The sequence below is a fragment of the Gorilla gorilla genome, chromosome 3 (genome assembly GCF_029281585.2).
Source record: "Gorilla gorilla gorilla isolate KB3781 chromosome 3, NHGRI_mGorGor1-v2.1_pri, whole genome shotgun sequence".
In the NCBI taxonomy this organism is placed as follows: domain Eukaryota; kingdom Metazoa; phylum Chordata; class Mammalia; order Primates; family Hominidae; genus Gorilla; species Gorilla gorilla.
In genome coordinates this window covers 208,192,845-208,264,933 of record NC_073227.2, presented here as the reverse complement: position 1 = coordinate 208,264,933, position 72,089 = coordinate 208,192,845, and the positions used below count along the sequence as shown (strand labels likewise).

The window sequence follows — 72,089 nt, the reverse complement described above, 5'->3', positions numbered from 1 at the left end:
GCAGTCACACTCCAATCTCCCCCACTGCTGGGCCTCCAAGGTTTCTCTTTTCCTGTGCTTTCATGTGACTGGACTTTTCTCATCCTTTATATCTCAGCTTGAACCTCCATGGAGGGCTTCCCACTTGCAGCCATCTAAAGTAGCTTCTTCCATACTCTATTTTAAAGGCCCCATTGTTATTACATAAAGACCCAGCATCCCCATTTGTGTTCTTTATAGCACTTTTCATAAACTGGATTTTATTTTGTTTATTCAACTACTTGTTTCTCTTCCCCAAAATAATGTGAGTTGGGATCCAGGATCTCTTCAAGTTATATTCCAGTACCTGTGGCATAGAAGATGATATGGTTTGGCTGTGTGCCCACTCAAATCTCAACTTGAGTGGTATCCCCCAGAATCCCCACGTGTCATAGGAGGGACCCAGGGGGAGATAATTGAATCATGGGGGCGGGTCTTTCCCATGCTATTCTCATGAGGGTGAATATGTCTCAAGATCTGATGGGTTTCTCAGGGGTTTCCACTTTTGCTTCTTCCTCATTTTCTCTTGCTGCCACCATGTAAGAAGTGCCTTTCACCTCCTGCCATGATTCTGAGGCCTCCCCAGCCATGTGGAACTGTAAGTCCAATTAAATGTCTTTTTTTCCCCCAGTCTCAAGTATGTGTTTATCAGCAGTGTGAAAACGAACTAATACACTAAATTGGTACCAGTAGAATGGGGCACTGCTGAAAAGATACCTGAAAATGTGAAAACAACTTTGGAATTGGGTAGTAGACAAAGGTTGCAACAGCTTGGAGGGCTCAGAAGAAGACAGGAAAACGTGGGAAAGTTTGGAGCTTCCTAGAGACATGTTGAATGGCTTTGCCCAAAATGCTGATAGTGATATGGACAATAAACTCCAGGCTGAGGTGGTCTCAGATGGAGATGAAGAGCTTGCTGGGAACTGGAGGAAAGGTGACTCTTGCTATGTTTTAGCAAAGAGACTGGCATCATTTTGCCCCTGCCCTGGAGATTTGTAGGACTTTGAACTTGAGAGAAATAATTTAGGATATCTGGTGGATGAAATTTCTAAGCAGCAAAACATTCAAGAGGTGACTTGGGTGCTGTTAAAGGCATTCAGTTTTAGAAGGGAAGTAGAGTATAAAAGTTTGGAAAATTTGAAGCCTGACTATATGATAGAAAAGTAAAACCCATTTTCTGGGCAGAAATTCAAGCCAGTTCCAGAAATTTGCATAAGTAACAAGGAGCCTAGTGTTAATCCCCAAGACCATGGGGAAAATGTCTCCAGGCCAAGTCAGAGACCTTCATGGCAGCCCCTCCCATTACAGGCCTGGAGGCCCAGGAGGAAAAAGTGGTTTCATGGGCCAGGCCCAAGGTCCCCATACTGTATGCAGCCTAGGGACTTGGTGCCCTGTGTCCCAGCCAATCCAGCCGTGGCTGAAAGGGGCCAACATACAGCTTAGACTGTGGCTTCAGAGGGTGAAAGCCCCAAGACTTGGCAGCTTCCACCTGGCGTTGAGCCTGAGGGTGCAGAGAAGTCAGGAATTGAGTTTTGGGAACCTCCGCCTAGATTTCAGAAGATGTATGGAAACTCCTGGATGCCCAGGCAGAAGTTTGCTGTGGGGGTGGGGCCCTCATGGAGAACCTCTGCTAGGACAGTGGATAAGGGAAATGTGGGGCTGGAGCCCCCACACAGAGTTCCTACTGGGGCATTGCCTACTGGAGCTGTGAGAAGAGGGCCACCGTCCTCCAGACCCCAGAATGGTAGATCCACTGACAGCTTGCACTGTGCACCTGGAAAAACCACAGGTACTCAACACCAGCCCATGAAAGCAGCCAGAGGGCGGCTGTACCCTGTGAAACCACAGGGGCGGAGCAGCTCAAGGCCATGGGAACCTACCCATTGCATCAGCATGACCTGGATGGGAGACCTGTAGTCAAAGGAGAACCTTTTAGGGCTTTGAAATTTGACTGCCCTGCTGGATTTTGGACTTGCGTGTGCCTTGTAACTCCTTTGTTTTGACCAATTTCTCCCATTTGGAATGGCTGTATTTACCCAATACCTGTACCCCCATTGTATATAGGAAATAACTAGCTTGCTTTTGATTTTACAGGCTCATAGGCGGAAGGGACTTGCCTTGTCTCAGATGAGACTTTGGACTGTGGACTTTTGGGTTAATGCTGAAATGAGTTAAGACTTTGGGGGACTGTTGGGAAGGCATGATTGGTTTTGAAATGTGAGGACATGAGATTTGGAGGGGCCAGGGGTGGAATGACATAGTTTGGCTGTGACCCCACCCAAATCTCAACTTGAATTGTACCTCCCAGAATTCCCATGTGTTGTGGAAGGGACTCAGTGGGAGGTAATTAAATCATGGAGGCCTGTCTTTCACATGCTATTCTTATGAAAGTGAATAAGTCTCATGAGATCTGATGGGTTTACCAGGGGATTCTGCTTTTGCTTTTTCCTCATTTTCTCTTGCTGCCACCATGTAAGAAATACCTTTCACCTCCCGCCATGATTCTGAGGCCTCCCCAGCCTTGTGGAACTGTAAGTCCAATTAAACCTCTTTTTCCTCCCAGTCTTGGTTATGTCTTTATCAGGAGTGTGAAATGGACTAATGCAGAAGATAAGACAAAAATACTCTGGAGTGAAAGAATAGATGCCTAGATGAATGAAATTTGTGATTTGAGTTAAAAATGTCAGTGGTAATAAAGTTATACATTCCCTTCTAGAACTCCTTTCTGAGAGCTTAGTCATTAGAATGGTCAAACAGCCACCATCTTGAAACAAAGCTCTTCCCAGAGTCATAGTACTGGGAAAAAGGGCATAAAATGTTTCTGTGGGAAAAAAAAAAGATGCCATTTGTAATAAGGTTGCCACAAGTCTCTGGCTGTTTCAGAAGGAATTGGCAGTCTGCAGTTGAATCCAGGCCAAGGATTGTAAACAGGGTGTGGTAATGTATCTTACGAATCATATACATTGGCCAAGCTCCAGGAAGACAATTTTTCAACTGCTGCTTCTAGTATATTTGGATATCAGATAGTATCATTAGTCTTTTTCTTCCTTTCAAGAATGTCACTGTCTATAATTTTAAGAAAATTAGTTTTTTATTCTTAAAAATGAGCTCGAATTTCATAATCCTCCAATTTAATTAAGTGTGAATTAAATAGTGCTTTAGAATGATGTCATAATTGGGAAATTTATGAAACACTACAGTTTTATTAAAATGTGCTACAAAAATTACCATTGTAATTAAAACACTCAGCTTACCCTGGCATTGCAAAGGAGATCAAACTAGTAACATACATTTATAATGCTAAAATAAATGCATAATCTTTGGTAGTTCATTTTGTAATTTGGGTGCTAAAACTAAGTTTCTTCTCAAAGGGGGGAATTTTTTTTTATCTCTAACGTAATTTCTATTCACTAAGGTTTCAACTACACTGCCAAAACTCCAATCGCCACTCATTTGGAGGATGATGTATTTTGCTTACTGGGGCAGACACAAAGCTCTATGTTTACACAAGGTATCTGAGCTTTGCTTTCAGCTAGGGCAGGCCATACAACTGAATTCCGTCCAATGTGATATGAGTGGGAGTGATATATGCTACTTTCAGGCCTGACCCCTACAATATCTCACAAGATGTCCTGTGATTCCATATCTGCTGGGAAAAGATAGAATCTTTCAGTGGAGGGTTTCAAGGATTTCAGGTCCTCTCTGTGGAAGGAACCTAAGTCCCTGAGTAACTGCTTGGCAAGCCTCCCCCCTTCATTCTGACCTTGTTGATAGCCATTGGACTCTAACAGCTGCAAGAATCAAACCTTTATTTTGCTAAATAATTGAGACTGTGGATGTGTTGTTATAGCAATTGACCTTTTCTGGTCAATACAACTGTAAAACCCAGTTTTTGTAACTGTTCAAATAGAAGTTATGACCACTTTTTGTTTTAATTATATGATTATGTTAGACACTGTACCAAGCACTTTATGTAAATTATTTTATTTAAATAGATGGAGATAATTATTTAAGGATCTTTTACCAGTTATTTGTATTATTTTATTATTAACTGCTTTATTTGGAAGAATGCAGTTGCTGAAGTCAGACCAATGTAGAATAAATGCTGGCTCCATTACTACTCCTGGTTTTGTGGCCATGCAGGTAACTGAAATGCACCTGTGAGACTTTGTTTCTTTATTTGTAATATTGACCTGTTAATACACAATATACTTGGTTCTCGTAAGAATTAAATAGAACTTAATGCAAAATGCTTAATATAGGAGCTAACACACTCAATGAAGAGTGACATAGAAATATGTGGTAGCATGCATATAGTAAAGCAATTTTTATTTCTCAGAATATTTAAAAATCATAATGGGAAAAACCATAAGGGAAATAATATGCCAGATGACTGATGTCTTTTAAAAGATACTTTTGATCAGTTCATTTCTATAACAGCAGAATTGATTGTATCAAAAGAGCTTTTCAGACGTATTAACATGGGGAACCCCGATGTGTAAACAAGCATCAAGTATAAGGAATCTGTCAGAACCAGCAACAGACAAATGAACATCTTCCAGCAGGCTTCTTTTGATTTCAGGGAGAATTTCCTCTTATTTATGATTGTATGCCCTAAAGGAAGATCCCAATATTTAATGACAAATTGGAAGAGAACAAAGAAGGAGATTAACAGTCAACTTACAAGAATGAAACTAAGTAAATGTAAATGCCCAGTAGGAAAAAAACAGGTTCTGCTATTATTTAGGAATCATAATTTATGAGTCAGTTGATTTTTTTAATAACTAATGAAATTATAACAGAATACTGTCAACATTCATAGAAGTATAAAATGTCATTGTAATTTCTAAAATCTTATAATGTAAAAAAATCAAACATTCTTCCACAGTAAAGAAGCTATTCCCTCTGTAAATACATGCAGATCACTGAATATTTTGCTTTCAAGTAACAGAATACCTTTTAGGACCCTTGAGAAGTGTGTGCTGTTGCATATATATTTATTTTATTTAATTAGTCCAGAGCATTCATCTTCTATATTTTCATTGAATTCTTCTTTAAGAAACTTAATCAAAGTTTCCCTTTCATCTTATAAAAAAGCACACGCAGATTTAAAATTAAATTTTAATAATATCATTAGTTCTGTAATATTCAGGGATCAAAAGGAATTTCTCTCCTGTCTCCTCCTCTCTCTCTCTCCACTCCCTTTCTCTCCCTCCTCCTCTACCCCTCCCCTCTTCTCTCTCCCTCCTTCCCTTCCATCTTTGTTTCTCTCCACTATTAGACGATCTTAACTGTATGCACAGTCAAGAATGATTGTGTTTCTTACTAGGTTCTCACTAGGTACTTTAGAAATTCTGAATCTATCAATAAGTACTCATTTCTATCATTAATTGCATTTATGAACTAGATCTAAAATTTCTCATCATGGTGGAGAATGATGGGTAGCAAAAAGCCTTTCAACAACACAAAACAAGAGAACCTGGTCTGTAAGGTCAGTATTAGTTTCTCCGCCTCAAGCAGAGGGTGCCCCTCACTCAGCTATAATTATTATGAACCGCTGTTCCAAGACTTCAGGGAAGTTATCCCAGTGTAGGACTTAGGGTTTATGTTGCGGATGGTACACATTATTCTGTCTTACGATAGAAACACAAAGGAACTCTCATGATTTTCTGTCTCTGCAGTGAGTTATGGAACATCCTCTCTATGGCATGAAAAATTTTCCCAAAATAGAACTATTCCTTTAAAAAGCAGATACCTTATGTAGTCAGTTTCTTCTCCAAATCTCCCACATTGTGAGGTTTCCATTGAAAACTTTCCCCGGGGCATCAGTGATTCATGTGGATCACATAATTCCTCCTAATTTTTTGTAAAATTTGAATTTGTGATGCACTTGGAACAAGGTTAGCAACCACATGGCTAATCAACATCAGAATTATTTATAAAGAAATTCTGGAAGCCAGACACTATACAGATAGTTAGTTATTAAAACATCAAAACAATTTCTATATGTCAAAATTATTTTCACTACCATGGTTCTCATTAGAAATTGAGAGAGCAAAATTTTATTATAATCAAGAGATTTTATGGTCTCTTTCCTAGAAGAATTAGAGATATTTGATTTGTGTTTAGAAATGGAAAGTCTCTCAAAAACTTTTATTACCAACAATACAAAACTAGCCCCAAAAATAATATTTGAAAGATCTTTAGAGGATTTCCAGCAGGCTCCCTCAAAATCACTGAGCTTAATCTTATAACTTGATTAGTTGAGAGATTGATTACATATTGCAGAAGGTTGTATTAGGTTGGTGCAAAAGTAATCTTGGTTTTTGCCATTACTTGTAATGACAAAATCTTTTGCACCAACCTAATAGATTGGGTCAGATATGGAATCTGGAATTTAACCTGAAAGAGATACAGAGGAATATGAATGTGTTAAAATGGGAAATGACGTAAAATATAAAAGAGGCAGACTTGGGGGAAATATGTCTCTGATGATAGGCACTTCCTTGAAGCCCCAGAGGTATCGCTGCTTCCAAGCTTATAGGAATCACCTGAGGTCACTTTCCAGCTAGCGCAAACTGAGCTTCTGTGAACCATCACCAGGGCCACTGCTGCAGGTTGGTTTTGCATGAGGCACAGGGAGATGACTGCAGGCCTTCGAGGAGAGAGCAATGCCCACACACAGGGCAAGGGGGTAAGGGAGAAAGGAATTACTCAGCTGAGAGCTAATAAATAAGCAGGCACTAACTGGGGAAAAAAAGAGTTTTTCCTTCCCAGTGGATCGAACATGACCTGCCAAGACCCTGTAGCCTGTCTTTGCTAAAGAGAACCTGGGTAGCTGGAGTGAGGGGTAAGAACAAGTGTGATTTCGGTGCAGCCACAGTGGTAAACCACGTTAAAGAGGCCACATTGAAGAGGTTTTTTTTTTTTTAAATCCTGTTCTCAGTACAAATCAATAACAGCATTTTAACAGGGGCGTGGCATAATCAACTTTTTATTTATGAAGTATCACATGGGTACCACCTTTGGGCTACTACCACAAAATACCATAGACTGGATGGCTTATAAATAGTGGGAATTTATTTCTCACAGTTCTGAAGGCAGGGAAGATCAAGATTAAGATCCCAGCATGAAATAGACAGCCATCTCACTCTAACTTCACATGGCAGAAGGAAGAGGCAAGAGAGCTTTTCCAGGACTTCATTTATAAGGACGCTAATCCCACTCATGACAGGTCTGTGCTCATGACCTAATTACCCCCTAGACAGCCCTCCCAACGAAGACCACCACCTAGGAGTTAGGATTACAGTATTTGAATTTGAGGGGGTGATATGGTTCCACTCTGTGTCTACACCCAAATCTCATCTGGAATTAATCCCCATGTCTTGGGGGAGAGGCGTGATGGGAGGTGATTGAATCATGGGGGCAGTCTCCCCCTTGCTGTTCTCATGACAGTGAGTGAGTTCTCACGAGATCTGATTGCATAAAAGTGTGTGGCACTTACCACTTTGCTTTCTCTCTCTCTCCTGCTGCCATGTAAGATGTGTCTTGCTTCCTCTTTGCCTTCTGCCATGATTGTAAGTTTCCTGAGGTCTCCCCAGCCATGCGGACTGTGAGTCAATTAACCTCTTTTCTTTATAAATTACCCAGTTTCAGGTAGTTCGTTATAGCTGTGTGAAAATGGCCAAGTACCGGGCGACACAAACATTTGTACCACAGCGGATACTAAATGGAGATTGTATGGAAGCTTCAATATACATGATTAGTAAAGGTTGATAGAGACATAATTTGAAATGAAACACATAAAGACTACATGATCCATTTTCTGAAACTATGGCCTCAATTCAACAGCTTTGACCTAAAAGAATCAGAATTTACTCTTTAATGCTAACATCCACATGCTGGAAATGTTGATGGTTTATTCATAGTTTGTTTAGTAACTAAATATGACACTTGGTAAGATTTCATTCATAGTATCTGAAAATAAAAGATGTCAGAAAGTACAACCATAGCATTATCAGAAACAGCATTGTTTTAACTTTCAGAATTTAGGTTTTAAAGAAACAAAGCATAAAATCTATATGAGCAAAATAAATATTTTATGGCTACATTCAAGGAAGACTGATCTTAGGCTGATTGCCTTCTCTCTCATAAATATTTGCAACTCCCTAAGGACCTGGAGTTAGTCTGATATTGATGATTTCCTTAAGTGATCAGTGCTGTACTTTTCAGGCTATAGGGGCTCAGTGAGTACTTTCTGAGTTAATGAGTTTCCTAAATACTAGCACATTCTACCTCCAAGAGCATTATGCTTTAGTGGTTGGGGTAATGGCCATGCACTAGATGTTTTCTGCTTTAGAGAATGGAAATGTCTAAACTATTATGTGCCAGCTTTAGTAAGATGAAAAGAATTTCCTGCCTAGTGAAAAATATTTTTCCTGTAAAATAATTGATTCTCACTGAAATTCATATTCAAAGAAGTAGGAAGCAGAGAGTCAGTCATAAGACTGGAATGGCTAAAAAGAGGCTGTTGAAAGCACGACTGATTTACAGAACTTGGACTCAAGGTGGAAGTTTAAGGACAAGATGTTTTTTCTTATGTAATTTCCTAGTGAGAGGGTATTTACAGGGTACCCAAGTGTTACTGAGCTGATTGCATTTATTAGGATGACCTGACATGCCAGGGAGCTGTGATATGGGGCACAGTGTGACCCAGTCTATGAGACCTTCGGAAGTTCTCCCCTGCTGTCCTGGAAGCAGAAGTAAATTTCAAGAGAATTGGTGCTTTTACTTTGGCCTTGCAATATCTGCATTGGGAGGTAGGATCCCAGCCTTCTCTGGCCTGGAAGACTTCCATAGGGACAGCCTGGCCCCAGGAAAGCTCAAGGAAAGGATCATAGGTCCAATCTGGGCCATCCCACTTTTAAATCACACCCAGAGAATCTCCAGAGTTAAGTATCCTCTAGGATCTAAGCACTCTAAACTCTAAAAATATATGTTGGAACAGTCGCATACTCTTCATTTCACAGGTATTTATTATAGTGTTTGCAATAATGGAGTTTCCCTTAGAACCACTAATTATCCCAAGTTAAATTTTTATCTCTTTGACCTTCATTCCCAGAAGTAGATTATTTGCATCTCTAGGGCAAAAGCCTTGAGACCATGGGGCTAGTGTATCTTTTATTGTTACCCAAGTAACTTCTGGGGCATTATGAACATATGCATTCTTTAAAAAAATTTTATTATAGTAATTTTAAAACAAACAGAAAAACAAAAAATATACTACAAAAAAACCTATATACTCACTATCCAGAGTAAACAATTACTGATATTTAGCTTATGTAGATCTGTACACTATATGAGTAGAGTATATATTGTAGATCTATACTCTATATGAATATCCATATTTATATTGCTATTCCTGTCTATCTGTTTGCTAAATCATTTGAAGTTACTTACAGATGTCATGACACTTTCTCCTGAATTCTTCGGTATGAACAGAAGTGCTCTCCCATGAGATCGCCATGGCTTTATTGTACCCACCCCACAAAATCAGCAGGAATTCCCTAATATCAGATACGTGGCCCAAATTCAAGTTTCCTCAATGTCTGTTTTAACTCTTGTTTTCTAAGCAGGATTCAATCAAAAAGCATTTAATACATTTTTTTGTTATGTCACTTGTCTTTTTATGTCAAGTATAGTTTTTACATCCTTTTTCTCCCTGAGCTATTAATTTTTAAAGACATCAGCCAGATATTGTGTGATGTTCTATTTCCTGTATTTGTCTGGTTGTATTTTCATAATGTAATAGTTCATGGAGAAAATTGGTGTTTCCGGTTGCATTTCATTAACAGAATGTCTAAGGAGTCCTATTAGTTAGTGGTAATACTGGATTAATTTTGTTACAGTCAGACCTTTCCACTGTAAATACATGTTTCCTCCTCTGAAAATATGAAGTAGTCTGTGGAGAGATAATAAGCATTATGTGAATATTCTGTTTCCCAACATTTTATGAAAGATGTTAGCATCACTAAGTTTCTTCCTTAAGTTGTTTCATTATGATTAGCAAAATGATTATCCAATTCTGTTCCTGTTACATTTTTAACTGGCATTCTTCTGCAAATAAAAGCTTTCTTTATCAATTAGGATCACCTTTTTTTAACCTTGAAACTAAAATTCTTACTTAAGAAGCAGAATGAATATTTTGTTCTCATCTTTTAATTACCAACTTTCAAAGTACAGAAAGAATATATCAAGAAAGCATATAAAGAATTGGTATATCATTTATCTGTTTGATTATATTATCTTTTTTTAGCATTACCATTGACCAATGATGTGTATGTATGTAATGAATTTCAATGAGTTATAGCTATTTTGTTATTGTTGTTATTGATGCTGGAATTAGTTTGAACTACAGGAAGACCTGTCAGGCTGCCACTGTGTCCTTTTTACATAATCTCGGGAGTCCTAGACTTTCCTTTCTCGTGGTATTTAAGACACTCATGATGTATAAGACTCAGCTGGCCTCACCCCCATCTCTGTCTCCCTATTTCTCCATCAAGAATCACCTACTCCCTAATGGGCCCTGCTTCCTTCAGTGTGGAATGATAATTTAAAAACAAAATACGAGGCTGGGCACAGTGGTTCCCGCCTTTAATTCCAGTGCTTTGGGAGGATCACTTAAGGCCAGGAGTTTGAGACCAGTCTGGGCAACACAGTGAAACCCAGTCTTCACAAAAATTTATTAAAAATTAGCCAGATGTGGGGGCATGCAGCTGTAGTCCCAGCCACTTTGGAGGCTGAGGTGGGCAGGTCACTTGAGCCCAGGAGTTCCAGGCTGCAGTGAGCCATGATGATACCACTGCACTTCACCCTGGGAGACAGAGTGAGGCCCTGTCTGTAAAAGAAAACAATAACAACATAAAACCAAACAAACGAAATATGTGTGTGAGAAGTGCTGATTCCTACACGAAGCATTATTGTTGTTTTTGGGCTTTTTCAATATGGAGGGCTAGAAAATTTAACTTTCAAAATTATAATTTGGTATTGCAATTTGAGAGATCAAAATAGACATCTATCAACTAAGACGGGCCCTAAGTTTAAGAAAACAAAAGTTACCTATGGGTCGAGGGTTCAGGGCTTGGCTGGCCTGGCAACTTCCTAAATTCCTACAGCTATAAACCACCCTCTTACTCCTTAACAACAGGAGACATCAGGCAAATTCCTAACTCCGATTTATAACCCAGACCACTACAACACTGATTAGACAGAGGTCCGGCCTTACACACATTCTTTTCTGATAAACAACTGCAGATCTTAAGGCAGTTTCAGCCAGCTTGTAGAGACTGTGTGCAAATTGTCTTCCTGTCCTGTCATGCATCTTTTTAACATAAAGAGCCAAATTCCATCTCATTTTCATGCTAAAACCCAGCCCCAAAGTGAACATGGGATGTATGTTACATATCTACTTACCCGTCGTGCATGTTTTTGCCTTTCCAGCTGCCCTCATCGACATGTATAACTTATCCCCAAACCTGCCGAATATCTCTGACTCTATTGTGTGGTACAGGCCCTGTGAGGCATAAAACCAAACCTGCCCTTTCCCTCTTCAAAGAGAGCAGCCTGGGTCCATGCTGCAGATTCTCTCTCTTGAGACAGTTTGAAGCTGACATCACCGATAAAACTCTCTTTTCTATTATTTCACCATCCTGATGGTCTTTTGGATGACAGTACTTTCAACTTAATTTAACATTACAGGGTTTTAAGTTTTTGATTTTATATTCATATCTCTTTTTAGAAATTTCATTGCAACTTTTAGTTCTTGAAACAATGATTACTATTAAAGCAAAACAACTGAGATAATTTTAAAATTCTTCTGCCTTATTAAACCTTAGGATATATATTTTTAAGAATAAACAGAGTACTGTGTTCTAGAGGCACTTGGATGCGAATATTTCCATTTTCATAGGCTTGTAAGTCCCACACATACTGAGCTCCTTCACGGCACGAACAATGTCACATTCATTGTTTTTAATTACTCCTACTGCCCTCACCTAGACCCTGGCACACAGATACTTTCCAATTATTTGTTGCATAAATACAAACTTGGATCATCAAAAAATGCTTAACCATCCTTGGCTGTCAGTGATACCATTTCCCAGGCATCTCAGTTCCTAGGTAAAGAGAAGAAAAAAAAACTTCATCTCCAGCTTCTATAGGTATTTCCTTTTTAAATGTCTCTGAGATTCATCTCTTCCTCTGCTTTTACACAGCTATTGCCACAGCCTGAGCACCAAGCACTCCATGCCTGGATCATGGCAGTACTTTCAGTCTATTTCTACCCTTGGTATCATCCTTTCTAATTTGTCTTGTAAAAACCATCTCCTTAAATTCTCTTTCCATTGTTTTAGTATAGACCTTCCAGTAGCTTCCCATTACCTTTAGTATGAAATCTAATTGAATTTTATTGTCTCAACCTTTTATTTGACTTGATTACTTCTGTAATCACTAGCTAATTTTAAACCAAGGCCTCTTGATCCAAAGAAAGAAAAGTTTCATTTGCTGATGCTCCCTTTGCAGCGCCTATTCTCGTGATACCTTCCTGACTTTTCAGAACTCATCCAAAGACTTCCGGCAGTATTAACATGATCCTGCAATATGAACACGATTGTCTCTAGCAATACCAGCAATTTTCTATTTTGAAAGATGCTTGATCATATTGTTCCCCGGTTTGATGTGAATAGAAAAATAAGAAGTCATTTTAAACCAATCACAACATGACACTGAGATACTCAGAAAAAGTTTAGGTAGGTAGGTATTGGAAATAATCCACGGCTAATCTGCAGTTGGGAAAGGCTTGAGTTGAAAAAAATATTCTGACAATTCAGAGGGAGAAAAGAACTTAGTTAAAGAATAGTACTATTGTGGGAAAAAAGAAAAGTTTGGCTGAAGGTATGTACATTGACGTCTATTTTGATCAAATCCTCAAATTAATTGCTGGGCTTTCTATTTCTTTCTATGTGACTCCGTGGGCTTTTTTTTTTTCAGTCTTTAGAGAGTTGTGAAAAATGCATGTAAAATACATTCCTGCCCATTATAAGATCTGTCATATTTTTCACCATGACTTTCACTGTTTGCAAAATAATTTTGACTTTTTCTCCAATATTTGACATTTACTTAATAGCTGATGTATTTCTCAGGCAAGTAATTTGGGGGAAATTGTTTGAAGCAGAAACCTTGGGGTGCTTCAAATGAAATTCTGCCATTTCTTCCAAAGACTTTACAAATAGTCTTTCTTCATCCCTGTGACAAATCTGAATTCAATTTTACCTAATTTTAAGACTTGTAACAAGGGAAAAATAATGTTAAAATGATTTTTATTTATTTCAGAATGTCATCAAAGTATACTAGAAAACCAAAAGTCACATCTTCCAAAAATAAAAACAGAATTGATTACATATATGAGAAATAATATTTAATGAAATTTGTATTTGTGTAGATCTTTCTGAATCTTGAATAACATATTATAAAATATTAATTATTGTACCCTAAACAGTATTTGACTATATTCTGTTTTATTCAATTTCAAAATATACACCTTAAATAACAAGGGCTCTCAGATGGAATAAATAGTATCAACTAAGGAGAAAACTGAATTATAGTAAAGGAAATATTGGCATGCAGAATTAACTGCATACAACGTCTTAAATCCTACAGGTTTTCAAGTGGATACTATTGTGTTTTGTTCTAGGCAATATTTCATTGTCTATGCACATTTTAAAGACATCTAATTTTAAAGAAAACAAACAGAAGAACATAAAGAAGAACTGGTAGAAATATTTATAGTTTAATATTTTGAAAGCCTGAATAACTACCTTGAAGAATTTATTACTATTAATAGTATTTAACAGGATGATAATTCGTTTCTGGGTTCACATTAGGAATATTGAAATACAATGAGTAAATTATGAAGCTCAAAGTCGTCCCTTAAAATCAGAAATTTAGTTTATAAATAAACATTAACAGTAGAAAAGGGAACAACATAGAAGAGGCTGAAGATCATCTATTTTGGTATGTTTGAGAAATCACTAGACATTAAAAACCCCTGACACAAACAGGAGAAATGAATTAAATTCACAAAATAATATGATAATGTTCTTTAGCCCCTGAAGAACATAAGCAATAATATTTCCAGCCATAGACATCCCAAATAAGAGCATTTGGATCAGTGACAGCTGTGGCAGTCAGATAAGAAGTGCTTTGTGAAACCGTAGAGGAGTAATTTTCCTTAACTTATTTATAGTTGCCCAGGCTATAAAAGTTGGGGGATGGCTGTAGGTGGCGTAAAAAATCAATCCCAGCTTTCAGGGGGAAAAACACAATACTTATTTCGTAAACATGACACATGGAAACGGTGATACTGTTATCCCACTTCATTTTCCATACTTTTTAGATATAAATCAGCCCAGTGACTAATTCTCATTGGTGCCAAGAAGCGTTTTTTGGGAGGTGTCAAATGTTGTAAGACAGCTGTAAAGCTGCTAAGAGTCATCCAATTCTAGCAGATTCTAAGGACATTTGCGTTGACAGAATCATATTCACGGTGTGCAGCCAGACCTGGGCAGCATCTCGTGGAGATCTAATAACCTTCTGGCCTAATGTGAATGCCTGTTTCATCCCCCTAAAGAAGCCAAGGAGAGTTATTTGAAACAATGGACTGAGACACACTGTCCCCTGTTCCTGAAATTTCCACTGGGCATTGAGCCAAGATGTGGGTTCAGTTACAGAGCACTGCACATTTAGAATGGAAATATATATATATATATATATATATATATATATATATATAACTATTGATTAGCAAATCATTGGTGCATCTTCAATCTCTTTCCCTTCCGCAAGAACTCCAAGTCCAATTACAAGAGCAGGAGGAGAGGGAACAAAGAGAAACGTCTTTTTATTCCTTTCTATAGGGAGAGGCTACAAAATCATCGGGGAAAAAATGTCGTGAAAAAATACATGTCTAATCTCTTCAAAATACCCTGGATACCCCTTTCCTCTGAGTGCTTCAACTGTGAAAATAATATGCTTTAAAAATTGTAAAACGCATCTTTGAAGAATTATACTTTAAAAGTAGATTAGTTATAACAGCGAGGTTATTATCCCCACAGCTGCCCCAAGGGGATTAGCTTGCTTTCTCACAGAAGAAAATGCTGCGTAGTACAACTCCCAGAAAGAACTGAGCCTCCACTTGAAATAGCCATATAGTGTTCCAAAAATAAGAAGTTTCTGACTACAGGGATCCTGGCATCAAAAATCCAGCCATCAGGGATCATAGTCACATGTCACCTTCTTCTTTGAGAGAAGCTGGTGACTTTGATGCTGCTTCAAACATAAGCAATAATATGGTTTTGTCCAAAGAGGTGACCCAGAGACATTGCTGGTCTGACATAACTAAGGAGCTATGTGAGTAGGTCGGTAGGAATGGAAAGAAGACAAAAGAAAGTCAAAGTCAAAGCCCGTGGATTCTGGAGCATATAGGATCAAATACTATCTAGAAAGACTGGGAAAACCTAGTTTCCCTATAGCTATCACCGTGAAGCCAAAATATTTTCTTTTTACTAATTCCTTTTATTTTTTTGAGACAGGATCTCCCTCTGTCATTCAGGCTGGCATGCATTAGCAATCATGGCAACCTCGACCTCCTGGGCTCAGATGATCCTCCCACCTCAGCCTCCCAGGTAGCTGGGACCACAGGTGCGCGCCACCATGCCCACTTAATTGTTTGTAGAGATGGAGTTTCACCATGTTGCCCAGGCTGGTCTCGAACTCCTGGACTCATGCAATCCACCCACCTCGGGCTCCCGAAGTGCTGGGATTAGAGGTGTGAGGGACTGTTAGAACCCTAAGTTCCTAAAGACTTACAAGTCTTCCTTCATCATTTATTTCTTTCCCCACTGTATACAGACGTAATGCTTGCAATATAAGTTAAGTAAAAATAAACGCAGTAAGACTCAGCCTCCCTTGTCTGAGGCATATGCCCCATTTGCTCCACTCACATGGCAGTTGTCACACACTGTTCTACTGCTGACTTACAGATTTACCTGTGTCCCTGTTATCTCCCTTAATAGGGCATATCACTCTTGAGCAAAAGAACTTCGTCGGATTCAACTTGTCTTCTTCCACGTGCAATAGATCCTTAAGGGGGACCAAATTTGGCGAGAAGCTGGATCCGCAAAAGCACAGCCAGTGTGAAAGAAAACTTTGTCACAGAGAGAAGCCCTTCATCTCCTTTTCAGACATTAATGGCTATTTATAGAAAACCTATAAAGACAATTTCTTCTTTCTTTTTTTTGTTTTTTTTGAGACAGAGTCTCGCTATGTCGCCAGACTGGAGTGCCGTGGCGAGATCTCAGCTCACTGCAACCTCCGCCTCCCGGGTTCAAGTGATTCTCCTGCCTCAGCCTCCCAAGTAGCTGGGATTACAGGCGTGCACCACCACGCCCAGCTAATTTTTGTATTTTTAGTAGAGACGAGGTTTCACCATGTTGGCCAGGATGGTCTTCATCTCCTGACCTCGTGATCTGCCCGCCTCAGCCTCCCAAAGTGCTAGGATTACAGGTGTAGGCCACCGTGCTTGGCCGAGATCCTATAATGACTAGTATGGAGAGAACATGAATACCATGACAGATAACTGAATGGAAGTGGCAAAAATAATGGATTCCATGATTAGAAAGCAGCACATTTAAAACTTTTAATATAGTTTTACTCTTCTTTCCCAAAATAAATTGTGTATTTAACCTATGGGTAGCAGGGTGTCAACTACAATTATGCATATTTGCAAATAAAATGTTCTTTCTTTATAGTCTACAACAGGTCCTAATATTCCCTCCAGCATCATCCAACTAGAGAGTAGAAGGTCTACTTTTCCTGGTACATTGTGATGGTTAATTTTAAATGTCAGCGTGATACGGTTATAGGATACCCAGATAACTGGAAAAATAGTATTTCTGGGTGTGTCTTTGAGGATGTTTCTGGAAGACATGAGCAATCAGTTTGACAGACTGAGTAAAGGAGATCCACCTTCATCAACATGGCTGGGCATCAGCCCATTTATTGAGGGCCTGGATAGAGTGAAAAAAAGGAGGAAGAGCAAATTCACTCTCTCATCTGGATCTGGGTCAACTGTCTCTCCCGCCCTTAGACATGGCTGCTCCTGGCTGTCTGAGTCTAGCCTTTAGACTCAAACTAAATTTCACTTTCCTGATCTCCAGCTTGAAGACAGTATGCTGTGGGATTTCTTGGCCTCCATAATTGCATGAATTAATTCCCATAATAAATCCCCTCTTACACATCTCTCTCTATATCCTACTGGTTCTGTTTCTCTGGAGAACTCCTTCTAATACAACCATTCACAGTATCTGCCATTCTTCCGGTATTTATTTATTGATTGAGATGAAGTCTCGCTCTGTCACCCAGGCTGGAGTCCAGTGGCGCGATCTTGGCTCACTGCAAACTCCACCTCCCGGGTTCAAGCGATTCTTGTGCCTCAGCCTCCCCAGTAGCTGGGATTACAGATGCCGCCATCACACCCAGCTAATTTTTGTATTTTTGTAGAGATGGGGTTTTGCCATGTTGGCCAGGCTGGTCTCAAACTCCTGACCTCAAGTAATCTGCCCGCCTAGGCCTCTCAAAGTCCTGGGATTACAGGTATGAGCCACGGTGCCCAGCAGTAGTATTTAATCAGTAATTGTTCATTAACTTCACCTGTTCCAGGTAAAAGCCCCTTCTATTGGATGACAGCCCTTGCCACCTCCCACCAGCATATACATAGCACACATATCTGCACACATGCGTGCAAACGTTAAGTGGACATGCACAACGCACTCAGCTCCTCCACAGGGTGACATCCAGGTGAATGAAGAGGACATCTAATGCCCTATGAGCAAAGGGGGAAAAGGAGCTTAAGTCAAAGAGTTTTACCTGCATCTTCACTCGTCTTTGCTCCAAAGTACCTGGTGAATTGTTTTACCTGCATCTTCACTCGTCTTTGCTCCAAAGTACCTGGTGAATTTTTCCTTGTTCCATTTACTCCGTGAAGCACTCAGTGAAGCATCGTGGCCTGTCCTTGGCATCTGGTGCTGTAGATGCCTCCGAGTCTCCGCCCTATCCACAGGGTGCCTCCTCCAGGGCTCTGTACCCAGCAGTGGGTCTCTCCCGACGATGCTTCTGTGCCAGACCTGTTGCCCTCAGCTCAGGGACCTTCTGCTTCTGGGTTCTTTCCATGTCTCTGACTTCAGCCTTCCCTTCAAAGGATCTAACATCTTCCCACACTCTCTCCGTTTCATCCCAGAAGAGTGGACTGAGACATAAACATGTCTGTCCACTTTTCTTTTTCCAATTTTCTTTTCCTTTCTTGTTTCTCTTCCTCATCACCACCAGAGTGTAAGGGGCAGATTTTCCGTTTTGTTTTGTTTTTTTTCTTTCCAGTGTAGAAGGAATTCTCCCTATATCATATCCTCTTTTTTCTCAAACTGTATTTGTCCTGTCTCCTTCCAGATGCTCTGAGGGTGGACGGGCTTCAGAGAGAGGCTGGATAACCAATAAAAGAGGCCTCACAAAAATAATTTCCTATGAGATAGCAAAATTGGTGGCTCCACCATGGAGTCCAAAACAAGAGAACACTTGGCGAAACTGAATTACCCTTTCAAGCGCAGGGGACATCAGCAATCACAGCAGAATCGAAGGCAGCCAATGCCAGTCATTCCCTGTAGGTCTGTATCAGGATTCTAGGCACTGCGAGGCGTCTCCCCTGTGGGGATGGCTGGACACAGAGGCAGTCTACTCTCGCAGGCATGGTGTATTCAAGCACAAACATTCCTTCTTCCAAATAGCATGGTGGTCATGTCATGAAAAATCATTTCTTTGATACCACCTTGAATGCTCAAGAATAGCACTGAAAATATCACCGCGGTATTAACGAATAAGAACAACACGCTAATTAAATGTTAGGAATACCAAAGAAATTAGCTGGGTTATGTCTAATTACATTATCAACTGAGAATTATTTGCACAGGAAAAATATGAAAAACATGGTTCCAATTCAGAAAATCTTCTACCTAGTAAACTTAAGTAATGAGATTTTTGAAAAAATCAAAATAACCCTTGGTTTAAGATTTGGCTACATGGCAGACTGAGAGGAGGTGGTTCTAATTCTGGAATCAATGCTAATTTCCTCAGTTCAGTTCCATCCAGCTGGCACCATCAGCATAATCTGTATGCTTTCTAGCTGGGCCAGCCTTTCCATTCAGCTCAATGCTTACTGAGCCTTGTGTAGATATCAAGAACCTAGCAGTCCCTGCCCACGGGGTGCTTATAATCTAACAGGGGAAAAAGAAATGCACAATTAATGAATTCAAAATATGAAAAAGTACAAGCCGCAAGCACAGTATAAAGTGTTAGCCAAAAGACCACACCGATTATCCATGGCGCGTTTTTCTTTTCCAATTCTTTCATAAAATCTTTATGTGATATGCGATTACCAAATCATATTTAGAATTTGAGAAGTTGAGGCTATTACATTAAAAGATTATTTACTGACATGCAGTCTTTTAGAATAGTAGCTGATTACAAAGAAGGAGGCAGGCCCACTAACTGGTATGACAAAGGACTGATAATTACACATTAAAAATATCATCCTCAAATCTGCATATATTGTCACAAAGGAGAAACTATAAGAGCAGTTTTTTTCATAAAGACCCATTATATAATACCTATTCTTCATCAAATAAACTCTCATAATTTATTTTAACCAGTTTTTATCTGTATTGTTTCAGCAAGAATATTGTACACCCCCAGAGCATATATCCACATGATATTTTTGTGGCAATTATTATAATCTGATCAGATTCACCTATGTAGATCTAGGGGATAAGACATAACTAGCATTCTGCAGCAGGAAAAAATGAAGGAAAGAAAGGCTCAATGTCATTGCACTTGAATACAGAACCAAGCTAAATAACAAGGTCCCGTTTTTCTCTGATGTTCTTTCTTTCTTATTCTTGAAGATTCAAGATGCAATTAGCATCACTTTTGTAGTGTTCTAGCAACACATTTCTCCCTGTCCATGTGCAGAAATGATTATTCTCACTTTTTTGTTACCTCTGGGCCTGAATATACTTCACTTCTAAATCTGTATTGCACAATTTTTAGTAGATAATTTTTTAAGACTTTCTCCAAATGGAGTATAAATAACTTCAGGGCAGCAGTTCACCAATGCTTAATATCCTGTGTGGTATCTTTTCATATTGCATATTTGCCTTGTAAAAGGGAAATGAAATAGCTTATATTGTATATACACATGCAGCATATATGTGTGTATCTATGCATATACACAGCAAGAAACATAAATAAAAGAAATATGGCTAAAAAAGGAGAGAAGGAAAATAAATTTAAGGGTAAATTAACACATGAATTTGAAGGCTATAGAGGGAAGACCACTTCAGGAAGAAAGAAAAGAATGTGTCCAAAGATGCTTGAGACAGAAGTTCAAGTTCCTGCAAGTAGCACAGATTTCAATGTGACATTAATATGAGGAGAAGGAGGCTGGGTGAGGAAGGGAATGACAGCAGAGGAGAGATGAACCCCACAACTTTGGTTCACCTTATAGGTGACAAAGCTTTACCTGTTTACACATTTTCTAACTTACTTTGCTCTAGAAAATAATTCTGGCAACTTCATTTCCTGTCCTAAAAGATTCTGCAGCTATTTCAGCAGGTCTGTTGGAGGAGCTCCCACCAGTACCAGCACATGCAGATTTCACAGTGGAGAAAGTGAGTCTAGAAACCAAAAGGCAACTAAAGGTACCAGATGTGACTTTACCAGAACCAATTTTGAAAACTACATGGTAAGACACAAAACGCAAAAAGTTAAAAATAGTCAACTGTTAATTAGGGAATCCTGGGCAGACATGAGCGTTGGAAACTGAAAGTGGAGTCACATACCTTTTTCTTACTGTGGTAAAACCAGGCCAAAGTGTACAGGAGAAGCTGCAGACAGCAACTGGTTGTGAGTCAGAGGAAAGGCTCCATCATCCAGGAAGATGTTTCCAGCTCCGATTGATCTAATTCTGCAAATACTGATAGATTTATTTAAGGAAACACAGCAATGCAGGAAAGACGCTAGCAAGAACTTGCCAGTCAACAAAGCATGTCGATTCCTACGCCAAGTTATCCTGCCAATGCTCTTTAAAAATAAGGCCCAGAATTATTATTAAGTGATAATTAAAAGAAAAACATATGCTCAATTTTGGCTTGGTTTTCTGGGATATGGTAAATTTTGAAAGCCTTGCCCATCATAAATGTGTGAGTATTTTATGATATATAGTGGACAGACCCAGCCTAACGTATATGATTCAATTGACTAAAAATGTCAGCATGTGCATGATCAATTTCCAATTTCTCTTGCCATAAATTTAATCATTATTCATCATGAATTATATAAGAAAAACATTAAAACCTTTTAAAATTTGATTATTATAAATTTGTGTTCTGAAAGAGAACTAAGTTGAGCTATGTCCCAACAAAAAAAAGGAAGAGAAGGAATAAATCTAGCCTTAACAATGGTCTCTCTGAAAGTTTAAACTTGATTGGAATAATTGTAGAGAACTTTTTAAAATATAAAACTAGTGCCAATCTGCATAACAAATAAACTTTCTCATAAACAAACATGGCTTGTATATTTATGATAAACCCAGAGAATGATGTGAAAGTCATCAAATCACTCCATCCTCTCTTGAAATATATGACTCCTACAGTACTTATCACCAACCTATGCACCATTTTGCCATATGTTGCTTTCCTACAGGTGCTTAATACTATGATACCTCTGTTCCTTAAGTTATTTGAACTCCATTTCAAGGCCAAGTTTACTCTAGCCATGAGGCCAACTCTCAGGAGGTGATAAAAGAACAGAGAGCTCTAATTTCTTTTCTTTAATTCCCAGAGCATGATAGTAACCCCACAGCCACTGTCACAGAGTGAAATGAAATGTTCCTTTTTGTTCAGGTGGGCACTTGAACACAATTATGGAAAATCTCTGCTGTGTGGGAAAAGTTGGAAGACTGTGACCTGTTTTGTCCTAAAAATTTCCCATTTCTGACATTTACATTGTATTTTACAAATGAAAGCTGATTTTATGAAAAACAGTGCAACTGTACTTGGGCTTGTTAAAGGGCTGCACAGTTCACAGTGGCCAAAGAAATGTTGATGCAGAAATCAGAGCCCTGAGGTTATTTGCCTGAAAGGATCTAGAGAAACACAAAACTGCTTTTATAGAAGTCTTTCTAGGGATCAGACTTCTGTGATTAGGATGTGAAAATTGAGGGGTTTCCTTTCTAATATTTCCCTTTGCACACTCCCTTCTGGGTTTTGACAGTTAGTTGGCCTGCTTGGGGCTAAGTGCAGCTAGCTCCACGATAATTGCTAGAAACCTATCTTGGAGTCAAAATAGCTCCTAGGGAATTTCGCTTTTCCATCAGTGAGAGACTCCAGGACAAACACTTAATCTCTGTCTGCCACATTCTTCCTCATGACCTTTACGAAATGACTAAAGGATCCACAAGTTGGAAACTGCTTTTTCAAAGCTCATGCATGAAAAATTCTTGGCAGTCTGAAAGGTATATTATTAAATATTGGGTTGGCAACATCTTTTTAGAGCTACAGTATTGAGAATTACTGACTTCCATCTAGTTTATCCAGGACTAAAGTGATCCGCGTGGATTAAGGCAATAATTCAATCTGAATGTTTGCTTTGTATTTAAAAAACAAATCAAATGTTGAACAGTTGTCAGGTGTTAGCTTGTAACTCTTTGCTAAGATTACAAAGATTATATTGGAAAGCACTTGAGTAAGATTTGGGTAGGGACAAATACCAGGTTGCCATTATCTGGTTTCAGCATCAGTCAAGGAGGTATTAAATAATCCGATAATGTCTCCAGGTTCTCAAAAAATAAATCTCTTTATGCTAATCCACACATGCTACCAATCATAAGGCAATCACAGGGACTACACGAAAAACAGTGTATGCAGTTCCACTCACAGATTCTGTACCCAATATAAATGAAGAATTAAGGCACTCTGTTCTGACTTATCTACGTGTCACATATCTTTAGGCAACAAACAATGCCTATGGGTTGCAGTTCCTGTTCTGGCTTGGGAGATTCAATGTGGATCTCCATGCTTGCTTCTGCTGATTCCTTCAGATTTTTTCCCTGTCTTTGGACCCACTTTCCAAATTGAAATGCAATTATTTTAGAATCACGGCATTTTAGATCTCAACCTTCAAAGTGGTTTAATCTGAACCATTCTTGTATCCTAGCTATAGATAAGAAACTCAAGCCTACAGGAAATCATTCCTTTGTAGTAGAACTCAAAACTCCTGATTCACAGCTAAATTCTATTTTCATTATGCCCAATTTATCTTTATCTTGTCTTCTTGCTTTCTAAATTATTATGATTTATGATGAGAAAAGCTGTTAGGATGTTTTCACCTACTCCTAGAACTGGCTTTCTAACTCCATGTGATGTAAAAAGTGCCTTTATGAACATGTGCCTTGAGCAGCGATATTCTCAGTATACCAGCAAGTCTACCTGTTTACTCCAGTGTGTGCCTGTTTGGTGACAATGATTGATTGACTTTGCTTCCCCTGCCTTCTGCCATGCCATCTCTCTCCTACATATGGTGACAACATTTCTTTGAACAGATGGTTTCTTCCTACTCACTATCCACTTTCCTCTGCAATTTGGTTTCCATCTTCCCCAAATTTACTGAAACCTGTGATCTTTTCTAGATCAAAGTCAAGAGCATTTCTCCTGCCATCTGTACGCTGCCCTAGACAGAATTTAATGACCCTCTCCTCTCCTTAAAGCTAGTCTTACTCTTTGTGATTCCTCCTTTAACTCCCTCTGTGTCTGTAGGTGTTTCCTAAGATTAGATCCTTGATCTCAAGTTTGTTGCTAAAAATTGAGGAGCTTGACAACAATTTGAAACACTGAGAGGTCTCACTATAATAGATTCAAAGGGAATGACTTTACACTTCTGAGGGCAAAATTCGGTCAAATGACCATGAGGCTTTCATTGCCTTTCTTCACACATTTTCAGGCTGGTAGGGCCACTCTTTCTGAAGCCATCAAAATTGCATGATTGAAGTATGTTTTCCCCTCTTGATTATCCTCCTATTCTATTAAATAAGCCCTTTAATACTGGATTGTGTGTGAATCTCCCACCTTAAAAATTCTATTCACACCAAATCCTGGTCTAGCCTCTGCCTCATTTCTCTGTTTCCTTTCAAAAGCAAAGGTGTCAAAATTCTTGTCTGTATCTGCTATCTACTGTCTCTCCTCTCCATGTCCCTTCTTAGCCCATTCAAGTCAGCTTCTGCCCTCTCTACCCCATTGAAAGGACTCATATCATCATCACCTGATTTCCATGTTGCCAAATCCAGTGATCTTTTCTCTGTCCGTATTTCAACTGCCCTCCAGCATTGGATGGAACGTGTTCTGTTTTTCTTTTAAAATACCTTCTCCGCTTGCATTTTCTAACATAATCCTCTCCCAGGGCAAGCTCAGTCTCAGGCCCTCTTTTTTGTCTTCTGTTCTTAAGCATAACTAAGCCTGTCTCCCCCATAACTATGACTTTTAATGCCCAGATGTTTCCTTAGCCTATGATTCCTTAGCCTTACCTTCTCTCCTGATATTCCAGTGGCACCTCTATTTGGTCTAAATTTAAACTTGACTTGACCACTCATCTGCCACGGCCACCTTCTTCCTGACTTTTCATCATCTCAGTAAATGGCACCACTGTCCACCCAGAAGCCCAAACCCAAATTCTAGGAGCATCATTGGCACCTCCTTTTTCTCTCCACCCACTTCTAATCCATCAGCAAGTCCTTTGCATTCTACATCTGAAATATATCCAGAATCGGAGCACTTCTTTCTCTTTTATTTTTATTTATTTTTATTTTTTGAGACAGAGTTTCGCTTTTGTTGTCCAGGCTGTGCAATGGTGCGATCTCGGCTCACTGCAACCTCTGCCTCCCAGGTTCAAGCGATTCTCCTGCCTGAGCCTCCCAAGTAGCTGGGATTACAGGCACGCACCACCATGCCTGGCTAATTTTTGTATTTTTAGTAGAGACGTGGTTTCACTGTGTTGGCCAGGATGGTCTCGAACTCTCGACCTCAGGTAATCTGCCTGCCTCGGCCTCCCGAAGTGCTGGGATTACAGGCTTGAGCCACCGTGCCCGGCCACTTCTCCCTTCTTTACTGCTACTTGTTTAGTCCAGGCCACTGTTCTCTTGTTTGTATTAATGCATCAACTTCACATTGGTCTCCAGGCTTTCATTTCAGCTTCACCTCCTTCAGTGCATTCTCTCTACACAACAACCAAACACAAAGCAGATTGTCAGGGACAGATTAATAGTTTCCAGTACTATTACCATACAGGTAAATAAGAATCCATATTCTTTACCAGGGTGACATGCCCCCTGTAATCCAGGCGTTGCTACTTTTCCAACTACATCTTCCATTGTCTGGCATATTTCCTACTTTTCAGGCACAATGGGCTCCTTTCTGTCCTTCATACATGACTAAGCACTGCTATCCCAAGTGTCAATCTTATATATAGCAGGTCCTCGAATAACACTTCATTCAACGCTGTGTTCTAAAATTGAGGAGAAAAAAATGAATTCCCATTGGGGACCCTGTCTGTGTGGAGTGTGTGTTCTCCCCACGTCTGTGTGGGTTTTCTCCATACATTCTGGGTTCCTCCCACATCCCAAAGCTGTACCTGTGAGTTGATACTCCATGGCCCCAGTGTGAGTGTGAGTGTGAGGTGGGTGTAGGTAAGTGTGGGTGAGTGTGAGTGTGGATGAGTGTGGGCAAGTGTGGGTGTGAGTGTGTGGGGGTGAGTGAGGGTGAGAGTGTGAGTGTGGTAAGTGTGAGCGAGTGTGGTTGAGTGGGTAAGTGTGAGCAAGTGTGAGTGTGTGGATGTGAGTGTGGGTGTGAGTTTGAGTGTGGGTGTGGGTGTGTGGGTGAATGTGGGTGTGAGTGTGTGAGTGTGCATGTGAATCACCAGTGATGGGAGGGTGTTCAGGCCAGGCTGGTGCCTGCTGGGAGCCCAGAGCTATAGGGATAGGCTCTGGCCACTCTAGACCCTGAACTGGAATTTTAAAATGCTTTGCAAACACACTTATTCTTTGATTTTACCCACCACCACTATGACTGCCATCACTTACTGATTCACCAAAAATTGGGTAAATAATTCTCTGTTTTTTGACTCTATCTTAATAGTACATTTAGCTCACACATATTTCAATGTTTAATACTGGAAGTGTTTTAGTCTTTATGCAGAAGTTGGTGATGTTTTGTGACTAGACATATGCCCCAGGAACGCAGGGAAGGGAACACACACTGGGTCTGTCGGGAGGACGGGGGTAGGGAGAAAATCGGGATAAACAGCGAATGCATGCGGGGCTTAATACCTAGGTGATGGGTTGAGAGGTGCAGCAAACCACCGTGGCACATGTTTACCTACGTAACAAACCTGCACGTTCTGCACATGTATCCCGGAACTTAAAATTAAATTAAATTTAAGAAAAAAGAAAAAGAAATACGCCCTAGGAATTTAAGTCTTCTTTATATAAGCCTATGGGAAAATTGGTTTAGTTACATTCGTTTCGCTTCAGGTCGCGGTTTCCATGAACCAATGGCTGAGATGAAGTGAGGACTTAGTATACAGAGGATTTGAATGTGTGGTTACTGAGAGCTGCTGAGCACGCGAAACTGGACCGGATTCCATGGGGAAGGCAAAAATGGATCAAGAAAGAATTCTGTCCTCCAGCTATTTATAATGTAATAAAGAGAAAATAAGACATACATGAATTAAGTATAAAGTCGTTTTTGTTTATTGTAGTGGAAGTAGTATAAATCAAGTATTAACAGAAGGAATTTGAGAAAGCTTTTAACAGAGTGCAAGACAAAAAAAAAATCCTTGTCACAAAATAACATGAAAGAAAGTGGAGTGGTGGAAATGAGAGTGGAACGTTTTAAAAACTGTAAATAATAAAATTTTAGAAGCATACAGGTAGGAAGAGGGAGAAACAAAAACGAGTTGGATGTAGATTTGAGAAGATAATAAGTTAGTTTAAAGAATTTAGATTTTCTTTAAGAGAAATTAGAGTTTGTGGAAGTGATCTGAGCAGGGCAATTATGCAATTGTCGAAATGCTATGGCAATTTTTTCATGTGCTCATGCAGGTTTCTAGACAAGAATCAGATTGTTGTATTTCAGCAGTGCTTAGTGGAGCATTTTATCCTTTTGATTTTTAAGTGATTTAATAGTTATCTGTCAATTTGGAATCTTGGCTTTACATCTCCTGTTCAATAAATCATTCTAAATAGCTAAAACACATCATGCAATTTTTTACTATTTTCCAGTAATACATACACAATAAACAAAAATGACTTTTTACTTAATTTGTTATGCCTTATTTTTCTCTGTTACATTAAGAATGGCTAGAGGACAGAATTCTTTCCTTATTTATTTTTTGCCTTTCCTGTCAAATCTCATCCAGCTCTTTTGTTTAGAGTAACTCTTGGTAACCACACATTCAAATCCTCTACACAGTAAGTGCTCACTTAATGCAGTAGATAGGTTCTGACTCACATGTCAAAAAAACTTACTAGTACAAAAGGGCATACAGTTAAAAAAATTATCCTGTGATCTCAGTTCCCCAATTCCTTCTTCAGAGGTACTCTCTGATACCAGTTCCTCAGGTATATGTGTGTGTGTTTTAGTACGTTTTTATTCCAGTGAGATACTACTATACTCATTGCTCTGCACTGTGTGTGGGGTGTGTGTGTGTGTGTGTGTGTGTTGTTTTTGTTTGTTTCATTTTTATTTTATTTTCATTTATATATATATATGAGACCTCTATATATCATCATTTATAAATTTATTACCTTTCTAGTAGTTGCATGTTTTTATCTGTATGAATAGACTCTTTTATTTAAATAACAATTCAATAAATATCCTTATATATATGTCTATTGCAGAATCAATTTCTACAAGTGGAATTGCTAAGTCAAAGAGTATGAATATTTCAGATTTTGAAAATTCTTACCAAAATTCTCTTGACAGATTCTAGGGCAATATTGTCTCTCACCAATAGAGTATGAATGCCTGGTTAACCACATGTTTACTTACCTAGTAGCTTATATAACTTTTTTTACAATCTGGTCAATAAAAAAGGTATCTTTATTTTGTTTTATGAAAGTAGATAAAATTTTAAAACATTTTCAATAGTCATTTATCTCTGAACTGCCTGTCCATATTCTTTACCATTTATATAATTGGTTTATATTGATTTGTAACAGGTTTAATGTATTTAAAATGTGCTCACATGTCAATAAATTTGTAGCCTCAGATGAAATCTATAATTTCCTTATAAATTACTGAAAATGACTTATAAGGAAATAGAAATCTTAATAGGCCAATAATCATGAAATATAATGATTTAATCAAATAAATAATCAAAATCTACCTAAAAATTACTGAATCTATGTAATTTTACCAAAAGATTTATATTATTCCTAAAATAATAAACAATTTTTACATTTTAAAAATTATTCCAGAAAATGGAAATGGAGAAAGTACACTCCAACTCTATTCAGGCTTGTATAAACTGGTTATCCAAACAGGGAATTTCAAATTCTGGTCATGACTCAGTAACTAGTACTGTATTTGTCCCTCCACTGTAAACAATTTGTAAAGCTGGGGGAAGAAAATGAAGCAACTCTTTCAAGCACTGGACAACAGGCAGTGTAAGATTTTTTGTTGAGTAAAGGGAAACATAAAAGTTAGCCCAGTGCTTACCCAAGCTTTTAGTGAGTAGACACCTTCTAAACCACAGTGCAAGGAGGACAAACGGAGCACAGTGGTTTTGCTGAGCAGAGTAAGCACAAACTGGAGTTCAGAGATACAGGAATGACTGGAGCTTATCAGGACTCCAGAGAGGAGGCAGTTGGACACAAAGGAGTCTTAGACGTCCGAGTGAGGTTTTACATAGGTTCTTGTCTGAGAACCAGGTTATTAATCACAGTTAAATCTCTGTGAGGCCAGCAAAGAGTGCTGTATGGGATCAAGATTTGAATGAGGACACCACAGTGCTGGGAGATAAGAAGTCCTATCCAGTCAGAGGGGAGAAACCTCACTGAGACCCTTGGCCATTCAATTAAGACCTCAGAAACGCCACAGTTTAAGAGAAAGGGCTACATACAGCCCAGAGTAAGGCTGCATGCTTAGGCTGTGATTTAGGACAAAAGAGGACAAGCTTTAAGAAATAATTAAGCTGAGCCCAACAGTACTAAGAGGATCTACCAGTAATTAACTGCCTAAGAGAGAAATTTTAATACTCTTTAAAGAAGACAATAGTAGCCAGACTCTTTACAATGTCATCAAAAATGTGTAATGTACAAAATCAACAATAATTAGATAATCTAAAAAGCAGAAGATTATGCCATGGTCTTAGTCCATTTTGCATCACTATAAAGGAACACCTGAGGCTGGCTAATTTATAAAGAAAAGAGGTTTGTTCGGCTCACAGTTCTGCAAGATATACAAAAAGCATGGCACCAGCATTTGCTTTCAGTAAGGATCTCAGGAAGCTTCCAATCATGGAGGAAGGTGAATGGGGAGCAGACACACCACAAGGCAAGAGAGGGAGCAAGAGAGAGGTAGGAGGGGGCACCAGGTTCCTTTAAACAACCAGTTCTAGTGTGAAGTAATAGAGCAATAACTCACTCATTACTGCAGGGAAGGCACAGGGCCATTCATGATCCACCTCCATCACCCAACCCCTCCCACTAGGTCCCACCTCCAACATTGGGAATCATATTTTAACATGAGACTTGGAGGGGACAAACCTCCAAACCATATCACCCATGATGAGAAGACACAAATAAGTAGTAGAAACAGATTTTAATATAACCTAGATATTGGAATTAGCAGACAGTGATTTTAAAACAGCTATAAGAATGTTCAAGAAAGTAAAAGAAAAGTCAACAAGTAAACAGATGAGAAATCTTAGCATAGTAATTAAATATATTATAAAATATCAAATGAATGTCTAGAACTTGATAAGACCATTTTTTTCCATTGTGCCTTCTTATGTCTCATTCTTTCCACTGTACCTTCTTAGTCTACTGCTGAGATTGTTTCATTTATTGCATGTCATAAGTTGGAGCAGTTTCTGACTTTTGTTTTTTCCTGCTGTTCTACAAAACAACTCCTACCCTTAGAAATGGACTATTGCTTATTTATAGAACAACATACACTTACGTTTAATACTGCTCCCTATTTACCACCTTATTTACAACTTTAGTTTGCATGAATATCAAATGACTTTTGATGGTTTTCTAACAATTTATACTTAGGCTAGATTCTAAAATGACAAAAATATGTAGAAATTGATACAGAATGAATGTGAACATAAATCTGAATATGTATATAAATATCATTAGTTACAATGTGCTGCTGCTACACACATGCATCAGAATTGCCTAAATGAAAAGACTGACAATACCAAGTGTTAGCAAGGACGTGAAACATATGTAACTGTCACACATTTCTGGTGAGAGTGCAAATTGATAAAGGAGAGTATAAATTGATGTAAACTCTTTAGGAAAGCATTTGGTAGTATCTATTAAAGCCAAGCATGAACACAGTTCTTTTAAGGACACCATCTAAAATAAAAATCCACCAGAACTTTATAGCAGAATGGAGATTATATAAGAAAGGACAATGAAAATTAAAGATAAAATATTAAAAATTTCCCAATCTGAAGAAGAGAATCTGATACCCAAAAACAAACAAACAAACAAACAAAAACTGCAGTCACCTGAAGGACATCAAGCACTCTAACATACATAACATTTGTTGTGCCAGCACCAATGATCCAAAAACTAATTGAAAAAGATGATCCAATTATCAACCCAGATCCAAAAATTGCAGCAAATCCAGAGCCAGATAAACGTAAAGGTAGCCATATCCAGGCACAGCATAAGCAAATTACTGAAATTCAAAGATAAGCAAAATATCTTAAAAGCAGCCAGAAATCAAGATATAGACAGGGGAACAATGTTTTGAATGAGTGATGACTTCTAATAAAAAAAAAGATGTCCAGAAGACAATGGAATGACATTTCTAAAGTGTTTAAGAAAAGAACTACCACTCAGAATTTCTATTTTCCATAAGAATAGTATCTTTTAAGTAAAAATATTGTTTGAAATGTGAATAAAATGAGTTTCAGATAAACAAAATCTGAGAGAATCCATTGTCAGTATACCAGCACTAAGAGAAGTATAAAAAGAATTTTTTAGAATGAAGGGAAATGATATCAAACAAAAATTTAGAGGTAATGACAAATACCTGCAATGATAAATGATATGGTTAGGCTTTGTGTCCCCACACAAATTTCATCTTGAATTGTAATCCCCATAATTCCCACGTGTCAAGGAGAGACCAGATGGAGGTAACTGAATCATGGGGGAGTTTCCCCCAAGATGTTCTTGTGATCGTGAGTGAGTTCACATGAGATCCGATGGTTTTATAACAAGCTCTTCCTCCTTCTCTAGGCACTTCTTTCTCCTGCTGCCCTGTGGAGAGGCACATTCCATCACAATTGTAAGTTTCCTGAGGCCTCCCCAGCCATGTGGAACTGTGAGTCAATTAAACCTCTTTTTTTTATAAATTGCCCAGTCTTGGGTATTTCTTTATAGCAGTGGGAGAATGGACTAATACCATAAATAAGTGGGTAAATACAAAAGATATAAAGAATATTTATATGCAAATTTGGAGGCTCACTTCTGAGTTTTCCTCTGTTTTTGCCCCTCAGATTTCAATAATTTTGGCCACCTACCTTTGCTTCCACAGCTTGGAATAACTCTTAATGTCTACTGGGGCTATTTCCCCATGCAGGGAATTGAGAAATGCTTTGAGGAAATAAACCAAGGTTATTCTGTGATTTTTTTTCTTTAGTACTCTCTGTGTTGGTTGCTGTCCATTATATTCAAAGAGTTATTTTCTTGCTATTTTGTCAAGATTTTCCTACTATTGTCAGCAGGAGGGATAGTGTTTTATAAGTGACTCCATCATGCCTGAAACAGTAAGTCAGCCAAGCATTCTTTAAGGAGAAAATTCAAAGCTGAGGAACTCAACTCTGGATTTCAAGATTTATGATAAAGTTATAGCAATAAAGACCATCTGGCTTGGTGTAAGGAAGAAAAACGCACAAATAGAATAGAAGAGAGTCAAGAATAGACACACATAGATGGCTATATTTAAGGAAAAGATGGTACTGCAAATCACAAGAAAAAGGACACTCCTTTCAAAAACTGGCACAGGGCTATTGGAAATATATATTTTGAAAAAAAATCTCTACACCTACCTCATATGATGCAAAAAGTCAATTTCAGATGAATCATAGATCTAAATGTAAATTATAGAATGATAAAACTTCTAGAAGTTAACAGAAGAAAATATCTTAATTATCCTGGTGTAGGCAAAGACTTCTTAAACAGAACTTGAAAAGCACTAAACATAAGAAAAAGCATTTTAAAATTAAACTTCATTAAAATTACAAACCTCAGTTTAGCAAGCTAAGACCGGTAAGGGAGTGAAGAGGCAAGCTACAGTGTGAAAATTGTGGGTGAGGGGTGTTCCTTTTTGTTTCTTTGGAGGGAGTTGCCCACATTGAGGATAGAATACCACTAAATATCTAACAGAATGGCAAAAGTTAAAAAGAACCACAATACCAAATGTGGGCAAGGTTATGTAGTAATTGGAACTCTCATCCATTTTTTGGTAGGAGGGTAAGTTGGTAACAACACCTTGAGGAAGAGTGTAGTAGAATTTATTAAAATTGACATTAGCAAAACATCAAGAACTCATCAATTCCATTTCTAATATATTCCCAACAAAAGTTTATACCTGTGTTTATTAAAGGAGATATACAAGAATGTTTACATGAGCATTGTTTGTAATAGCCAACAATGTAAACAATAAAAATCTACTTAAATAGCATAATAGATACATAAATTGACAGTCATAAAAAGGAGTACCATACAGTAGTGAAAATGAATAAAATAATGCCACACACTATAATATTGATGAGTCTCATAAACATAATATTGAGCAGAACATGACAGATACGATAAAGCAGATAAACGATTTATTCATATTAAATGTCTGTAAGAATTTGAAAAGGCAAAAGTAATCAATGATGTTAGAAGTCAAGATAACAATTATTTTGGGAGAAGATCAGAGACTGGGAAGGAGCATGAAGGAAACTTCTAAGGTTATACTATTCTTTACTCAAATGTTAAGATTACATGGGGTTGTTTAGCTTGTGAAAATCCTTCTAGCCCTACCTCATGGTGTGTATATTTTCTACATGCATACTGTACTTTGATAGAAGAAAAAGCTCATTAAACCATGTAGTTTGGAGGAATACAGGGCATTCGTAGAATGATGACAGACAAGAGAGAAAAGAGACAGCCAAGTCAGAAAGAGATTTCCTAAAACATTCAAATAAATGAGTGTGTGGAAGTCAAATATATAAAGTGTTCAGCAGCATTACTTCTCCTGGCATAGGGGCGGAATCGTACACACACACGTACACGTATGCCCCTTAGGGTACCTCTTGTGTCTCTTAATCTGCAGACATAAAGAACATCTGAGGTTTTTCAAGGAATCCTTAGGCCCCCAGGAAATATCCATGCAAATCAACTAGATGACCTTTGTCCAGTCCTTCCATTCTAATGTTATCTGAGTTTAGAGAGAGAAGCCTTGGTTTCTATTCTCAGATTAGGAAACTGAGGCCCAGAGAGTAAATTGCCTAAAGTCACAGGACTACAAAGTGGCAGAGCCAATTTTCTAATGGAGGCAGCTCATCTCTAGGGTTATGCATTGAATCACTACACTGCACTGCTTCTTCCTGAATCACAGTTTGGGAGGGGTCCACTTCAGGTGATACTGAGCCCTCCCACAGACGTGCAATTCAGTGGGGGGCATGGTATTTGTAAACATGAAATACATACTACACGTGGAGACTAAAGGCAGTGAAATGGATACATGTCTCAGAAAAATACACACTGTATTATTTGTGTGTTTAAAAGTTTACTTAAAGTGTTTTATAGTTATTTTATATCAATGGAATTTTCTTTTAGTCATTCTTTTGAAATTTGTCAGTGTTGAAACATGGCTCTCAGTCACTTTAACTGCTGTACAGAATTTCTCTGTGATTGAATATTCCACAGTCCAGTTGTCTACTCCCTTATTAATGAGAATTTAAAACTGTTCTTGCTTTTTTTTTTTTTTTTACTACGAAACAGTGCTCTAATAAACAGCCTTATGCCTCTCACCTTGGACATGTGATAAATCAAGAGTCATCCAACTGTTTTTCTAAAAGTCCAGATTGTAAATATTTTTGCCTTGATGGACTATAGGGTCTCTATAAGCAACTACTCAATCTGCCATAATAACACAAAAGCAGCCATAGATGATACATACATGAATGAGTATGGCCGTGCTCCAATGAAACTTTACTTACAGGCCGGGTGTGGTGGCTCATGCCTGTAATCCCAGCACCTTAGGAAGCTGAGACAAGAGGGTCGCTTGAGCCCGGGAGTTTGAGACCAGCCTGGGCATTGACAAAAACAAACTATGGATAACATCATATGTATTGTAGAAAATCTGAATGCTTTCTCCATGAGTTTGGAAATAAGACTAAGATGTCCACTAACACCACAGCCAGTCAGCATTGTAGCAGAGCTTAAGTTATGCAGTTCACTTAAGCAACGAAAAGGAATGAAAGTTACAAAGTTTGAAAAGGAGGTAAATTTCAGTTATGACAGGATTGTGAATGGAGGGAAGCCAGAAGAATTACAAAGAATCTGTTACAATGATTAAGTGACTATAACAACAAGTTCCTGGATACAAAGTCAATATTAAAAAATCAATTATATTTCTAGACACTAGCAATTGATGAAAAGAAAATAAATTAATATACTATCATTTGCAATAATTTAAAAAACAATAAAAATATTGAGAATAATCAAATGAAAAGTATACAATACCTCTAGAAATCTGCAGCATAAGGATGACCTAAATAAAAGGAGAGACTAGAAGAGTCAATATTGATAAAATGTCAGTGTTCTACATATTCAGCACAATTCTAATTAAAATCTCAGCAGGCTTTTTAAAAAGAAATGTATAATATGATTCTGATATGTATGTAGAAATACAATACCCAATGAAATACTGAAATAAAATTGAATAGCACACAGATTAGTAAATGTTAAGACTTACTATAAAAGTGCTGTAAGTTTAAAATGGTGTGGTATTGGTACAAGGATAGACAAATACACTATTAGAAGGTATTTAGAAACAGATCCTCACAGAAATCACTACCTGATTTACAATAAACTCATGAGTGAAATACAGTTGGGGAAGCAAAGATGATTCTTTTTAATAGATACTGTTGCATTAATATCTTATTGGAAAAAAAGAACTCTACCTCTCACCATACACAAAAATTAATTTGACATGAATCATAGACCTTAATATGCAAGAAAATACAGTAAAGTTTCTGGAAGAAAATATAGTACAATATTTTTATAAACTTAGGACTGTGTAGGACATAAAAAGTCCTAACCACAAAAATAAAAGACTGATGAAATAAACTTTATTAAAATTTAGAACTCCTGGCCCGGTGCAGTGGCTCATGCCTGTAATCTCATCACTTTGTGAGGCCGAGGCGGGTAGATCACTTGAGGTCAGTTCAAGTCCAGCCTGATCAACATGGTGAAACTGTGTTTCTACTAAAAAATATAAAAATTAGCCAGGCGTGGTAGCAGGTGCCTATAATTCCAGCTACTTGGGACACTGAGGCGAGAGAATTGCTTGAACCCAGGAGGCGGAGGCTGCAGTGAGCCGAGGCTGTGCAACTGCACTCCAGCCTAGGTGACAGAGGCAGACTGTCTAAAAATAAATAAATAAAATAAAGTAAAATTTAGAACTTGTGTTTATCAAAGCAGAACTGGTAAGAAAGTGACAAAGATAAGCCATATACTGGGAGAAGATATTTGCAACATATAAATCTGACAAAGCACTTTTCCCCAGAATAGAAAAGAACTTCTTCAAATCAATGAGAATTTTTTTTTTAATGAGCAAAAGACTTGAACAGGAACTTTACAAAAGAGTATATTCCAATAGTCAATAAGCATATGCAAAAGTGCTCAACAGCATTAGTTATCAGAGAAAAGCAAATTCACATCATAACAATACGCCATTATACACCCATGATATGGCTACAGTTATAAAGACCAGTTAACAAGTACTGGCAAGCATTTGGGGTGAATCTTACATATTTCTAATGGGACAGTAGATCGGTACAACCACTTCAAAAACTGACACATTCTGAAAAATGTTAACATATGCTTACTCTATCACCTAGCAATTCTGCTCCTAGGTATGTATTGGAGACAATTACAATGTTTATTAACAGTACAGTACATATATTAAATGTAATAAACTCTACAATGGAATAGCACACAACAATATAAAGCAATGTAACTGCTATATACAACAACATATACTGCTATATACAATGCAACAATACAACTGCTATATACAACAACATGAATACATCTCAAACACCATGTTGAGTAAATGTATCCAGACCCAAAAGAGTAAATTCTATGTGATTCCATTCATATAAAGTCCAACAGCAAATGAAAGTATGCTATGGTGATAGGCATTGGAAGAGCAGGCATTGGAAGGGGGATTTTGACTGGGAGATGGCAGCATGAGGGAGCCATCCTGACCTCTGAAAAGACTCTACATCTTAAACTTCATAGTGCTTATATTTGAGTAAAAATTCATGAAGGTTTGGAAAATTTATACAATTTTAACTTAAAATTTTTAATTGCATGTTTAATCAATTTTTATAATATTTGCAATTAAAATTTTTAATGAACAATTTTTTAACTTTTAAATAATCATTTTAAGTAGTTTTTAAAACTAACATTATCTTGGTTATGTGTAGTCTTTTGTACTTCCATGTAAATTTTGGAATCATTTTTTCAATTTCTGCAAATTCTCCCATGATTTTGACTGAGATTACATTCAGTGAATACAATCAATCTTATCAGAATTGCCATCTTTATCATCTTCAATCTAGGAACGTGATGTTCAGAATCATTTTTAAATTTTTCAGTGTTACATAATATTTAACATACAAACTCTTCATATCTATCATTTAATTTATTCCTAGGTATTTGGTGTGTTTGACAGCGTTGCTTTTAAATGCTGTCATTTAAGTATTTATGTCATTAAAAATGTGTTTTTAAATTTTTTAATTTTTTTTTTTTTTGTAGAGATAGAGTCTTCCTATGTTGCCCAGGCTGGACTCAAACTCCTGGCCTTAAGGTGTCCTCTTGCCTCAGCCTCCGAAAGTGCTGAGATTACAGGTGTGAGCCACCGTGTCTGGCCATACATACATACGTTCATGAGACACCCGAAACTGCTTATTTTATGGCAGGTGAGGTTGTTTTTACTATTGATACTGAAGAAAGTTTTGCTAAAGCTCATTTAAGTTCACACATTAGCTTAAGAACAATGTCAAGTATAGACTCCAATAAGGTGGTACCCAATCAAGTGTGGAAATTGTCAGTGATCACAAAGAATGTGACGGAATAAATGGGAGACAGAGGAAATAATGTAAGTCATTATCAATAAGGCGAGGTTAAAATGCAAGCTTTTACCTCTATATAGATTATAGTCACAGGAAATATCTACATTGCCTAGCTTCATCTTCCTACATATTCATATTTGGGATAAATCAAATCTGTTTTAGAATTCTTAACCATGGCTAAGTACAAAAATATCCGTATGAAGACAGAATAGGTTAGCTCTACAAACAACAATTGACATCGTTGATATTAATATTTATTGATGTTTGTTATGTGCGAGGCGCTATTTTAGGTGCTTTTACATATTAATTCATTTCACTATCATCTATGTTTTATTATTCTCATCTTTTACAAGAAGAAATTAGGACTTAGAAGAATTAACTAAATTTCTCAATATAACAAAGCTGTAAGGGATGAAGAGATGCTTCAAAAGCAGGGTTGTCAAATTCCCCGGCCTATCATTTAAATCAAAAACCTACCATGTCTCTATTTTTAATCAAAGAATATAGCATTGGTTCATTGCATACATTTTTTGAGAGAGATACACACACACTGATTTAGAGCAAGATGCAAAGATCTAAATGTAGGTAAGTTCTGAAGCAGAATTGGAAATACAACCTTTCTATGTCTGAAATCATTACAATTTCAAATCTCTTTGTCAGATTTTCATACAGACTGTCTCTTTGAATGAATAAATTTCTCAGCATACAAACAATAATACTATTACAGAACTACCTCCCAGTGAGTATCTAACAAAATTAGCTTGCCTGTGGTACAAATGAGTATTTAAGTTATCAAATACTAAGTACAGACTCAAGTACTTGGAATTTACTTAGGTGGTTACTTTCTAAAGCTTGACTTTTCCTTTTTAGGTATACTCTGGCTCTTATTCTCACATTATCAAGTAATAGAAATTAGGTGTGCATGTGTGTTTGTAAGTGCACTGATTGTGAAGGTGTGTGTGCATGCGGTGAACATGTCCATGCCTCCTGCATGTGAGGCTGACAATGTCCCCAGGCTCCGCCAGCCACGACATTTCTAGGGCAGGGGAGTTGGAACTTTAGTACCTGGTGGCCAATGGAAAAACTATCTTGGATACAGGAATGAATCCAATGTGCTTTTTGGCTAAAGTCCAGCTCCTTGGGAGGTCACATTTTTCAAATGTGAGTTTTTAGTTTTACATGTTTACTTATTTTTAGAGGGAACATCACTGGGGCTTTTGGGGGCTTAAACTCTTACTATTTCTTAAACGTATTTCTTAAACTAAGGATATTTAGATATTGTCTTCCATGTACTACTTCAAATTCGGTTCAGAAACCCCAGGCAAGGGTATTCTGTGTGTCCTAACCCCTGAAGTTAATGACTCCTAATTAACTCAGCAAGAAGCTAATGACTTGTAAGCACTTGCCAATTGATTCGGAGTATTTTCTTTGTAAGATGAGTCTGGGCCGGCGAACTGGGAAGCCTCTGGCAGACAGAAGGCACAGGAGGGTGGGGGATGGAGAAGTCATTCAAGATGACTTCTGGGAGATATTTAGGGCAATGGAAAGCATAGTTGCAGCCTTTTTACCAATTATTTTTAAACTCATGAATGGTATTATAGATAAAGCTGCATGTTTTGGAGATTGTATAACCAAAACACCGTGAAAACCATTACCTTATGTCCGTTCAGCGACCTTAGTGTTTATCATTTGCATCAATTCAGCTACTGAAAGAGGAATAAACACACAAAATTCTATACGGGATGATGGATCCGACTAGATACTCCACTTATACAGCTATATTTCCTTTGCTTGATTAAAGGTGTTCCTTTAGAAGAGAGATAGTACATACATGATTATGAATCAAACACACATTCATTGAGAATCTGCACTGGGGCCGGCCTCCAGGCTACGCCTTGGGTATAAAAAGACCAATGATCTCTAGCCCCTCTCCAGGAGTTGACAGTTTATGGCTGAGTTTACACTGTCCCAGATTAACAAAGGGTCACTAGAGGAAGGAGCTCTATGACAAAGAAATCCTCCACAAGGACAGTACATTTAAAAATACTTGGCCGGGCGCGGTGGCTCACGCCTGTAATCCCAGCACTTTGGGAGGCTGAGGCGGGCAGATCACCTGAGGTCAGGAGTTCAAGACCAGCCTGGCTAACATGGTGAAGCCCTGTTTCTGCTAAAAATACAAAAAACTAGTCAGGCATGGAGGCACGCGCCTGTCATCCCAGCTGCTCAGGAAGCTGAGGCAGGAGAATTGCTTGAACCCAGGAGGTGGAAGTTGCAGTGAGCCAAGATTGCACCATTGCACTCCAGCTTGGGCAACAAGAGCAAAACTCTGTCTCCAAAAACAAACAAACAAACAAACAAAACTTGCACAGACCTCTGGTGCCTTCCTACAAAGCACACATACACTTATTTACCCCTTACAATTTGCCATTTACACTGAAGTCCAGAAGGCTGACAAGGTACTCTCACTCTAAGGAAGACTTGGTGAAACTATAGTGGTGGCTGAACTCATTTGAACCACAAGAAATGGTTCAAAGAATGTTCAAAAACAGTCTACAGTCTTCAACTATGAAATAAGATACCTAGTTTAAGACTAACATTATTCAATAGCCTTATGCATTAAGAAGAGTAACTTATGAATAACTATTATTGGTTGCAGCAGAGTGATAAGCAACTGGAAAAATTGTCATTGTTAGTTACTGCACTTGAAGATAAGAAGACATAAAACAATTTACACATCCATGTTTCAATGTGCTATTAAAGAAGAATTTTGAAAAATAAATTAAATAAAGCAAAAAAAAATCAATGCAATAAACACCATCCCTTTTTTCTCCTTAGAAAACAGTTAAGTAGCAATTCAACCCTATAATTTTTTTCCAACAGAGGAATAAGAAGATGAGAGTTATCAGCAACACTGGGTACTCAGTAAGCCATGGGCCTCTCTGCCTTTAAACATCATCAATAACTTATTTCTCCTTGGTCTTGCAGCAGAATCACCCATGGACTCTTTCACTGTGCCTGGCACTCCTCTTTTTAAGTGCCTGCCAAAATGTCTTACTTAACTCCTACGGCAAGAAAAAAATAATCAAATTAGGAGAGTAAAGAAAGAATAAGGCCATTGTCTGTGCAGGTACCGTCTGAGCTGGTCTGTAATTTTCCCCAGGAGGAAGCTCTGGACTGAATTGGCAGCCCAGAGTCGTGGCTGTGTTCTCAGACTACCCGCCGCCCTTCTGTGTGACCTTAGGCAGGCCTCTTTATCTCACTGGTTTTCTCACTTTGGCTGGTTGTGCACTAGTGCTTGTGCTTGAGTGCATGTGCAAGCTTCTGGCCATGGCTTATCAGACACATCATAGCCTCAAGTTTTATGGGAGGACTATCTCCTTAGTTTGGTTTTGTGGTATTAGTTGATTTCAGTAATTCTGATGAAAAGTATGTATGTATATAACTATGTATATATGAGTGTGTTTATATAAAGATATATATAATAGATTTATACAGTTATAACATATATCCTAATAAGCCTTATAAGGTGATGAACAATTACTTACAGGAAGCACCTTTTTGTACACACAAGTCAGTTTGAGAACCGCTGGAACGATAATCAGGATTTTTAAAAATTTTTTTTAATTTTTTTTGAGATGGAGTCTGCACTCTGGAGTGCAGTGGCTGGTCTCGGCTCACTGCAAGCTCCGCCTCCCGGGTTCACGCCATTCTCCTGCCTCAGCCTCCCAAGTAGCTGGGACTACTGGCGCCCGCCACCACGCCCGGATAATTTTTTGTATTTTTAGTAGAGATGGGGTTTCACCGTGTTAGCCAGGATGGTCTCGATCTCCTGACCTCGTGATCCGCCTGCCTCGGCCTCCCAAAGTGCTGGGATTACAGGCGTGAGCCACCGCGCCCGGCCCAGGATTACTGTTTTTTAAGGATCCATGCATCTGATTGCCTCTAAGAACAGAAATTAAGATGACAACTCAGCAATATAACACCAACATGTCAGAAAATAAGATAAACTCACTGATTTTTCTTACAAAACAAAACCAAGATATAACAGGTTTTTGTTCTTGCTTTAGACCAGAGGCCAGCATTTCTCCTGTTTTCTCTTATCCACAACAGCCACTTTTTTTTTCTGTATTGCTTTCCATATGATGACTCTCAGTGCCACTAATCCCAAGAGGGGAACCAGTTTTGAAAACACAAGAAAGTCCAACCCAAACTTTTTACACCAGTAAAACAAAGTATGTTATCCTTACAGTAGAGAGATGGGTCACCAATTGATTTTTCCTCTAAACTACTCAGTCCTCTGAGTAAAATTAACAAGAACAGATGTTACTATGCCCTATTGGTGTGGATAAATGTTTATGTAAAGAACCCCTAACAAAGCAGAAAATGCAAATCGTAAGGAATCACAGGCACAGAATCTTTGCCTTGCTACTTCCTCTGTCTGGAGGTAATTTTCCAAGATCGTTGCATAGTTTCTTATTTCTCATTATTGAGGGTTCAGCTCAAATGTCATCTACGGAGAGTGGCCACTCTTAACTATCCCATCTGATGAAGTGCCCCAGACTCCCCTTTTCCACATTCCCTTGTGTAGTTTTTATAGCACTTTGATCTTTATTTATTGTTGTCTTGTTAATTGGCTGTCTCTCCCATTAGCCTGTAAGCTTCCCGAGAGCTGAGAGCTTGCCTGCCTGATTCACCACAGTTATTTTCGGTGCTGGAATCATGCTTGGCTTACAGTAGGCTCTCATGAATATCTGATCAGTGAATGAATGAATAAATGATATGCTAATTTTCTCATTGTAAAGAAAAGGATTGCATGGAAGTAAAAGGGTGACCAATTACGAACCAAGCCCAAGACTAATTTCACATGGAAGGGCTTATAGTTTACCAGACAATGCTTACTGGACACTTGAATTTTCAGACCTCAGTATATTAATCTCTGGAAATTCTGAGTATAATAGCCATCTTAGATAAGTGTGGAGAATATGCAAAAATAATAAATAAATAGCAATGGCAACTGGAAAGTATTACTGTGAAGTAAATTCAACAAATCCAGGCTTCTTTAAGTACCAACTGGCTCAAAGTTGAATTCCTAAATAATTGAATTAGAATCAAGTTACCCTTCCTTTATGAATTTGCACTTTGAGATATACTAACTCTGTCAGCATTATAAACTCATGAAACATAGCAATTATGAATTAATCAAAGTAGATCATAGCAATAAAAATTCATAATCCAGTTCTCACATAGGTCTCTTACGGACAACCAACCAAACAATACAATACAAAACAATAGGAGTTGTTTATTCCAATATATGTTCTAATTGTGTTAAACACTTTTACATTATTTGATTTTGAATTTTCACTAAAAGAAAAACCTTAAGTAACAAATGGCATTTTCTTGGCCAGAAAGTAAAAATATGAGTTATATGACTTTTATATGTCATATATGTTGTATGTTATATGACTCATATGTCATATATTATATGAATTTGAAAATATAATCAAAATAAATGAGCGAAATGATTTTGATCAAATCATGTTTCAATAATACTTGTCCAAAACATTTTCTTTTTTCCCCTATTTTAACTGTCTAAAGGTAAGGTAAAATTTTAGGTAGTAGCTTCAAGTGAGAAAAATTCAATTGCAGACTCACAATGGGCGTTCTTGCTATATTTAGGATCGAACAAAACCCAATGAGTTTATTCTGTACTGTATTAATATAGATGTAGAATAAAAGTTATGTTTAAGTTTTATACCTTTTCTTGGTTTTGTCATTTGGGAACATTTTTGTTTTATACTAAACCCCAGTGATGAAGATAAGTGTAATTCATTCCATTTTCTGTGCCCTCAAAATGAAAATTAGATAAAAATATCATAAGGAAATTTCAGAATCAGGATTCGTTTTACTGTGGAAAGTAGATATATATGGGGGAATGTAGATTTGCTAAACTCAATCATCTTTTTTCTTAAGGACAATCCAGGGTCTCTTTCTTTAATGTAATATTTTTTAAGACAGACTTCCAAGAAAAAGTGATTCTGAAAATGAGACATACCTGTGCTGGAATTCCATACAAAACACTGAAGATTTACCATCAAAAGCATGTCTTTGCATAGCTGAAGGTTTGGGGAAATATTAAACTTGCTCAGAGAATAAATGTCAATTTGTTAAAATCAATGACACAAATTGTGAACTCATAAAAAGACTCATTATACAACATGGAGACTTCATGTGTACCCAGCACAGGTGGACTGAAGGCTCCTCATGAGTATTCAGTAATCACCATGCACAAGTCATTCTAAAATATTTTTAAATCATCAGTTAGAATAATCTCTGAGCCTCTTCCTCACTGCCTCTTTTACTCATTAATCCAGAGATACTTGCAAATCACTTGCAAAATGTTTACTCATTAATCCAGAGATACTTGCAAAGCACTAATATCCTGGAAGATGATCAATAAATGCTGACAATTGATTCACTGACATCTAAGATATGTCAGGTAAATACCTCAGTCCTGGACGGAAGAGCTTCTAAGTCACATGTGCCTCCTTGCAAGGTGAAATTAAAATATGGAAATGTATGTACTCTTGCCACCCTCTGAATTTTTGTGTAATTAACACAATCTATGTCAGTTCTGAAAAACTTAGGTAAAACAGAAAAGGTTGTAGCCAAATTCAATATGTAACGTGCAAGAGAATGTTATTTAATGGCTTCTTTGACTTATAAAAAGTCTCATTAATTGTACAGTTTTATTTTTACTTTAAGTGTTTTTTTTTTTTTAACTTTGAAGTTCAGGAGTACAAGTGCAGGTTTGTTACACAGGTAAACTTGTGTCATGGGGGTCTGTTGTACAGATTATTTCATCAGCCAGGTATTAAGCCCAGTACCCATTAGTAATTTTTCCTGATTCTCTCCCTCCTCCCACCCATTAACCTCTACTCTCCAAAAGGCCCCAGTGTGTGTTGTTCCCCTCTATGTGACCAGTTTTCTCATCATTTAGCTTCCACTTATAGGTGAGAACATACAGTATTTGGTTTTCTGTTCCTACGTTAGTTTGCTGAGGATAACGGTTTCCAGCTCCACCCAGGTCCCTGTAGAGGACATGATCTTGTTCTTTTGTATGGCTGTATATTATTCCATAGTGTATATGTACCACATTTTCTTTATCCGATATGACATTGATGGGCATTTGTGTTGATTCTGTGTCTTTGCTTTTGTGAATAGTGCTGCAGTGAACACACATGTGCATATGTCTTCATAACAGAATGGCTTATATTCCTTTGGGTGTATATCCAGTAATGGGATTGCTGGGTCGAATAATATTTCCGTCTTTAGGTCTTTGAGGAATCACCACACTGTTTTCCACAATGGCTGAACTAACTTAAACTATTCATATTTCCTGAGTTCTCCTGTTTTTCTTTCTCACGCTCATTGTTGAACATAAATTTGCTGTTCTTTTCATGGAACCACTGTTAAAGGCATTGTCATTTGAATATGATTTCCTTCTTTAAAATTAAGTGCAGAGATGATATTATAATATCACATTCTCATGGCACCCTGGTCATAGTCCTGAGGAAATATTGACAAAGTTGTTATTTTTAGATTTGAGTACTCGTAATAATATGTGTGAAAATCAGGCTAAATAGCACATTAAAGCCTGTCCCATTAAGAAGGTCAGGAAAAATTAGGTCAAGAAAAACAGTGTTAAAATCTTAGATTAAGTTTTCAAATTTCCTATCTGTCAAGTGATATCCACACGCAGCCTTCCATCCCTCTTCTAATTTTTACATATTTTAGAGATTCCTGATAACATAAAAATGAATGAAAAATAGCTCAAAATAGAGTTCAATCTTCAGTTTATTGAGGGAGAGAGACATGGAAATTATAACTAAAATACAAGCTAAGATGTGTAGGAATTATAATCTTCATGCATTGCTAGTAGGAATGTAAAATAGTACAGCCAGTTTGGAAAATAATTTGGTAATTCCTCAAAATGTTGAGCACAGAATTATTACATCTTCCAACAATTTCACCCCTAGGTATTTACCCAAGAGAAATAAGAACATATGTCTACACAAAAACTCACACAGGAATGTTCATAGCAATTTTATTCATAAAAGCTAAAGCTGGAAACCATCCAACTACATCCACTAATGAGTAGATAAACCAAGTGAGGTCTATCCATGCAATGGAATACCACTCAGTGATAAAGAGGAAGGAAGTGCTGACACATGCTACAACTTTCTAAGTAAAAGAAACCAGTGATGAAAGACTTTGTATTATATTTATCCATTCATATGAAATGTCCAGAGGAGGCATCTATAGGGAAAGAAGATAGATTAGTGGTTCCTGAGAGTTGAGGACAGAGAGGTCGGTAGAGATGGGGAGAAGGCATGGGGAGCCGCTTCTAATAAGTACAATAGTTTTGGAGTGACAAAATGGTCTAAAATTAGATGATATGGTTGTTCAACTTTGTGAATATACTTATTTGATACACTGGAGTTGATCAATCACCTGATAACTGTGATCTCTGGTTTAGCAGGAACCCAGATATTCAGCTCAGAAGCAAGAATATGCTGTAGGTGCTGCCGAAGGGAGAACTAGAAAGACAAGAAATGAAAATGTGCCATTAATTTTTGACATCAGCTCCTGGCTACTAGATGACAGGATATCGGAAATGGACACATTTACTTTTAGTAAGCCATTTGCAGCTAATAATGTGGGAACCAAATATCTAGTTTATGTGCAACAACTTTCCCTTGATGCTCCTGGAGACCGTGGCTCACTGACAACAGAACGATCTCAATGAACCTGGACATGCCCTAGAATCCTTGAGCAGCCCTCTAGGAAACCACTGACAATCAAGTCGCGTTTGCATGCACGATAAAAATTTGCTTGCCGGCACTGGATATGGGTAATGAGAATTATCTTAATTAACAAAATTATTCTGACCCTATTTCTCCCTTTCATATAAAGACCTACAACCACCAGTTTAAGATTGAAGACCAGCTATTAGGAAATCTATTATTCTTGTACAGCAAGGTTCCAGCTTAAGCAAGCCTACCTTTCCCAGTGTATGTGCGTTGTAATCCTTTACTGTAAACATTGGATGAAAGGATTTCCTTTTGGTGGTAAAGAATTCCAGGCATCTGAGAGCAAATGGAAGAGTTTATTTCAGGAAGACATTTTCCCAGAATCCCTGTGAAAGCCCACCACGTGTTTGGGGCTAATCCACCTTTTGCAGAAGTCACACCACCTGCATTTCACTCACCAGGCCTGCTCTAGACAAAAAGAATTTGAGAGAAAGTCTGATCTGATCCATTAAAGTATAATACATAAAGGCAAAGACTGCACACAGTTCATTTTATAGATCAGTTCAGAAGTCTATCAAATCTTAACTATCCCTCAATATTCTATAGACCTGAAGTTAAAAGTGATATATATATATATAAAATCACCTAGTATATTCTTTCATTTCCCCTATTAGCCAAAGTGATGGAGAAAAATCAACCAGCTGTTTCCATAATCTAAGCTCCTGAATCCTTTTAACAAGTGTCAGAAGCCTCCTCTCTTGTAAATGCACTCACACACACACTTAGGAGATTATGACCATCTAAGGAAATCATATTAACTTAATTGAATGCACATACACATTTTCATGCCAAGGGCTGAAATTCACAGTGTCTGAAGGGAAAACCTTGTCTCCTTCTCTTTTCTCTCCTCTTAAAGTGCTCCCATTGTTCTTTGTTTCGTGTCATGATACTGCCAAGAACAATGAAGAGTCCGAGATTTTTATCCTACTTGGAAGCTAGTAAGTTAGCCTGGCACAGTCTCATGGGTTCTGTCAAAAGTCATGGGACTCACAGGTCAGAGGCAAAGGACTTTATTACTCAAGAACCATCAGTAGCCAGAGTATCAGCATTTTCTTGTCTTACTTCTGCAAACTTAATTCCTAAAGGGCAACTTAAAGAGAAGTAGAGGACACCTGTACCTGCAGTGGCAATACATTGTATTACAGGAGAGGAACCCTGCCTTTAGGTTCCCCAATATTTTATATTGTAGGCAGTAAGCCTACAATAGGGCTTCTAAAGGAAGATATTGTTATTGTTATTTCAGCAAACCTGCTCTTTCCCTGGAGAGAGACACTTATCTTTATCTTCCAAGGCATCTGCTACTAAACAAATCCTTGAAAAAAATAGCACGAAAGACCAGCAGTTACCACCTGTGCTCCCAAGACATGCCAAAATGCAAAAGACGCAAAGAGGATTGTCTCCCAACAGAGATCTACAATGAATTCTTATTTGCTAGTAAATATAGTTTAGTTCCTACTAAGAGCAACATAAACCCAATTAAACTAATAGTGATCGATAGTTTTCAACATAATGTTTATGAATTGATTGACAATATTTTTCCCACAGTTACATGATAGTAATTTAATCAATCAGTTGCTATCATGTAACTGTGGGAAAAATACTGTCCATATATAAATTCAGAAAATATAACATTTCAAAAGAAAATTGTTGCCATTTATCCCTTTCTTACTCCAACAGGGTAAACACATTGAAAGCAGTCGGGAAAGTTTTATAATTAGAGAAGTAGCTTCACCCATATACAATCAATCATTTAAACATAATGCAGTACATATTAGTCATTGATTCGTCTTTGTGACAAATTTGTAAAAATTATGAAAATTAATTTTGTGTGACCCAGAAAATCAGTTTTTTAAATCAACTATGTAATTGACTAAAATAAACATGACATAGTTATGCTACAAAATGACAACTCACTTCAGATTTTATAATCCAAATCTGTAATGAAGTAATAGTATTGCTAACTAGAAATAAAATTTGACATATAATACCCTGTAATATTTAATAAAGCGACTGAAGTGACACCAATATTTTGGCTGTAAATTTGACAGATCTGTAGAGTGCCATCACCCATTCACATGGCTTACATAGAAGCTTTGCTCACTGGTCGGCACAAGCTATGATTCTACTTCCAAGCATATTTCTGCTTATGAAGGATGCTCGTCTCTCACTTTGGGCAGGTGAGCCCTGCCTACACTCGTAGCTGCAGGGTTGGCACCTCATATAGAAGACCCTAAACAAGTAGGGCATTTTTAGGAGTTGCCACAGAATGAATATAAATCTTTCAAGTTGTATATCCATCATCGTTCCAGCACCAGCTTGATCCAAGACCACACCTAGTGAGCTCTAGACAGAATTGAATATCTTGGGCCACCTGAGCTTCACGCTGTTGTCTGTGAAAGTATCCATGGCTTGAAATCTTTAAATATATCGCATTATAATACTTTGGCTCTTGTGTTCTCAAATTGTCTATTTCTCTCTAAACATAAGTTTAAGGGAGCACATATCAAGTTATCATAGTTCAACTGAAGACCTTTGAAGAGGCAACATTGTTCTCCTTTAGAGTAAGCCTACATACGCAGATATTCAAATATTTTCTCTCTGTCATGCCCCTTGTTTGTATATTGCACTGAATTTCAGCTCACGTTAACAGTTCGCTTGCCATTGGGCTGACTTGTGTCTTGTGCTAGCACTTTCCTCATTCTTCCGTCACAGCACATAAATCTTCACTCTGTCCACATTAGCCCATTTCAAGTCATTCTCTCGAGGTGTGGCTTCCTGATCAGCATGTTGCTGCCTGTGCCCTAGCATGGAAGAAAACCAGCTTCCCTTCCATCCTTTAGTGACAGTTGGCTCCAGGGGATATTTAACCTTTTAAGCACACTGCTACGACATGCAGAATAATGACTGCTTCTGCTTTTTCTCTACTTTATACTCTTCTGAGCAGCAGAGGTATACGACTAAATGAACCCAGCAAACAAGGCTTATATTTGTCTTCTGTGTAGAGTCATAATTAGTTTGTTCTTTCTTATAAAATGTAAAATGAGCAAGATGGATTCGAGTGGTTGCTTCAAGTAATTATGTAAGTAAGATATGTGTGCACACTGCTAAGTGAGTCCAAAATCTTTAGTAAATTCTCTTCAACTATGACTAGTATGTAGTAAGCAATGTTTTAACTTTTAAAATCTCGGTGAGCATTCTATTTTTTCTTTATCATGCTTAGATTTTATTAACATATTGGCATACAAATTTTTCTGTTTATGTTTAAAGTTTAGTTGGCATAGAAATGCTCTAGAAAGGTTTATGATTAAGTCTAAAATCTGAATTACCTATAAAGAGCACTTGTTAAAAATTGCTTCAATGCACTTACTGAAACTAATAGTCAACAGCTTGGATTTTATGTACTTCTTCTGCCTAAGAGCTTGCTATGAATTAAGTCTGCATGGCCTGACAATAACATTATCTAAACATTCAAAATTAATTACATTGCCGTGAATATTCTTCAGGAAACTACATAAATCAATGTGAAATTCTAAATGGAACAAAAGGCTTATTTGCTTCATAATATACCTATTTATTTTCTAAAAATTATAGCATTGAGATTTTTGAAATTAGCCATCATTCCATCAAAATTTGCCTTACACCGCTACCTAACTATAATCAATCAGCAATGAATAGAGAATGTGTTGAACATTTATAACCACCACTCAATAATTCATATCTAATGAACCAGAAAATATTCTAACTTGTATTATAATTATTTGCGTATGTGTTTATATTACCTCTGGACTCTACCTTATTGTTGTCAGCCAAAGCACCTAGCGCAGCACGTTGAACGTGGATATATACACATTTGTAGGAGAACAGAGAGAGAAAGAGAGAAAAGAGAGTGAGAGAGAGAGCTGTTGGATTACTTTATTAATTATTTTGACATTTGCAGAAGTTAAATATAAGCTTAATTGTAATTAGGCAAGGCTACCATAAAAAGATTCCAATAAACACAATTCTTAATGATTAATAGTATTTTTAAACTTCTGAGTAAAATTTACTTTTAGAATAAGTTGGAACTATGAAGAAAAATATGTTAATCTCTGGGATAAGTTAAGTTCATAGATCTGTTTTCTGGTTTTAATTTTCTAATATTTTACAAGGGCATTAGATGTATTCTAAATTAAATATATTTAAATATACTTACATTTTATAAACAATATTTTCCCCTAATATGAAATCCTTCCATCTTTATTTTCAAACACTTTTATTTAACTATGACTTTTAAAAAGTGGTATTTTTACTAATGGTAATCAAGTTACTTAATAATTATAAATTTTTACAATAAGCTTTTTTTTTAACTTTTGACTCCTAAGAATTTGGATCATCAAAATAAGGAACATTTTCTTTCTTTCTCTTACCTTTAAGGCTTTTCATTTTTCTCTTGTAACTCCAACATCTTGCAGTGTCAAATCAGCATTTTTCTAATAGCCTCAACCTGAATTACCTTTCTATTGACCATTTCTAAATATTGATATCAAACACTGTAGTCCACGCTCTAAATATCTCCTATTGCCTAATCACCATTACAATTCATAAGTAGTGTTGTTTTTACCTAAAGTTAAACTCAAACCCTATCATACTTTTTCTTCCTCACTTTCCTGTTTGCATCAGTGGCACCTATATCCCCAGTGACACATGCCTGAATAATTCTTCATACTCCTTACTTCCCAAGGTGACAACCATCTTGTTCTCTCAATTATGCTAGCATTTGACTTTTGTTGGGAAAAGATTGGAATCACAGACTGGCAGGCTTCTGATGCTTGAAGGTGTGGAAGTATTCACCAGAGTCCTATTTTAAGGTTGTCAGATGCTCTTTCAGCAAGAAACAGCATGCTACTTAAAAACACAGCTCAAGAGAGAACAACATCAGCAAGATAGTAGATAGAAGTTTCCAGCCCTCATCCTTTCCAGAAACGTTAATTTGAACAATTATCCACAAATAAAAATACTTTCACAAGAGCCAAGGGAACCAGATGAGAGGTTACAGCACCTGGGTAGAGCACAGGAATAAGAAAACACACATTGAAGAGGGTAGGAGAGTTTCATATTACTTTTGACACTCCTCCCCTAAGCCCAGGAAGCACTGTGCTGAGAGATACCTTCCACAAAGGTAAAAGAGAGGAAAATGAGAACCTGACTTTGCCACAGACCCTGCTACCAAGCCCACCCCATTAAACCCTGGTGTTAGGCCAGCCCCTGCAGACACGGGCTCCAGGTCAAAGGCAGCAAACTTGAACAACAATAAAGATTACATGGACCTAACAGACATATATTCGACAGTCCATCCAACAGCAGCAGAATACACATTCTTTTCAAGTACACAGGGGACGTTCTCCAGGATAGATTATATGTTAGGTCGCAAAACAAGCCTTAACAAATTTAAGAAGATTAAAATCATATCAAGTATCTTTTCTAACAACAATACTATAAAAGTAGAAATCAATGACAGGAGGAATTTTGGAAAATTCCCAAATATGTAGAAATTAAACATGTTCCTGAACAATCAATGTGTCAAATAAAAAAATTAAAAGAAAATTTAAAAATATTTCGAGACATAAAAATGAACATGCAATATACAAAAACATATGGGATACAACAAAAACATTTCTAATAGATTTACAGCAATAAACACCCACATCAAAAAGGGAGAAATCTCAAACAACTTAATGTTACATCTCCAAGAATTAGAATAAGAACAAAGTAAGCCCAAATTTAGTAGAAGAAAGAAAATAATAAAGATCAGAGCAAAAATAAATAGACATCAGAAAAAACAATAAAAATATTAACCAAATTGAGCTGATTTTTTGAAAAGATAAACAAAATTCAGAAACCTTTAGCTAGACTAAGAAAAATATAAGACATGAAAATAAAATCATAAATGAAAGAGGTGACATTACAACTGACACCACAGAGGTGCAAAAGGTATACCAACAATATGGATAACCTAGAAGAAACAGATACATTCCTGGAGACAAACAACCTACCAAGATTAACTGATGAAGAAGTAGAAAACATGAATAGACCAATAAAGATTAAGGACATTGAATTAGAAATGATAAAAAAAAAAACCCTCAAAAACATCAAAGAAAACCTCATAACTTGATAGCTTCACTGCTGAATTCTACCAAACATTTAAAGAAATTATACAAGTTCTTCTCTAACTCTTCCAAAAAATTGAAGAAAAGGGAACACTTTCAAGCTCATTTTACAAGGCCAGCCTTATCTTGATACTAAAATCAGACAAGAAGGCTACAAGAAAAGAAAACTACAGGCAAATGTCACTGATGAATACAAATGTAAAAATCCTCAACAAAATACTGGCAAACTGAATTCAATACCACATTCAAAGGATCACTCACCGTGATTGAGTGGGACTTATGCCTGGAATACAAGGATGGTTCATCATACACAAATCAACAAATGTGATACATCAAATTAACGTAATGAAGGACAAAAAGTATATAATCATTTCAGTAGATGCAAAAAAAAAAAAAGCATTTGACAAAATTCAACATTCTCTCATGATGAAAACTCAACAAATCAGGTATTGAAAAAATGTATCAGACCACAATAAAGACCACACATGGACAAGCCCATGGAAAACATCACACTCAATGGAGAAAAGCTAAAACCTTTTCCTCTAAGGCCAGAAACAAGAGAAAGATGCCCACTGTCACCACTTGTCAACGTAGTACTGAAAGTTCTAGCCAATTATGTAAGAGAAAGAAACAAAAAACCTCCAAATTGAAAAGGAAGAAGTTAAATTGTCTCTGTTAGTAAATGACATGAATTTTTTATATAAAAAAACTAAAAGCTCCACAAAACCTGTCAGAACTAACAAATAAATTCAGTAAAGTTGCAGGACACAAAATCAACATACAAAAATTAGTAGAATTTCTATACACTAACAACGAACTATTCCAAAAAAGAAATGAAGAAAACAATCCTATTTACAGTAGCATCAAAAAAAAAGATACTTAGAAATAAATTTAAGGAGATAAAAGATTTGTACACTCAAAAGTATAAAACGTTGATGACAAAAATTGAAAAATATAAATAAATGGAAAGATATCATGTGTTCATGAATTGGAAGAATTAATATTGTTAAAATGTACATACAACCCAGGGACATCTTCAGATTTAATGAAATATCTACCAAAATTGTAATGGCATTTTTCACAGACATAGAAAAAGAAATTCTAATATTTGTTTGGCACCACAAAAGACCCCAAGTAAACAAAATACCCTGGAGCAAGAACAAAGCTAGAAACATCCCACTACCTGGTTTCAAAATATACTGCAAAGCTATAATAAACAAAACAGCATGGTAGTGTTATATAAACAGACATATTAACCAAAGGAACAGAATACACAAACCAGCAACTCATACACTGTTGGTGGGAATGTAAATTAGTACAGCCATTATGGAAAAGAGTATGGTGGTTCCTCAAAAAACTAAAAATAGAATTACTATATAGTCCAGCAATCTTACTACTGGTTGTGTATTCAAAGGAAAAAAAATCAGTATGCTGAAGAGATATCTACACTCTTATGTTTATTGCAGTACAATTCATGATATCCAAGATATGAAACCAACCTAAGTGTCCAACAACAGATGAACGGATAAAGAAAATGTGGTGTATATGCATGATGGAACACTAATCAGCCATGAAAACGAATGAAATTTTGTCATTCACATAAATATAGATGAGTCTGGAAGACATTATGTGCAATAAAATAGTCCAGGCACAGAAAGATGAATATTCCATGTTCTCACTCATATGTGAAAGCTAAAAAAGTTGATCTTACAGAAGTAGAGAGCAGAATAAAGAGACTAGGAAGTGTAGTCAGGAGAGGAGGCTGGGGAGAGGTCAGTTAATGAATACAAAATCATAGCTATCTAGGAGGAATTAGTTCCACTGTTCTATAGCATTGTAGCATGACTATAGTCAATAATTTTTGTATACTTTAAAATAGCTAGAAGAGAAGATTTTGAATGTTCCCAGCACAAAGAAATAAGTGTTTGAGGTAATGAATTTACTAATTGTGCAGATTTGATTATTACACATTGTACACATTTATCAAAATGCCACACCGTACTCCATAAATATGTACAATTATTATGTGTCAATTAAAAATAGTAATAATAAAGAATTGTCAGTTCAGAAATAAATGCACCCATTTACAGTCAATTGCTCTCTCACAAAGGCACCAATAACATGCACGAATAAGAGTCTCTTCAATAAATGGCGTTAGGAAAACTGAATATCTACATGCAGAAGAATGAAATTGTACTCTTATCTCACACCATATATAAAAATCAACTCAAAATGGGTTAGTCTTAAATGTAAGACCTGAAACTCAAAACAACTAGAAGAAAACATGGAGCTATTTGATGTAGATTTGGAGAATGATTTTTTTGATATAATAGCAAAGGCACATGCAAAAAAAGCAAAAATAGACTGCATCAAACTAAAAAGCTTCTACAAAGCTAAGAAAATCAATAAAATAAAGAGACAACCTATGGAATGCGAGAAAATATTTGCAAGTAAATATATGATAAGAGATTAATATTCAAAATATGTCAAGGACTCTAATAACCCAATAGCAAGCAAATATCATGATTAGCAAATAGGCAATGGACCTGAATAGACATTTCTCAAAAGAAGACATGCAAATGACCAACAGGTATATGGAGAAATGCTCAACATTGCTAATTATCAGGGAAATGGAAATTAAAACCACAAGGAGATATCACCTCATAACTGTTAGAATGGTTATTGTCACCATGTGAGTCAGTGGATACATTAGCTTGATTGTGGTAATCATTTCACATTGTATATGTATAAGACACCACATTGTATACATTAGATATATACAATTATATGTCAATTATATTTCAATAAATCTGGGAAAAACAATCCTATTGATATTTTCATCAAAAATAATAAAGTAAATGTGCATAGGAGTACACAACAAAAAAGTACAAAGTTTATATTTTGAAAATTACTTTTGAAAACACTTGTACAAAATGTTAAGAACATCTCTGTTAATGGTAGTTACAAACTGGAAACAACCAATGTCGAACAGGAGAAAGGATAAACAAGTTGTTATAGATTCATACAATAGAATGAATTAACTACTGATACTCTCAACAACATGGTTGAATCTCAGACATTATACCAAGTGAAGGAACCTTGAAAGAGAAGAGTATATATTATATAATTTCATTTACATGAAGTTCTAGACTAGGTGAACTAATTTATCATTATAGAAATCAGAATAGTGGTTTCCTGTGGCTATGCAGATTAACTGAAAGGGGCTAAAAGAAAATTTTCAGGCATGATAAAAAATATCCTATATCTTGATGTGGACAGTGGTTTCATGAGTGGTTGCATTTATCACAACTCAGCAAGTTGCACAAATAAGATCAGTGCATTTTTTCTTTGTGAGTTTCTAAAGTTTACATTTATAATGCTTTTTAAAAACTCAAGAACTGTAGTATGCCCTATGCCCTCCTGTGTCAAGTCATCTTGACTATTCAGGTAAATACAACATGGAGAAGTTGGATTACATTCAAGATGCAACAGCAAGATGCCTCAAAGTCCTTGTATATCTCTATCAGGATTTAGGAATGTTCATGACCAAAGATGAAATTTGATATCATTCGAGGTAGACCAAAAATTAGTAAATATGTCATTCATAATGTTACACTTTTTTCAAGCTCTTTTGCCAGCCTAGCTGCTGAAGGTATTATAGATTATCAAATATTTATCAATGAACATGAACTATTCCAAATAGTGTGGATTTTCTATGCTTTTTCCGGTATGTCACAGACAGATTAGATTTTTTTTTTTTTTTTTTTTTTTGAGACGGAGTCTCCCTCTGTCGCCCAGGCTGGAGTGCAGTGGCATGATCTCGGCTCACTGCAAGCTCCGCCTCCCGGGTTCACTCCATTCTCCTGCCTCAGCCTCCCAAGTAGCTGGGACTACAGGCGCCCACCACTACGCCCGGCTAATTTTTTGTATTTTTAGTAGAGACAGAGTTTTCGCCATGTTAGCGAGGATGGTCTTGATCTCCTGACCTCGTGATCTGCCGGCCTTGGCCTCCCAAAGTGCTGGGATTACAGGCGTGAGCCACTGCGCCCAGCCAGATTTTTACTTCTTAATCCAAAAGTAGGGTAAATTATCCTGGAAAACTTAAATTGAGAATTCAGATAAGGTTGCTTTGTGATAAGTATCTCACAAGTCAGGTTGTTTCACTGTACTAGTTATAGAGGACCTCATGGAATTTGGTCCTATCATGACATTCAAGACATAAAATATACACGAATTTAAAAAATATATAGAACGTTTAGTTCCATGAAACAACACCTTGATCTTCACTTGAAGATTCTCTTTCATATAGCTAAGGAAAGGAGTGACCAGCTTCTCTCTCCTTTTCTATCTTTTTCAATAGCTATTACTTCTGTTCTTCCAGGTTGGGGCATGAGCGAATGAGGGTGGAAAAGGGGATCAGGAAAATCCTCCTTGAGCAGGTACATTGGTAAACAGGTTTCATTCTCCGAGTCTGGAAGTTGTTTCAAGGGAACTCTCTATTACATGGGTGTTACTAGGTTTTCCGCAACCTTCCTCCTGCCTTTCTGCACCCACCCTCTACTCATCAGAGGAATATCTGACTTGTAATTCTTCTCTATTATGGCCACTTACTTTTTCTGTACCTTTTCAGAATTCAGCAGTCAAGGTCCAGCACTTCTCTTTATGCTTAGCCACATAGGGCTGTGGACGTGAGGACAGGCAGGAGGAAAGGAGTTAAATTATCTACACTAGGATTCCTTTTCCCACCTTGATCTGGCCATTAGCCAACCTTGTTCTATCCATCTCTCTTTGGGTAAAATTGTAAAAAAGACATGCTGAGACAAGATATTGACGGACTGAGCTGTATGAAAGAAGGGTAGGTTCACCCATCAGAAGAGCTCCTTCCATTCAGCATATAAAAAAGGAAATAATGTGGTTTAAGCTTTAAGTTCATAAATTAATTAAATACCTATTGTATTTTATAAAAACTCAGAGGTTTGTAAATCTATTAAAAAAACAAACCATAGAACAATTTTTCCTCTAACAATAAAAAGATAGATTCTATTTGGTGGGGAAGGGGGAGAGACTGACTTAGTAATAACGTGAAAGCCTAAATATTTTGGTTTTATACATATTCAGCCATGGCTGTGTAGAGCTGACCTAACTTGATCACTGGTACAATTCAGTCTCAACCTCCATTCTATCTGTCACATGGAATTTTTAAGCAGAAATTGCCTAAGACCTTAAATTTGACTTTCAAGCAACAGTGTAGAAAATCCCACAATGGCTAAAAATGTTGGCACAGGGAATGGAAAAGTGAGCTTTATGAAAACAAAAGGACATACTTCCGAAAACAATTAGACATTCTTCAAATAACTTCTCTCAAAATTAAAGCATGTGCTGGCTGGATAGAAACCCCACACCAACCATTTCTATTAGAAGGTTAAAATTACACCAATTCAATGCCAGAGCTTTTAGTGCAGTATTGATATTGAAGTGCAATTTTTAATTCAATGGAATAGAATTCTCCAGTATAGTTGAACCCAAAGCTATGGTTGATGTAAAAAATAAAAAGGACACTTGGTGATTTAAGTATTGTGACTAACAGCATATGTTTGTGCATTTCAAGTTTTGAGATATTCAGAAATAAATTGATGATAACTAATTTGTCCACTACAAACAAAAAAAAAAGGGAAAGGAAGGCAGGGATGAAGGGGGGAAGGAAGGGAAGGAGGAAGAAGGAATGGAGGGAAGAAAGGAGAAAGGAGACTGACAACAGGCAAGAAGATTAGCAGAAACCTCTAATGTCTTTCTATAACTTGTATTTTGCTTTGTTATTTATGATAGAAAGCTTGAAAACATGCTCATTCAGAGACTTACCAGAAACGATTACATGAAAAGAAAAATCAGTCAAATGTATCTTGCCTAGACCAGAAATCCAGTGAATTTCTAATTGTCTAACACCAAATGATCCATTCAGAAACAACTTCTAGGAGAAAAACAAAATTAGTCGGACTCTAAAGCCAGCAGGTCCAACTTCTGAGACTCATGAAGCTATAACAAAGCCCTCGCCAGATGAGTGCATGGTAACCATGGCCGGCATCTAGCCCATCAAGGCTATGGGGAAGCGTGAAGAAGGGCTAGAAAACCACAGGTCTGCCTGGGGACTTCTTATGCTTCTGGTGATGGTAGCTATTATTTGACTACTGCTGTGAAATTCAAATTGAAATTCGAATGCATATGTCCTTTCCTCTATCTTCACATTATCCACTTGTGTGTCTCTATGCTGTACACATAGTTAATCTGTTAGAGTTCATACTTGCCTACAGTCAGTCTGGTTATGAACAGTTTCACTAATTGCTCAATAATAATTATTAATATCTATTTCATAATACAACAGAAACTAAAATCCCTGTTGTTTTAGATGAAAAAATATGAGGCTTAGCTTGTACCATGAACTTGCCCAAGGCCATTTACACAGCTAGTAAGTGTCAACATTAGAAATTGAACATATGTCTTACTTAATTCAGGGCCCATGCTCAAAAACACCATTGCTCTTCATCTTTCCCACATGGAGTTGTTCTCCTGTTCTCCACGCTTCCCTACCACCCCCTGTCAGGAGAAAAGTGCTCTCATAAATCAATACTTACTACGATAGGTTCCTGAATATTTTGGTCGACTTCCACTGCCCATCTAATGAATTGTATTTTTAAAGAAGCTACCTAAATATCTAGAAGGGCAATGCGTAATTCTATCAAGAGGCTTTCTATCTGGATGAATGAAGGGTGGAGTAGGGGCAGGTGAAATAATGAGAACTAAATTCCCTCTCTTATCACCTTATGGAAACAACTTCTAACTCCATCTAAGTGGAAGCAAAGGCCTTGTGGGTTCTTTCCTGCCTTTGGACTGTAAGTTGCACAAAAATATATACCCTTGGAAGAGTATGATGACAATGACAGACAACAAGACTGAATACAAAACCGTTTCCGCATAATTGTCAAACAGTTATTCTTTATTTACAATTCCTATTAGGATGTAAAATACAACTCAGTTCTTTAAAAATTAATATAAAATAGCATATATGCCTTAGGCCTGGTAATCTCTTCTATTAATAAATTTGATTTCCAGGAATCAAGCCATCTTCCTTAGAATATCATCAAAAATCCAGTGGTTTTGCCCCAGCCAGTTCATTAGCTTATGTCCACACATGAACTGGCATCCTGAAAATTTTTATAAATTTTCTCTACAATATGTGTTTTAATCAAGTCTTTTTTATGACCTAAAATAACCTAAGGGTTCATCTGTCTTTCTTTACGTAACATTGACTGCTCTTCTGTCAAAATCAGAAGTCCTTTTACCCTGTCATTTTTTTTGTGCAGCTTTTCCTTGATGACCAAGGTCCCCAGGCTCCAGGAACATCAGTGAGACTTCTACCTGAAGTTGCCCTTTGTGATAGTGCACACTCTGGAGTTCTCTGTTATTCAATTTCCCCCCTTGGTAGTTTCAGTAAAATATCATGGTGAAAACCCATCTCTACCAAAAATACAAAAAAAAAAAAAAAAAAATTAGCCGGGCGTGGTGGCGGGTGCCTGTAGTCCCAGCTACTCGGGAGGCTGAGGCAGGAGAATGGCATGAACCCGGGTGGCGGAGCTTGCAGTGAGCCGAGATGGCGCCACTACACTCTAGCCTCGGTGACAGAGCGAGACCCCGTCTCAAAAAAAAAAAAAAAAAAAAAAATCACCTGCCATTCTTCTGGTATCCCCAAGGTTGCGACATTACGGATGCCATCTTAGGAGGCTCCATATTCTGAACCTCCCCTGTGGATTACCTCTCCTCTCTGGGAAACGCTGTGGGCCCTGGTGTGGCTCTGCATGTCACTCGCTGCTGACACTCACCCCAGTCGAAGGAGTTGGTGCTGACAGAGAAGGTGATTTTATTCAGGGTGGAACACAGTCACAGTGGTGATGCGTGGTGTTGATGACTACATATAACACTTACTGAGCACCTATTGCATGCTAGTGTGCTGAGCTCTGTTCTCCCTCACAGTAACTGAATGGGAATGTATTATTACTCTTCGGTAAATTTCACAAGCCAGGAAAGAAAGCACAGAGAACCTAAGTTATTTGCCCAACATTCCACACAGCAAGCTGGGAGTGGATATTTTAACCTAGGCAGCGTGGTTCAAGAACCTGCTCTGCTAGCGATCTTACAAATTGCCCATGGCGTTGTGTGGGGAACATACTGAGACGGCAAAGCTGTGGGCAACCAGGCAAATGAGGATGGATGGGACATTTGGAGTGAACAGAGTTCCGGGCATCCCAGATCCTACAGTTGTTTGAAAAGAATAAAAATTAGCGTGAAGGGGTCATCAAGGATGAACACTTTCAAAATTATAAATTCATTTTACTCAGTCTTGGTACAGAAAAATACAGACGGCTGCATAGTTTATGCTGGTCTATGTACATAACCAGCAAAATAACTAAAGCCCTTGGCCTTTGGGAAGATTGCCAGTGTGATTCCAGATGCTTAGATGTGCTATGTGGACTAAGCCAGGCAGAGGCCCTTAGGTGAATCAGTACCATTCTGTGAATCATGTCTCAAACATGTAGACTATGTCCTGTATTTTTACTTATTAAGCCATCATGAAAGATAAAGCTGCAGAGAATTCCCAAAGCACCGATAAACAATGGAAAAAAGCCCAACTGTTGTTTTGTTCACATTTCAGTTTTCCCACATACCCCTCTTCTTCTCAAACTGCAAAATTGCTATTCATCCCCATGTTGACTTCAACAGAATGGGGCAATCTGCAGAGATCATTGTCTTCTAGGAGCAAATAGTAATGAAGCTTGCTATTTAAATCTTTTTTTCCATGGATACACTTGAGTATTTAAATTGCACATTTAAAAGTAATGAGCACTTCGTGCTGTTTCCGTCTGCCTCTAACTGCTCTCTCATTATCTAAGAGAAAGCATTGAATTCCGAGCTCCTCAAATGAAATGGAAGAGAATTTTTACCGGTTTTTCTTTTTTATTCTCATAATTCCTCAGTTCTCCCAAGCCTTGGCCCAACTGTTTTTTGTGGCTTCCATGCTTTTTTAAAATGACAAACAGCTCCTCAAGCTGCCTCAGCAATAATGCCTTCTGCCTGCTTTTAAAAGAGCTGTCACAATTAGTATACTCACTACATATGGGTTTCCCCTACATACTTCCTCCAAATCAATGATATTAACTTTTTGTGCTGTGAAATTCTTTACAAAACAGTCAAGCTACGATTAGTGCATTTCACCTGTCGCTTAATGTGTGACTTGCTCTTCTGCCGAGTCAATGATTTCCAGTCGGAGGTGTCATCGTAAAAAAAAAAAAAAAAATGATGATTTAAAAATAAGCTTGCTGATGCTCAGTGACCCAGGCTTTGCAGGGCAGGCTGCACCTAACCATGAGTTCTCCTTTTTAACAAGGATTCACCCTTGGAAATCTCAATTTAGATACAATGCCTGTTTCTCAATTAGATGGTCCTTTCTCCTCCCTCCTTGGGCTGGAGTAATTGAAACACAAGGCTGTCACACGGCCTGGCCAGACTGTGCCCTGAGTCAACAAGTTTGTACTGAACAGTGTCCCTCTGGCTGGCAGTCTGCTTGCCATTCTGCTGTGCTCCCCGGGCCTCCCTAAGCTGGTTTTCCTCACTGCTGCCAGGAGCAACGGGTGGCAGCGCACGTCACAGACTTCCTCTGTGCAGAACGATGATCTCCGCGCGGACACAGATCTGCGCTCCCGAGGAAGTCCAGCCACCCCCTCGCCGCCCACCCCCACCTGTCCTAATGACTCTATATTAAACTATGATTTTTTTCTTAATTAGAAGGTATTTTTAAAAGGCAAATCAAGTGTAAATGCTAGAGTAACTCACTATTTTTTAAACTAAACTGGTTTATAAAAATTAAAATAAGACATCAGAGAAAATAGGTTTTTTTTAACAACAAGCAATTAAGGGAGCATGAAACCCTGTTGAAAGCCGTTTTTAAAGAGTTAAACCAAAACTGCATGAGTCTATATTCGACGTCTTAAATATAGATGAGATGGTACTTTTAGATACAGAGAGGAGAAACTCTCCCAGATCTCTTTTTACAACTTGCTCAGAAAGGGATTCATGTTGTAGCTTCGTTAATTTTTTCATCACATTATTTCATATTGTTGTTTTAAAATATACGCCAACAATATATAACGGATAATATGTAAGAATGATAAAAAGGCTACTACCCATTTAGCCACCATTGTACATTATCAATAGCTTTGTTATTTTATTATGTTGAATTTATCAATACTTATATGAAAATATTAATATTCCTGAACAATATTTAGTTTTGCCTAATTTTAGCTTTTATAATAATAAATCTTACCAAATATAAATGTGTATTTGTGCACGTGTGATTTTCTTTTACTGCTCAGTATTATGTTTTTGCGATGCATACATGTTTAAATATGTGACTTTCATTTGTTTTTTCTGGTTTTAGAAAACACCAAATTGTTTCCAAGTTTTGCTTTTGTGAAAATGCAGCTACAAACATTGTTGTATATATCTCTTGGTGCATATAGGCAAGAGTTTCTTTAGATTATATACCAAGGAGTGGAATTTCTGTGTTTATAGGTAACGTACATGTTTACCATTACTAGGTAAAGCCCCAAAGACTGCTGATTAATGGGAGTCCCAATCTTCTGAACATTTGTACTATCAGATTTAAATTTGTTTTTCCAGTCTGTTGGTGTCAAATGGCAGCTAACTGTGATTTTTACCTTCATCCTCATGATTTCTAGTGGGATTTAACAACATTTTTTTCATAGATGTATTAGTAATTCATGATTCCACTTTTGTAAGCTACCTGTTCATATTTTTGCACAATTTTATGTCGAGCTGTTTGTTTCTATATATATTCAAGTTTATATATTCTGGACACTGACTTTTATCACTAGTATGTGTTGCTGGTCTTGTGTCATAGTCTGCTTGTTTTCTCACTCTCTTTTTGTGTGTTATGGTGAACATGAAGTCCTAATTTTAATGTGATAAAATTTAACCATATTTCCTTTACGGCTAGTGCATTTTGTTCTTATTTGACAATCATGTTGCCACCACCAAGTCATAAATATATTATCATATGTGGTCTTTAACATTTATTAATGTTCCTTATTATTTAATTTTTTGATCAATCTGGAAGGGATTTTTAGCTAACTACTCCAAAACCAATCCACCAATTTACAATTTCATTTCTGTCATGCATCTATATTTTTACACACATATGTCTTCGTTTCTAGATTCTTTATTCATTGCATTCAACTATTTGGCTTTTCTTGAATTAATATCCACTATATCACAACTACAGCTTTTTAATAAGCGTTGTCTTTCATAGGGGACGTCTTCCTGACCTAATCTCCTTCTTCAGGTGTGACTGGACATTCATGCCCTTTGCTTTTCTATATCTATATTTTAATCTGCTTATTTAGTTTGATGAGAACCTATTTTAGAATTCTTCTTGGAAATGTCAATAATCTCTGGATCAATTTTGGGAAAACTGACAAATGTATGATACTGAGTTCTCCCTGCCAGTGAAATGGTATAACTTTCTATTTATTTAAGTCTTCTTTGATATTTTTCAGCTAATGTTTTATAATATTCCAAAATAGAAATTGCATACAAAATATACTATTTACAGTGGCAGCAAAAATATGTGACGTCGCTTTTAGATTTATTCCTGTGCCACATATTTTTGCTGCCATTGTAAATAGTATATTTTGTACGGAATTTCTAAGCATTATACAGCAAACTTGTTAAACCACATTGTTAATCCCTGTGTTAGTCTGTTTTCATGCAGCTGATAAAGACATACCCAAGACAGGGAAGGAAAAGAGGTTTAATTGGACTTACAGTACCACATGGCTGGGGAGGCCTCAGAATCATGGCAGGGGGTGAAAGGCACTCTTTACATGGCAGCAGCAAGAGAAAATGAGTGAAAGTGGAAACCCCTGATAAACCCATCAAATCTCTCGAGACTTATTCACTATCACGAGAATAGCATGGGAAAGACCGGCCCCCGTGGTTCAAATACCTCCCTCTGGGTCCCTCTCACAACATGGGGAAATTCTGGGAGGTACAATTCAAGTTGAAATTTGGGTGGGGACACAGCCAAACCATATCAATCCCAGTGCTGTGTAGATTGTTTTGGGTTTTCTCATTGCTTTAAGGTAAAGAGAGTGTAGAAATGCTTTGGAAAAGGCTGGAGGAAGTGCCCAAGCACTTTAGAGCTGAGATGCAAGTGATAAGCTGTTTAACACTGATAAAGAGAAGAATGAGAGCAGTGAAAAAGCCACCGGGGTACCTTCACATGTGGAAGATGTCTGGGTGAATTTCTTCTAAATTGTCCATTTATCACTCAAGTTTGAACCAAACTATCCAAGAGCTTTTACCATCAGTTTCTTAATTTCTGCTTTCTTCTGATTCAAAAATTAACATGTTGAATAATTTATTAATAACTTATTTTTTAGCTTTTAAAAGAGTAAATAAAATATCATAGAGCATTAAACTAAAACCAAAATATTATAAATTAGGCAAAACAACAGAGTTTTAAATGAATACGTAGTGTTTTGAAAGCATTCTTACATTTAAATTCAATTTTTTATGACAAATATTCATGGAGAACCTTGTATATGCAAGATACTGACCCAGTAGGAAAAGTGTTTGTTTGGTCACTAGTGTTCTAGCAAAATAAAGAACACAGTAAGTTTAACTAATTTGAGCAATCAATCTTAGACACAGAAACAGCCCTCACCCCTATCTTTGCTTTGTAATAGGTTTTTCACCCTGATTTATTGTGTATAATTACCTAATCCATCTTGCATATGTAGACAAGCCTTTGTCAACCAGAGATACTTAAATACCTTTGAAATGAAACTCCAACTAGCTAACCATTATGTCGTAATTTATTACCTTTGGTCATCACGTAACACTTTCTAGGGAAAAGTTATATGAAGAAAATACTTACGAGAATTTTTTTCCTTATTAAAAATTCTTTTTTTAAACGTCTATTGAAAGCACTCTAATATTTATCCAGACCTGACCCATATAGTTGTAGAGATACAATTCCTGGCTCTACCCTTACGAAAAGCAAATCTTTACAACTATATAACTAACTCCTGAACATGTAGATCTTCAATAATTTTTATCTTCTCACTTGCCCTCTTCTTTCCTCCATGTGGAGGAAAAAATATCTTTCTGAGGAGGAAACACTTGAAGACTCATTTAAATGTTAGCTACTTTAAAAATTTAAATTGTAGATGTTCTTCCATTTAGTTATTTCTTTACTTCTTTGAGTTACTCAAGCTTTTCATATTTGCCACACCTGCTAGTAACATGGGAATATATTTTTATGTAACAAATGCACACGATACTAATGTATTTTGGGTAAAAGTACAGATCGCCCACTGTCGTCACCTATTCTCATTTCATTCTCAGGAATAAGAACAATGTGCTTTGTTACTTTTGAATGTTTTTCTATGCATTTACATACAGATATACATAAATGAATAAAAAGTTAGGCCATGTACAATGTTTTAGTATAAATGGGGTCATGTGATATAAAAATTTGTGCAAAATTATTTTCTCATAATATCATAAAAATATTTCCATGTTAATATATTCAGATCTTTTCATTCAACTGCCACACAGTAAATCTTTATATGGTTTGGGATATCATCTAACTATTTGATTATCAATGAAAATGTATAATATTTATACCAATCTATGTGTATATTTTGACCCTCGTGGAGTGAATACTTATACGTGACACTTTTTACATGAGTGAACAAGTATCAGTGAAGGTACTTAGAGATTCTATTTTCCCAAAGGAAAATTAAAATCCACCAAGACTTCCTCACCTACATGTTCTTGCATTAGCAGAACTGGGGACTCATGGTCCCCGAACTCACACACCTTCTCCCTCAACCTACAGCACACATCCTGAAGACTCCTTTAAATTCATTTATGTGTTTCTCAATATGTCTCCCATCAAATTCTTATGCCCAGGTATTCCATATTTTCCATATTCAATCACCTCTATCAGATCCTGCAAGATTATTCTTCAGGTTAGCCACAATTTCTAGTAGCCCTGGGTTGCCTAATATATGATACAATTCAAGATACATGGTAGAAAAAAAATTGCTTAAATTTGACTGAACATAGTTCAGCTGAAACCTGTGATTCAACCCAACAATTTGCTCAAAATTAGTGTGCATAAGAATTGTGTCAAAAATGAATGTCAATAGGAACTGATTATTCAAGTATTCTTTTGTTGTATATTGTGCAACCTCACATTAACCTTTTTAATATTCATACAGACTCATTTCTAAAATGCAAAATGTGCATATTATACATTATATAAATAATTGTGTCTTATTTATGAGGAGAAATGAGATCATGACACAATTTTGTAATCTGTCGTTATTTATTTAGACTATTTTGATGCATATCGTAGAAAGTTTGCATTTTTCCACCCATTAGAACTTTTTAGATAGATTGTCTAATTTTTTTTTTTTTTTTTTTTTTTTTTGGAGACAGAGTCTTGCTCTGTCGCCCAGGCTGCAGTGCAGTGGCATGACCTTAGCTCACTGCAACCTCTGCCTCCCAGGATCAAGCAATTCTCCTGCCTCCGCCTCCCGAGTAGCTAGGATTACAGGGGCATGCCACCACACCTAATTTTTGCATTTCTTTTAGTAGAGATGGGGTTTCACCATGTTGGTCAGGCTAGTCTCGAATTCCTGACCTCAGGTTATCTGCCCACCTTGGCTTCCCAAAGTGCTGAGATTACAGGCCTGAGCCACTGTGCCCGACCAGATTGTCTAATTTTTAATGCCAATTATCAGCCAATTATTCCCACATTACCTGTTTATTTCTCTATATTTTACCAGTATTTCTAATTCACTCTTATTTAATTATGCCTACTCTTTCACATTTTCAATAGGGAAACATTAGAATGACCTAAAACTCTAACAAAGGTGGATGAGTTTTTTTAAAAAGCTGTTTATTTTATGTCCTTGTACAAAGTTGGAAACACAGCCAGATAAATAGAATAGGCATGATTCTTTTAAAATTAATATTATTAAAGTACAAAAACCTCATTCTTCAAAATTTTATGTCTCTTAAATTAATAATCCAATTTATGATTTGTTTCTCTTTCTATTTTCCCATATTAAAAGTCAAATGTATTTTTTAATAAAAAATAAAATTAGAAAAAATGAGAGCATAAAAAAAAATGGGATTTGCCAGGCATGGTGGCTTATGCTTGCAATCCTGACACTTTAGGAGGCCAAAGTGGGAGGCGCCTAAAGCTAGTAGTATAAGATCTGCCTGGGAAAACAAGTGAGACCCCATCTCTACAAAAATAAAAATAAAAATTAGCCAAGCTTAGTGTGTGCACCTGAGGCTGAGCTGGGAGGATCACTTCAGCCCACGAGTTTGAGGCTGCATTGAGCTACGATTGTGCCACTGCACTTCAGCCTTGGTCACAGAGTGAGACCCCATCTCCAGAATAAATAAATAAATAATGAAATTTTACTCCTCCAAATCATCCATTAACCTTTTTATTATCCATACAAATCTATTTCTAAAATACAAAGTTAGTTTATTACTTATTATACAAATATTTATGTTAGCCAAAATAGGATCATATTTTGTAACCTACCATAATTTATTTAGGCAATTTCCCAAATGTTTTATTCCAACATCCTCTTATGGTAAGCAGAGTAGTGTGGAAATCATTTTAATTTGAATTATTAATGTAAAAACAAAAAGCAAAATAATGAGGAATTATTGGTTAAACACAACTAAGTCTGAAACCATATTAGATATCAAAATAAAAAAAGTAGAAAAATACCCCCAAATTGGGGAAAAAATAGCTAATCATGTATGAAGTTCTACAAAGTGTCCCCATGGTGCACCAAAGATGACTAGGATTAAAAAAAAAACTAGTGTCTAGGTATTTTCATTGAGAACCCATCATATTTCTGCCAAAGTAATCTGCTGACCAACTTGCTTTTAACTAAATTGCTTTCAACAAGATTATGCTCTGTAAAGTTTCATTTGTCCAAATAGTTTTTCCTACTTTTTTTCCCTTAAAGATCACATTATATGCCACTATTAAGAGCTGAATTAGGAATCTACAATCCATTTGAACTTTTGTCTTTAGTTCTCCCTCTCTGTCTGATCATCTTTATTCTTACATTTCATCATGGATCAATCCCTATCCCAGTTCTGTGACATTCTTTCTGTGAATGCAGATACCCTTTCAAAGATGGCCTCCTTCAGACCATAACTTCGGAAATAATCTAGAGTGATCGTTTTTTGGGTTATATAATATCTAACTTCAACACTCAGTTTATCTCCTAGTTTCAGGATGTTACCTTCAGTAGTTTTCAAACTAAAGTTCGTGTATCATCATTTTACCTCTTCTTGTCAGATGAATACTAAACATTTAAAGTGAACTTTTAAATAAAACTTCTGGCACTATATAACTAATGAACAAACAAACTAACCTGTTCCATTGCTCATGGCAAAATTTTTTAAGAGTACAGTCCGCATCTACCAAGAAAACTCTCCTCTTTATGGCTTCCTCCTCTGATTCTCAAAACTATCTGCCCAATGTTATCTTTACAATAGCAATGTAATAGGAAAAACAAGTTATACAAACATTCGCAGCTCTCCTCCCCTGAATCCCAGAGATTCTTGTTTGAAAAGTCATCTATAGGCCTCTCAGCTGCAGCCCTAAATCCAAGTAAGCAGGCAGCCTGTGAGGCTATGCTTGTCTAACAGCTGCACCAGGGCACAGAAATGGTGCAGCAAGCTAGGCTAGAGGGCTCGGGTGAGTAGCATGGGGTGGACATTGTGCATGAGAGTGTGTTTAGTGAGGGTGGAGACAGAGGTAGGAGCAAGTAGAATAAAGGAGCAGAATGACATCAACACACAGAAATATTTTTATTTATTTTGCGTATGTGTGGCTTTCATGAATGTGTAATTACAGAAAGAGGAAACTGTACCTAAACAGATGTATGGTAAATTTCCTGTGTGAGGAGCAGAGTGAAATGCCTAGGCTGGACTTGTTAAAAGCAATGGGAATACCTCGAAGCTTCTGCAGTCATAGTTGTATTCCTTTTCAATGTGACTTGCAAAGGCTGAGTCATGTGGAGACACAGCTTATGTATATATAATCTCCCAGTCAAGAACTGAATAATTCGTGCTGACCACTTTCTCACAGGTAAAATTAGAATAAAAACCATCTTCCACCTGATGAGCGAATCCCAGGGAATGCTCCAATACCAAAGGGCAAGCCTGGCTTCCATGCCAAAATTACTGCTTCATCTACCTAACAGAAATTGGCACAGCAATCATCAGCAACCCAACTATATTCCATCTCAAATTTCTCTCAGCTTTACAATTAACTCATCTTTTATTTTGCATTAATCTCTTTCAGCCTAACCACATCACACCCAGCATCTCACTTGAGACAAATCTGTCATCTGAGCATATTGAAGCCTTGCTGTGACTCGACTGGTTGAAGGACTTGCGAAATTGCACGGTTCTGAAGAGACAACCCGAGGAACGAGGATCCAGCAAGAAATCCCCCCGAACTTGATGGAATTCTTTCTCCACCACTGCTGCAAGAGGACCAGATCTCCCTCTGCCAACAGATGGGGCGGGGTAACACTGGAAATATGTCACAGGCCAGGTTCAGCTGCCACAAGAGTAGCCTCAAGATTTTGCACATAACTTCGGAAGAAACCCCAGCATAATAGAAGGATCTTCTCAAGAATTTTTCTGGATTTACTGTGCAACTTCCCTGGTCCCTCACTTTTCTTACCACTTTTGTTATTACCCCTCACAAGTGTAGCCTCGTGTTTGCTTTTATTTGATTTGCAAGTCTCTGTCTTATAAAGATTGTCCCGGTTCTTAATTTCGTGTTTCCCAAAAATCTACCTATTGTGTCCATTGTGGCATTCCTGGCACCTAGAACAATATCTGCCTCATAGGACATGCATCTATTTGACCTTGCCTTACATACATCCTGTTCTCTTCTTCACTTTTGTCTCAGGTCCAACAGTTGAAACTATGCATTCCAAGTAGAATCTGGTTGGAATAAAAGGATCTGAACCAGCTTTAATCATCAAAGGAAAAATATGCTGTTTATAATATTGAAATAAAAATAGGGAAGATTTCAATTCTTTGGGATAATTACCCAGAAGTGGAATTGCTGGATCATATGGTAGTTGTATTTTTAATTGAGAAACCTCCATACTGTTGTCCACAGCATTATACTATATTGCACTCCCATCGGCGCTGTGCAAAGATTCTAATTTCTCCATATCTGCATTAACACTTGTCTTTTTTTTTAAAATCAGTGTTGTTTGATTTGTAGTTCTTTGATGACTAGGGGCATTGGACATTTTTTCATATACCTGATGGTCATTTGTATGTCTTCATTGGAAGAAATGTCTGTTCAAGTCCTTAATCCAGTTTTTAATCAGGTCATTCATTTTTTTTTTTCTTTTTCTATTGCCTTGTAGGAGAGCCTTCTAAATATTGGAGATGACCCTTTATCAGAAATATGTGTTTCAAATATTTTTTCCCATTCCATTGGTTGTCTTTTCACTCTGCCAATTGTTTCCTTTGCTATGCATAAGCTTTTTAGCTTGATATAGTACCATTTGTTTATTTTGTTTTTGTTACCAGAATTAAAATCAGGATCCAAAGAGATATTGACATTCTCATGTCTGCTGCAGCACTATTAATAACCAAGATGTAGAAACACCTAAAGGTCCATCCACAAATGAATAGATAGAGAAAATGTGGTGTACACATACAATGGAATGCTAGTCAGCCTTTACAAAGGAGTAAATTCTGCAATATGTCACAACATGAATGAACTTTGAGGACATTATGTTAAATGGAATAAGCCAGTCACAGAAAGATGAATACTGCAGGGTTCCAATTACATGAGGTATCTCGAACAGTCAAATTTATAGGATCAAACAGTGGAATGGTGGTTGTCAGGGCAGGGGAAAGGGAAAATGGAGTTACCAGTCAGTTAAGCAAGATGAATAAGCTTCAGAGATCAGCTACACAACACTGTCTTTATAATCAACAATAATATGTTATACACTTAAAATTTGTTAACAGGGTAGAACTTATTTATGTTAAGTGTTCTCACCACAAGAAAATAAAACTTTTTTTTTTCTTT

The 72,089-nt window shown here is 37.2% G+C and overlaps 1 long non-coding RNA gene across 1 annotated transcript; it reads right to left on the bottom strand.

The window, feature by feature from the left end:
- Positions 1 to 25,289: 25,289 nt before the first annotated feature.
- LOC129533005 (uncharacterized) lies at positions 25,290 to 40,179 on the bottom strand. Its single transcript, XR_008678999.2, has 3 exons — positions 39,480 to 40,179; positions 25,543 to 25,734; positions 25,290 to 25,446 (listed from the first exon to the last, which is right to left on the bottom strand). It is a non-coding gene; the product is annotated as an uncharacterized lncRNA (long non-coding RNA).
- Positions 40,180 to 72,089: the final 31,910 nt, after the last annotated feature.